We start from the raw sequence: 72,089 nt of genomic DNA on the forward strand, positions 1-72,089 counted from the left end.
GCCAGCCTGCCTCCCTGGGGGGAGGGGGTCACAAAAAAAATTCAGCTTATAAAGGGGGTCCCGTGCTTATAAAGGTTGGGAACCACTGAAATAGAGGATAAAAAGTCAAAGCGCTGGCTAATCTGTGGAATGCAGAGATGACCCGGGCTGTTGACACGATCGCTCCTGCGCGCCCTCTCCTCTGTAGAGCTCATACAGCTCCTTGGTATACTCCAGAGCTGAGAGCGATGAAACAAGATAGGAGGCGGCTTGAGCGGAGATGGAGACGAACTCCCGACGAATGCAATTATGAGCTGGTTCATGCTACTACCAAGCTGTATGTGGGAGCGGTAAGGGTGGCAAAAAAACAACATTTCGCTGCCACTATTCAGTCATCTCTCTCCCACCCAGCGGGGCTTTTTAGAGTGGTTCGAGGCCTACTCCATCCAGGCCTACAGGACATGGTAGATACATCGGTGGCCCGCTGTAATGAGTTTGCTGAGCACTTCCAGCATAAGATCTTCTGCATTCGCCGGGACCTAGACTCCCACTTAATAGCAGTTAATCCAAATGAGGTGTCCGGAGCACAGTCTCGTCATGTTTTGTTGGATGAGTTTCAGTTGGTTCAGTTCGAGGACGTGGACAAGGTGCTTGGACAGGTTCGTGCAACCACTTCGGTACTGGATCCTTGCCCCTCTTGGCTAATAAAAGCTAGCAGGGATGGAACAGTTGGCTGGGCCAAGGAAGTGATTAATGCCTCTTTACGAGAGGGAGTGGTCCCTGGCTGTCTGAAAGAGGCGGTGGTGAGACCACTCCTGAAAAAACCTTCCTTGGACCCGGAGGATTTCAGTAGCTACAGACCAGTGGCGAATGTTCCATTCCTGGGCAAGATCTTGGAATGAGTGGTTGCTGACCAGCTCCAGGCGCTATTGGATGAAACCGATTATCTGGATCCATTTCAATCGGGTTTCAGGCTTGGTTTTGGAACTGAGATGGCCTTGGTCGCCCTGTTTGATGACCTATGTCGGGAGAGAGACAGAGGGAGTGTAACTCTGCTGATTCTCCTTGATCTCTCAGTGGCTTTTGATACCATCGTCCATGGTATCCTTCTGGAGAGGCTTGTGGAGTTGGGAGTTGGAGGCACTGCTTGGCAGTGGTTCCGCTCCTACTTAGCGGGCCGTCTCCAGAAGATAGTGCTTGGGGAACATTGCTCGACACCGTGGGTTCTCCAGTGTGGGGTCCCGCAGGGTTCAGTTTTGTCTCCCATGCTTTTTGACATCTATATGAAGCTGCTGGGTGTGGTCATCAGGAGTTTTGGAATGCGTTGTCATCAGTACGCTGATGACATGCAGCTCTACTTCTCCTTTTCATCTTCTTCAGGTGAGGCGGTCGATGTGCTGAACCGGTGCCTGGCCGCGACAATGGACTGGATGAGAACTAACAAACTGAGACTCAGTCCTGATAAGACTGAGATGCTGTTGGTGGATGGTTTCTCTGATCAGATGGTGGATATATACCCTGTCCTGGATGGGGTTACACTCCCCCTAAAGGAGCAGGTTTGTAGTCTGGGAGTCATTTTAGACTCTTCCCTCTCACTCGAGGCTCATGTAGCCTCGGTGGCCCGGAATGCGTTCTACCAACTTTGGTTGGTAGCCCAACTATGTCCCTATCTGAGTAAGGAAGATCTCGCATCAGTGGTACATGCTCTGGTAACCTCGCATCTGGACTACTGCAACGCGCTTTACGTAGGGCTACCTTTGAAGACGGTTCGGAAGCTACAGCTAGTGCAAAATGCGGCGGCCAGACTGCTAACAAAAACCAAGCGGTCTGACCATATAACACCTGTTCTGGCTCGCTTGCACTGGCTTCCTATATGCTTCCGGGCAAAATTCAAAGTGTTGGTATTAACCTATAAAGCCTTATACAGCGCGGGACCACGATATCTGTCGGAACGCCTCTCCTGATATGAACCTGCCCGTTCACTATGGTCTACTACGAAGGTCCTCCTCCGGGTCCCAACCCATAGAGAGGCCCGGAGGGTGGTGACAAGATCTAGGGCCTTCTCAGTGGTGGCCCCCGAACTATGGAATAGTCTCCCCGAGGAGGTGCGCTTGGCGCCGACACTATCATCTTTTCGGCGCCAAGTTAAAACCTTCCTCTTCTCTGAGGCATTTTAATTTAAGTTAATTTAATTTTAAATTGTTGTAATCTGATTTCAGTTTGTACAATTTTTATATACTCTGTTTTATGAGATTGTGTAATTTTATTGTATTTTTTGATGTACACCACCCAGAGAGCTATTGCTAGTCGGGCGGTATATAAGTTTAATTAATAAATAAAATAATAAATAAAAGCCTAATTGACAATAATATATACAGATTGAAGGATTTTTATATGAATGGACTACCTTTACCACAAGATGAAAGGGAAAATAAATTTAAGGAGATCGGTGTGTCATGGATTTGTTGGTATCAACTTAGTACTTTTAATAGGAAACATCATATTATAATGTAGGGAGCTAGACAATTAACAGAAGGGGAGAAACTAATGTTAAGTATAGAAAAGGGGGTGATTTCAAAATCATATAGATTTTTGGTAAATAAGAATATGGGTTCCAACTCAATTTTAAAACAAGTACAATAGGGCCCCACTTTACAGTGCTTCGCTTTACAACGATTCGCTAATGCGAATTAGGGAAAGTCCCCGCATCAAGGTGCTTGTTCCGTTTTTACGGTGGTTTTTTTCCGTCGCACACCATTTTGACGTCATTTTTGTGCAACGCGTGCCATTATCGTCAATGGGTTTCACTTTATGGCGATTTCCGCTTTACAACGGGGGTCTGGAACAGAACCCGCCATATGAGCGGGGCCCTACTGTATGGGAATCAGACCTGAAATGCCAGATTGAAGAAGAGGACTGGAATGATATGTGGACAAAATTCCCATATAGATCTATTTCAACTTCCTATAGAGAAACAGCCCTAAAAGTAATACAAAAATGGTATTTAATCCCCTGTATTTAGCACGGATCTCTAAAAATAGCACACAAAAGTGTTGGAGAGGATGCGAAGTACAAGGCTCATATTTACACATGTGGTGGGAATGTGATAAACTCAAGGGTTTTTGGCAGGAGGTGTGGGAAGAAATAGTGAAATTGACAAAACAACAATTTTACTTTAGGCCTGAATTAGCTTTATTGAATATCTTTATGGGACAAAACACAAATCTACAATATAAAAGACTTATAGGATTTATGCTGGCAGCAGCCAGACTGATGATTGCCAAATACTAGAAATCACTGGACAGTTTAACACTGCAAAATTGGCAAAAGAAACTATGGGAAATCGCTCTATTAGAGAAGTTAACACAGAAAATAAGAATGGCGGAGGGAAAAAAGAAAAGAAAGGACTCTTTTGAAGCTGATTGGTGGTCTTTTATCTTGGCTGCTACATTGGACACTAGTTTGGGACCAGTGCCTTACCCTTTCAGATCGTTGTGGATATCTTAAGAATGGAAATTTCTCAGAGAAGAAAACTACAAAATAAAATCTTGAAAGTTAATAGTCATTAGGGGAAAGGGAGGGAAGGGGGTGATAGGGGTTGGGGAAAGGGAGAGAAAGGGAGTTAATAGGTTTTTTGTATTATTTTGTAACTAAATACATGTTAATGCAAAATGGAAATAATTTTTTTTTTAAAAAAAAAATCCTGTTGATTTTGTCTAGCAGATATAGCAATATCCCTCACCCACCCAGGCTTTAAAGTTTCCCTTCCAGCAAAAGGAAAAACCCAAAGGGAGGCAATTAGAAGAACCAACTGATATCAAGAAGCTATCTTCTGTAGAGTGGAAACTGCAACATCAGGGAAAAAAATACTAATAGCACAAACAGTGCCACAACCAGTGTTACAAAAAGGGTTGTTTGCAACTCTTAGCCCCAAAATAGAAGTTCAATATACAAAAGTGATATACACAAACCAAACGGTGCATTAATCGAAACCACATTCTTTATTCTTATTATGCATCCCACATAAGATAATTGCACACGAGATCTAGTAATAGTAAATATAGACCTAGTAATTGTAAGAACATGAGGGTTACATCAAGTCAACAAGGGTCAAAAAGAGTAGAATAAATAGGTGCAACACAAAACTTAAAAGCCAGAACACTAGCATGTTTCATTTATATGCTTGCCAGGAGGAGATTACTTTAAAAAGAAGAGTCTAAGAGATAGCTAATGTGGTACTATCCAGATGTTGTTGGCCCTCTAATATGGCCAGTAAGCAGGGGTGATGGGAGCTGTAGTCCAACAACAACTGAAAAGCCAAGACTCGCCATGGCTGCCATAAGCAGAGGCAACAGGGTGAGCAGACAATGGTACTCATAGTCCTCTGCATGTAATGATCTAGCACAGCCTTAAAAACAGCCAGTTCTACTCTGCACATGCCATTGTTCTTCACGAAGCAACTTCCTTTGGGCTGCTGGCAGCTTGCCATCAGTGTGAGCAACAGCTCCCACTCAGGAAACTATCCTGTGGTTGTTAAAAGAAGCTCCAAGTAAGAAAACAGCAATATTTTTTCTCAGTCCTAAGTTGGGTCATTTACTCCTCACTTCTTTTTTGTCTTGACCAATACCTCTGGGTATCTCAGGAAATAAAGTGTAGAGTGTGAACCCAACCTAACTTCATGAGATGGATGCTGATAGATGTATTAGAGAACAAGGGACTTCATAGATGACACCACTTTACATCTATGTAGAAGAAGTGGATGCAAAATAGCGGAAAAGAACTTGAGGAATTAATGCAATTTGCCAATACACTGTAAATCAAAAGATTATTCAGTCCAACATCTGTGTTACACTAACTTCCCCGTTGGGCAGCACTGTTGTGATTTTTAAAAAACTGGTGGGGAGGTGAGTGGCTGAGATTATTTTAATTTGGTCAAATGGATTTTTTTTTACATACTAAACAAAAAGAAATCAGTATATGTTATGTTAAAATACATTTTCATTAGATAGTGATTATCTCATGCTTGGTAAGGAACATATTACAAGCAGAAAAAGGTTTTGGAGTGCTGAGTCTTCACTGGACTCTTTCTTAACTTTGTCTTTTTCACATAAGCAGTTTTTCCTCCAGATGACTTTTTGTGCTATAACTTTTCTCTGAAGCATACACAGAAGAAAAGTTGCTTTTAGATTTCATTGTTGCTTGCAATGGGTTAGGTTTTCTGTGTTGAATTTTCTAGATACTTTTCATACAACTCTGATTAATCTTTGTTACTTGTTTTGGGAGATTTTACTTGCCCTTTATCAGAACTGTTTCTTGTGATTTTCACACAGAGCTAGCTTTTCCAAGATTGGCCTTATAGGCAGCTTTAAATTTTTTGTTGTTTTTATCGTTCCTTTTCCTTTCTCTGTCTATACTTTATTTTGTTTATTCCTGAGAGCCTTGGATGTCCCCATTTCATTTTTAAACTTTCTAAACACTTTCCCCCCTCTTCAGTCATAACTCTGTTGGAAAAGTATGAATGTTTAGCTTTCCTATCTAGTTCTTTCAGGCAGTCTTTTCACATTTTGTTTTACTAGTACTACTCATACTCATGTACTGAACAATGTGTTTTTGGCAGTGTCAAGTACTTCATTTCTTATATAACGTTTGGCATCATTTATGTAAGTTACAGCAACTCGCCAGAAGGATCTGCTCAAGAAGGACTACACCCAGCTCTTGCTAGTGTGATTTAAAAACATCAGCAATACATATATTGATCTATTTGTTCACAATACATCAAGATCTAAGTGTCAAAAATGTGCTGCAAAAAAGCTTTTAGTATTACAGTTCCTTTCTCAGTTTCAAGATCTAGAGTAATATTGGAAAAAATAGGCAATATGGGGGTTGGGAGACTTGACAGTCATACTGGAAATATACTATAGTTTGATAAAGACAGCTAATTTGTTTGTACATAGGGCTTTGCCAAAACTACTAGTTGTTTTTTGTTTTGTCAACAGTTTTAGCAAGTTTTCAATTATTTTCAGTACTCCTTATAAAAATGTCCCAGTTGCCATTATTTCCTCTCAGTGACATCACACAGCTTGATCTGATTGCTTACATCATGATGTAACTCCATCCATTCCATAATCTTTGATAGAGTGGGATAACCCATGTGATTAATCCAAAAAGACAGTGGCAACCTATGGCATCAGTGGCAACCTAGGGAATCAGTGGTACCAATCAAGATTGAAATGAGGTGGATATTGTAGAATCTAGGTCAGTGGTTCCCAACCTTTATGAGCACGGGACCCCCTTTATAAGCTGAAAATTTTTTGTGACCCCCTCCCCCCCCAGGGAGGCAGGCTGGCTGCCAGAAAGGAAGGGGGAAAGCTGTTGAAGTGTGTGCGTTGTTGCGTGAAACAGCATACATTACGTTGGAGTTAAGTTGAGCAAGAAACTTCTTCAGAGCATTAGAGCATGTTAAGAGTCTTTATTAAGACATTATGGCCAAACTTCTCCAAACTTGCAGGCTTTATGGAAAACAACTAGAGACAATAATGCCTATGGGTCACAGCCCAACATACCCCCCTTTTTTTCCATCAAGACTGCAAATACTTTCCATTGCATCTATAACTTTTCCATTTCAGCAATACAAAGGTAATACATTTCAATACATTGCATCATACAGATCCATATTACATCTCAGTACATTGCAGTAAGCCTTGTCACCAGTTTGCCAAATTTCTCCTCACACAAAGGCTTGGTCATTATGTCAGCCACCATGTTTTGTTTCTTGCTGCTCCAGTCAATGCATGACCCATGCCACATCACAACTATGCCAGAGGTTGACTTACGACTGCTCAGTTCCCCTGCATGATCTGCATCCACAAAACATTCAAGACCTCCTGTCTTTGCTCCTGACAAATCCAGACTCTTTGTCTTCGTGCCTTTCAGATTTACGTCAAGATCTGGTTTAAATGTTTGCGCTTGTGTTTCTGGACACCAAGCTCTGAAATATGCATTCTCTTGTGCTCTAGGTGCACGTTTGCCACGTCTCTTACCCTGTGGCTTGTAAACTCGGCTGCGATGCACTCTTTCAGGCATCAGCCTGACTGCATTACATGAATACTGTGGCTGTGTGCTTTTAACAGCTGTCTTCTTACAGCTCTGACCGTCATTCTCTTTCCGCCCCACTAAACTCAAGGCATCAGCACACTTCACACCCACGGTCATTCTAAACTGCCCTTGTGTCATAAATCCCTGACAGACAACTTTGCCTCTTCTCTGTACAAAACATTTTCCTCTATCAAATGTTACACAATACCCAGAATCCACCAGTTTTTGAACTGATAAAATATTATGAGCCAATTCTGGAACAAACAAACATTCTGACATTATCCCAAGTTTAGTAAATCTCACCAGTCCTCGGGCTTCCACCCGTTTCTGTGATCCATCCGCAAGTTTAACAAAATCCTGCACTTCTTCTGAAGCATAAAATAAAATTCTGTCTTTAATTAATATATGGCTCGCCCCGCTGTCGACATTCCAGTTAACAGGTCCTAAATCTTGAGACTTCTGTTTACAAACAAAGTTCACACTTCCCTGCTTCAAGCCTCCGTCCCTGGAGTTTCGCTTGACTGCACAGTCTTTTCGGAGATGCCCACGAGCCCCACAGGCATAACAAGCCTTTAACAGCTGCTGCTTGTAATCCTGTTTGCTTTCGGCTGCCTCCTCTGGTTCGGCACTTTTCTCCTCCTTGCTTCTGACAGCTTCCATCGGCTCGGCTCTCTGCGCCTCCTGCCTCCGCTGCCATTCTTGGGACAAATCCTGCAACGCGTCCCATATCTGTGGCCGACGGCTCATCTCTCACACACATCAGTTGAGAATCCGATAGAGCCAAGATTATAAACGCCTGCGCCCTCTGATCTTTGCGCTTCCAGGCCGCGGTCAATACCGCCGGGGGTGGTCCATCTATAATGTCCCATAAATCCTCTGTTATCAGCAAAGCCCGCATCCTCGGCTTCCAGCTGCCATAATTCTTTTCCGTCAATCTTTCCATTGGCAAGCCTCCCCCAGACAGGTTTACAGCCATGTTGCTCACCTCCGTCTGGTACAATCAATCAAGCTGCCCTCTGGAACTCCGTCTGCCGTTCAGACCACCAACTTACTCCCGTGTAATGCGCTGTGGATCTGGGCCCATAACCCTGTTGAAGTGTGTGCGGTGTTGCGTGAAACAGCATACATTACGTTGGAGTTAAGTTGAGCAAGAAATTTCTTCAGAGCATTAGAGCATGTTAAGAGTCTTTATTAAGACATTATGGCCAAAGGCTTAAGAGTAAATACATGTAGAGTTTCTTCAGTCACCCCCCTTCTGGTACATCTCTCTTCAAAGATAAACACAGAAGAGAACCTCTCCGTTCAGAGGCAATACACAGAAGACACAACTTACAGACTCTGTTAGAACTTTCCCAGTTGCTATCTCACGTTACCATGACAACTGCTGGCCTTGGATGTCTGCTCACTCTCAGGCCAAGAGATAACAGTTACTTCTCCAAACTTGCAGGCTTTATGGAAAACAACTAGAGACAGTAATGCCTATGGGTCTTGCTGCACAAGAAGCCCTCTCCTCTCATTCTAAGTAAGGGTGTTGTCAGTAGCGGCAGTGCAAGGAGATGGGAATTAGTGATAGTAATCCCCTCTTCTTCCTGGTAGCTCCACCCTCAGTCTCCTTTGGCATCTGCCATGTGTTTTACAGGCAGATGCCTGCCCTTAGTGCACCTGAAAGACGCTCTGGCACTTCAGCAAAAGGCCTCCCCTCTCGTTTGGAGCAAGGGGGAGGTGTCATCCGCAGCGGCAGTGGAAAGCAGACAGTGTAGAAGGAGTGAAGACTTTTAAAAAAATTAATAAATAATTCATTTCTTTACTGTTCACGGCCCCCTCTGGATTACTTCCCAGCCCTCAGGTTGGGAACCACTGATCTAGGTGGTTTTGGAATAATTTTTCACATATTACCACACAACACTAGTTTTAAACCCAAATTCAAAAGTGAAGAATATTTCATACTGTACTTTTAGAGATGAGAAACGCTGAGATGAAGTGATTGTCTTTGAGACAGGTTCCTCTAGTATTCAAATCACAGCCCAAATCCTGTTCTGAAGTCTTCAAAAATCAAGTCTTCCAAATATAAATTAGCCATTGATCTGAACTCATGCCCCATCATTCACAAATACATGGCTATCCACTACAAGAAAGGATGGGTAAAATGATTTTGTGATCAAAAGTAAATTGGGGTGTGAATATGACACACTGTCCTGCTGAGTCAAATATCTTACATTCTTCTAGATAACAACCACTGTTTTATCTTTCTCTCTTTGTCAGCTACTACCTGTATTCACTGAATTCACTGAAAAATTAACACATAATAGCTGACCATCAAAAGGTTTAGCAAAACATGAAGTCTTTGAAGCTATGTGATTTCCATTTATTTTTTATAAATAATGGAGTACCTAGCATTACTGGCATTAGAGTCTGGGCAATACATGCTTTGGAAAAAAGCACAGGGAAGATGGCAATGCTCTGATCTTGTTAATGCTTATTTATGGAGTGCATTAAAATACAGCCTTTGTATATCTACTGGTTAAGTATAAAATGCAAGATCTGTATTTGGACTGTATCTTGTTATACTTTTCCTTTTCTTTTTATGTTTGCATTTGAAAATGCTGATCAACATTTTTTTTAAAAAACACTAGCCAATACAACTCAAATGAAAGATCTCTATGGCTGTAAACACACTAGTTGCCAGAACAAAGCATTTCCATTAGCCACATCTGGAGGGAGAATGGGTTGATCTGTGGATCAGTTGTGAAATCTCTTTGAAGCCCATTTTTTTAAAGAAAAATGCACTGAAGATGCTCCCACTAGGTTTTACAATAAAAAGGGATGGAGTTTGACTAGTATCATGTGCCCCTGTTTTCAGAAGAGGGAGGTGGAGACACACTGGAACCGGCAGAACAGTGAGTGCGTTTCTACCCTTTGTTTCAGTCTCTCACAAACCAGTTTAGTAGTGACCACTTCCTTTGCTCCTTAGAAAATACACTACACTGTAGTAAATGGGGGAAATGACTTAATAAGGGCATTTCTCAGGCAACTGTAATAAACCTAATGACACTTATCAGAAGAACTGCTGCTTAATTGGAATGGCGATTCATTTAATTGGAATGCCTGTGGCTCTTTAAGTGTAATCAATTAAGGGTACCTTCCAAGAGAACGGTAGTGCTATTACAATGGCTCCACACTGCTTATTCAGCAAAAATGTCTTGGGTCATTTGTTTCCCAAGTGCTTCCAAAACATATTTACCATAAAAGCTGGAGCAAAATGGACATTTAATCTTTTTTTTAGCTACTGCAGGTATGGAATGCATAGCAAAACTTGAGATGCAATAGGACAATTTTTCATAATAGAAATGCAACCTACTTACAAAATATATTTGGTCTGAGCATCATGTAGTCACCATGGGGATTTACATCCCTATATCAAATTCACCATCTAGCTCAACATTTTTATAAGCTTTTAAACTGTTTTTAAAAGTTTTACTTGTATTCTGTAATTAATGTATTTGCTGCCCTGGGCTCCTTCAGAAGGAAGGGCAGGGTATAGATATAATAAACAAACAGGGCTCATCTACATGGTGGTTTACTATGTGTTTGGTGTCATTCACATCTCCTTTAAATTTGCATAGTTCACATGACGTTACTGGCAAACAGAAGCTTTCACGCAGTTTCCCCCCTGAAAATCTGTACTAACCCAATCCACTGATAATATGAAAAGGGAAGAAAAAGTCTTCACTCCCTTTCTTTAGTGCTTGCAGGTGCTTTGCTCCAATGCTTTTAGATGGGTGTGTCAATTGTTCCCCGCCCACTCCCTCCTCCTCCCTTCGTTCATTTTATTTCCTGTAGGCTGACAAGCAACTTCTGGTTGCTCTCCACCATTCTGCTGGCCTTTTTTTATGTTACTGCAAATGGTGCCTTTATTTTCTTTTTTCCCTACACAAAAAGCATAACACTGCTCAATCAAAGATTTGTATTTCAGCTGTATCCTTCCAGGGAAAACACAGATATTCACATTTCTGGGTTTTTTTTTAAAAGGAACCCACTGCAGCTGGTAGAATAGTCTGAGAATGCTCAGTCACCTTTGCAACCAGAGAGAGTGGAAATGTATAATTAGAGCATGGGGCCACAAGGAAAAAGTGAGACTAATCCTCCCCAGAGGAATACCTGCTTGTGTGAATAGGAAAAAGCAATTGGCAGTTAACTTTTGAGCGAGAACTGCAGATGATGCAAATAAAAAGCGAAGGTAAAAGAAGTGTATTATCTACATGGGAGCATTTCTTTGTAGGAAATACACTTCTTTTACCTTCGCTGTGGGCCCACAGACAGACATTTTCTATTCAGAATGCTGGGGACGGGGATAATTCCTCTCTTTCTTCTTAAGTGTTCTAAAATGGCTTATGATTACCACACATGCACAAGCTGCTGTGAGCCCTTACCTAATCATACACTAGCTAATGGCTGTGGGTGGCTGGCTCTTGCAGTGGCTTCCTCGGTAGTGGCAGTTTAGATGCTTTTTCACTTCCTTCTGCTGTTCCAATGAGTGTAGTGGTGATGCTGGTGGTGGTAAGAATAAAGGTGTCATACTGCTCCCCTTTTCCATTACATTAAATGCTACTACAGCAGCATGTGCAAGGAGATCTGGGGAAACTATATCCCGGGGCTCCTGTACACATTGACCTTGAAGCATTTTACATATGAAGAAAGGGATGGGAGGAGGCAGATTGAGAAAGAACAAAGGGCAACCAAGACCTCTCTTCCTTCCCCACCCCCACCCCTGCCACCAGAGCAGCACTAATAGCATCAAGGTGAATGAGTAGGAAGGTGGGAATGAGATGGCAAAATCTCTTCTCCAGCTTGGATTAAATCCTTAGCAAAATGAAAACTCAAGGATTGTGATGTTCACCTTTGAACTGAAACCTGAGTAAGTGGGTGGTATTCAGTACTAGTCCTACTCAGAGCAGACCCATTAAAATTAATATGTGGAAAAACAAGGAATTAGGATGTGGATGGTTTATAAGAACTTGTTTTTTAAAAATGTACACATCTATCATAGCTGATTGCCCAAAAGTAGATATAACCAATATATAGTTCTTGTTTGTACATTTATTGACCACTGAAGAAGACTTTGTCGAAACATGTTTGGTCATATGTTTTGATATTGTATTGCAAAAGTTGTTTTTGTATTGGTCATATGTTTTGATATTCTATTACAGAAGCTGTTTTGTATATATTGGTTATATTTACTTTTGCGCAATCAGCTATGATAGATGGTTCCCAATTCCTTGTTTTTCCACCATTAAAATTAACATACACGACTAACTTAGGTTCAGTAAAATGTTATTTTATTGTATTACAATTTGAATTCTATGCAATTATATTTTATTGCATATGTAATAAAAATCATACAGCATCTAGCACAGCAAATTACAATTGCTACAATGGGTAGAAAAATAGTAATTCTGGCTTGCCAAGACCCGCAGCATTTTTAAAATGATGCATGGGGGGGGGACATGGGAACCTCTGGTACAGGTGGTATAGGAAGATATGGGGCTTGGTGAAGATAACCAAGGAGAGAGTGCATAGAGAAAAAAGCAGGGAACTGGAGGTAACCAAGAAAGGGGAAAGATCAAGAAGGAGCTTCCCCCAATGGAAACTTTAAGTATGCAGCTCTTCCTCCTTTAAGCAACCAGAGCTAACGATGACACTGGGTTCAATACAGCTTGTAACACACGTTACAGCATTGGTGAGAATAAGTAAAGCTAGCATTAACCAAGGTGCTTTGTTGTGGCTTGTATCAAGGACATATGTGGGTATGCAGTGTTCTACTATTAGTTTACTATTCCTTACTTTGAAAGGGCATTTTACTTCAAAACAGAGGGGCTATATGTACAGAACACTAGAGTATCTATACATACAGAACACTAGAGCTGTTTGTATATTTATTTTATTTATTTATTTATTGTACTTTTAGACCGCCCTTTAGTGACAAGCTCTCAGGGCGGTGTACAGCAGAATAAAACCACATTAAAATACAGGTGAGTGTGGGTACAATACAACTATAAAAACATTTTAAAAGCACAGTTAAGACAAAGATTAAAATAAAATTACAATTACAATTAAAATGCCTGGGCAAACAGGTAGGTCTTTACCTGGCGCCGGAAAGATAACAAAGAAGGCGCCAGGCGTATCTCGTCAGGGAGGGCGTTCCATAATTCGGGGGCCACCACTGAGAAGGCCCAAGATCTAGTTATTGCTCTCCGGGCCTCCCTATGAGTTGGGACCCGGAGAAGGGCCTTCGACGTCGAGCGTAGCGAACGGGTAGGTACATAGCAGGAGAGGCGTTCCACCAGGTATTGCGGTCCGATGCCGTTAAGGGCTTTATAGGTAAGAACCAATACTTTGAATCTGGCCCGGAGACATATTGGTAGCCAGTGCAGCTGGGCCAGGACAGGTGTTATATGGTCAGATTTTTTAGTCCAAGTAAGAACTCTGGCCTCAGCATTCTGCACCAGCTGAAGTTTCTGAACCGTCTCCAAAGGTAACTCTACGTAGAGTGCATTACAGTAGTCCAATCTAGAGGTTACCAGAGCATGGATAACTGTGGCGAGGTTCTCCCTGTCCAGATAGGGTCGTAGTTGGGCTACCAGCTGAAGCTGGTAAAACGCATTCCGTGCCACCGAGGCTACCTGAGCCTCCAGTGACAGGAGCGGATCTAATAAGACCCCCAAACTACAGACCTGCTCCTTTAGGGGGAGTGTAACCCCATCTAGGGTAGGTCGGACATCAACCATCTGGGCAGAGAGCCCCCCCACCAACAGCATCTCAGTATTATCAGGATTGAGTCTCAGTTTATTAGCTCTCATCCAGTCCATTATCGCGGCCAGGCAGCGGTTTGGTACATTGACAGCCTCACCTGAAGAAGATGAAAAGGAGAAGTAGAGCTGCATATCATCAGCATATTGCTGGAAACGCACTCCAAATCTCCTAATGACCTCACCCAGCGGCTTCATATAGATGTTAAAGAGCATGGGGGACAGAACTGAACCCTGCGGGACCCCATATTGGAGTACCCAGGGACTCGAGTAATGCTCCCCAAGCACCACATTCTGGAGACGATTCTCGAGGTAGGAGCACAGCCACTGCCAAGCAGTGCCTCCAACTCCTAAGTCCGCAAGTCGCCCCAGAAGGATACCATGGTCGATGGTATCAAAAGCCGCTGAGAGATCAAGGAGAACCAACAGAGTTACACTCCCTCTGTCTTTCTCCCGACAGAGGTCATCATACAGGGCGACCAAGGTCGTTTCTGTACCAAACCCCGGCCGAAAGCCCGATTGAAATGGATCCAGATAATCAGTTTCATCCAAGAGAGCCTGGAGCTGGCGAGCGACCACATGCTCTAGAACCTTGCCCAGGAATGGAACATTTGCTACCGGTCTATAGTTGTCAAGGTTGTCAGGGTCCAAGGAGGGTTTTTTTAGGAGCGCTCTCACCACCGCCTGTTTCAGGCAGAGTGGTACCACTCCCTCTCGTAAAGAGGCATTGATCACCTCCTTGGCCCAGCCGGCTGTTCCATTCCTGCTAGCTTTTATTAGCCACGAGGGGCAAGGATGCAGAGCAGAAGTGGTCACCCGCACCTGTCCAAGCACCTTGTCCACATCCTCGAGCTGTACCAACTGAAATTCATCCAATAAAACAGGACAGGACTGTGCTCCGGACACCTCATTAGGTTCGACTGCTACAATGTTGGAGTCGAGGTCCGGGCGGATGTTCGTGATCTTATCTTGGAAGTGTCTCGCAAACTCATTACAGTGGGCTCTTGATGGTATTATTGCGTTCTGAGGACCAGAGTGTAAAAGTCCCCGAACAACTTTATAAAGTTCCGCTGGGCGGTTGGAAGATGGCTGAATGGAGGCAGCAAAGTACTGCTTCTTTGCTGCCCTCACCGCCTTCACATAGAGCTTGGTAGAGACCTTCACAAGTGCATGGTTACAGGCGTTGGGAGTTTGTCTCCATTTGCACTCAAGCCGTCTCCTTTCTTGCTTCATCACTCCTAGCTCCGGGGTGAACCAAGGAGCCAATTGAGCTCTGCAAAGGAGAGGGCGCACTAGGGCGATCGCGTCAGCTGCCCGGGTCATTTCCCTATTCCACAGAGTGACCAGGGTTTCGACAGGAGCGTCAGTTTTATCAGCCGGAAAACTCCCTAGAGCCTTCTGAAAACCCTCAGGATTCATTAGTCTCTGGGGACGGGCCATCTTAATTGGTCCTCCACCCTTGCAGAGGGGAGAAAACATTGTGAGTCTAAACCTCAATAGGCGGTGATCTGTCCATGACAAAGGAATAGATGTAAAATCCCTCACTCCCAGATCACCATTCCCTAATCCAGTGGCAAAAATCAAGTCTAGAGAGTGCCCCGAGATATGCGTAGGGCCAGTAACAAATTGAGACAGCCCCATGGCTGTCATGGAGGTCATGAAGTCCTGAGCCGCCCCAGACAAAGTGGTCTCGGCATGAATGTTGAGATCCCGCAATACCAAAAGCTTGGGGGATCGCAACAATAAATCTGCGACCACCTCTGTCAGCTCAATTAGGGAGGCTGTTGGGCAGCAGGGTGGACGGTACACCAACAGTATTCCCAGTCTGTCTCGCTGACCCAACGCAATGTGGAGACACTCCAGACCATTAGCCACCTGGATAGGGTGCCTAACAAGAGGGATGGAACTTCTATAGACCACAGCGATTCCCCCTCCCCGACCCTCGGATCTACCGAGATGCCCAGTACCCAGGTGGGCATAGCTGGGAGAGATTAATGCCTCCCAGATCGCTCACCCAGGTCTCGGTAATAAATGCCAGATCGGCCGCCTCATCCACAATTAAATCATGGATGAGGGAGGTTTTATTATTTACCGATCTGGCATTAAGAAGCAGCAACTGGAGATCCGAGAGTTGGCTGATAGAACTACCAGCAATCCTGTGGATGTGGGGAGGACTGGAACACGGCACAGCCACCAATTGTCTGGGTCGAGTTCCCCTCAACTGGCATGTCCTCCTCACAACGCCATACCTCCCATTACCCGTCACTACGCTAACAGGGGCCCCCTCTGGTCCTCCCTCCCAATGCACTATCCTCCCGCCCAGGCACATAATAAAAATAAAAATAAAATAAGTAACAAAACTCACAATCTGTACACAATCACACCCTCACTCATACAAACCACTCATACATCCGGACAGTAGCAGCAACAGCGGCACCTCAACAGTTAGCAGACAGCAATAGCGGTAGCCGTAGCGGCAAGGGCCCAAAAGCGATAGAATGGCAGCACTCCTCAGCTAAGCAAGCAGCAGCAGTGGCAACGACCACGAAAGCCACAAGGTCCGGGCAACAGCGACAGCAGTCAACGGCGGCGACGATGATCCCTGGAGCAATTCGAAGCCGTCCAGACGGAGGAATGGTAGAGCGGCACCCGGGCCCGCAGCAGCCGCAACGATGACAATGATGGTTCGGGCACAAGACCGCAGCATTGGCGGCGGCGGGGCAGTGCCCGAGCCCGTGACAGCTGCAACAATGACGACGGCAACCCGGAGCGTAGGGCCGCAACAACAGCGACGGCAGGCGCGGCGCTACATTGTATAGCTACATTGAGATTATTTTTGAGGTACTTACTTTGGTCAAGAAGAAAAGATTGTAATAACTTTCTCTTAATTTTAGAAGCCGTTTATGTGAAAAGGTAGTCCTGTACGTGAAACTTTGTGGTTAGGTCTGAAAATGCCAAAACTTAAATGGATCAGTAACAACTCTGGAAAGAAAAGGAGGTGGAAAGAATTACAGAGATAGAGGGAGTAAGCACAATGAACTCAGGGAACCTTTCTACTGTATGAGCTGTTAACTTCACAATCATATAGTACACCCCTGATGTTTGTCAGTCCAAGCTTAACGTGCAGAAATGACAAAGAACACATAAAAACACACAAATATGCTACAATGTAACTTGTTCTCATCAAGGAAGATAATTCACTATCTCAGCTTCATTTTCAATGTTATCAAGAGCTTCTACACAACAGCCTCATATTTTATAAATATGGATGGAACAATCACATCACAATGACTGGAGACATTAACAGTTCATGGTCATCATTGCATTCAGTCTTTGATACCCAGGACTTAAGGAGAGAGACTTCTATTTCTGGACAGTAATTGTATTAGCTTCCTGGAAGGACATATCTTCCTAAATCCATCTAGGCAATAGCCAGTTGCTATTGTGCTTTATAGATTACAGCAAAGCCTTTGACTGTGTAGATCATAAAAAACTATGGAATGCTGTAAAAGAAATGGGGGTGCCACAGCATCTGATTGTCCTGATGTGCAACCTATACTCTGCACAAGAAGCTACTGTAAGGACAGAATATGGAGAGACCGATTGGTTCCCAATCGGAAAGGGTGTCAGACAGGGATGTATTTTATCACCCATATGTTTAATGTATACACAGAACATATCATACAGAAAACAGGATTGGACCAAGATGAAGGAGGTATGAAATTTGGAGGGAGAAATATCAATAATTTAAGATATGCAGATGATACCATACTACTAGCAGAAACCAATAATGATTTAAAACGAATGCTGATGAAAGTTAGAGGAAAGCACAAAAGTCGGATTACAGCTGAACGTCAAAAAGACTAAAGAAATGACAACAGAAGATTTATGTAACTTTAAAGTTGACAATGAGGACATAGAACTTGTCAAGGATTATCAATACCTGGGCACAGTCATTAACCAAAATGGAGACAACAGTCAAGAAATCAGAAGAAGGCTAGGACTGGGGAGGGCAGCTATGAGAGAACTAGAAAAGGTCCTCAAATGCAAAGATGTATCACTGAACATTAAAGTCAAGATCATTCAGACCATGGTATTCCTGATCTCTATGTATGGATGTGAAAGCTGGACATTGAAAAAAGCGGATAAGAGAAAAATCAACTCATCTGAAATGTGGTGTTGGAGAAGAGCTTTGCGCATACCATGGACTGCGAAAAAGACAAATAATTGGGTGTTAGAACAAATTAAACCAGAACTGTCACTAGAAGCTAAAATGATGAAACTGAGGTTATCATACTTTGGACACATCATGAGAAGACATGATTCATTAGAAAAGACAATAATGCTGGGAAAAACAGAAGGGAGTAGAAAAAGATGAAGGCCAAACAAGAGACGGATTGATTTCATAAAGGAAGCCACAGACCTGAACTTACAAGATCTGAGCAGGGTGGTTCATGACAGATGCTCTTGGAGGTCACTGATTCATAGGGTCACCATAAGTCGTAATCGACTTGAAGGCACATAACAACAACAACAACAATAGCCAGTTTATGCTGTAAAGTATTCCATCCATTTTAATTTTCATCTCTATTCCTGATCACATAGCCATTTATGGCAGGAAATGCCTTTGGATAGAAAAGTTTGTGTGAAACAAGTGTATAATAGGATTTACATTTGATATTAAGTGGTCTCTTTGGTCTTAGATTTAGTCTAGGTAGACTAAAGTGTTCCTGCTCAGCTGTTACATTTTTTATTATACATTGTTGTGCGCCACCCCAATCTCTGAGCAGTGCAAGACTTCCAGGGGTTCCTGCACTTAGAAAGGGTTTTGTTTCCTTGGGAAGATGGTCAGTGGAGATTATGGTGACTTATAGGATATATGCCTTTTATTTACACACATTCCAACCTGAATTTAAGATGGAGGGGTTCACAGCATTAACAGTCCATCAGATCTTGTTCCTCATTGCCCATAGCTTTGGGGGTACAAAGACCAAGCAAGCCTCTCTGTCTGTCTTCAGTTCCCAGCTTCTCCCTAGCCCAGAATAGAGATGAAAACCCACAAGCCTCTCTTTGGCTCCAGGATGTGGGGAGTAGAGCCCCTCTCCTGAAAAAAGTTCCAATAGCCACAGGATCTCTCTTGGTCACATCCCTTTGGATATGCAGATTTACCATTCAATAAGTCCATTAACTCACAGACTAGTTTAACAAAGAAAACTAGCCTGACCAGTAGAGCAGGTTTCTTACTTGCATATCCCAACTTCAGATACAAGATCACAGGCTTGAAGGGGACAAAAAGAAATAATCTATCTCATCTCTCACTCCCATAACAATATTTTATCTACCCTGTCAATTGTCATTAGCCTTATCTATAGGCTAAGAAACACTAAACTTTCAAAAAATCCCCACACTAAAATGTCTCAGAGCCTTTTAATTTTGGAGGTTCAATAGCCTTCTTCCTGGTTTCATCTCCGCAGATGGAGTATGTCCATGGAAGGGGAGCAGGTCTAGATCAGTTGGTGCCACCCTTGATGTCATGTGCCCTGTTGGCCACATCTCTAACATTGTGTGCCCTGCTGGCCCTACCCCCAGATGTCCATGGGATGTCTCAACCCACATGATCAGGATCCTTTTGCAATTCTGGGTACCAATCCCATGGAATGTAGTCTAGGCATCCCTTCACAGACATCACACTGAACGTGTTGACATATGGATGGGGGTGTATACCTGATACCTTGAGTGGGGCCAACTGGTACAGTCCTGTGTCTGCTCTCCATATATATACACACAGAGGTTAATCTGTGAAAAGAACTAAGCACACCCAGGAAGGTGGTCAGACCAGAATATAGAAGAGTAAGATGAACCACACACCCTGAGTTTTATAGAGAAGTATCTCAGCGTTCCTTAGTTGTATGATGGAGCTGCTATTAAAATGTAACCTACAGCTTAAGGGAATTTCCTCAGGCAGAAGAGCAGAGTAATTTCAAGGGAAGACGAAAGAGTTTATGTAAGACTAGAAAAAATTTTCAGAGTGTAGGAGAGGTATTCCCTATCTCTATGTGTGGATGTGAAAGTTGGACAGTGAAAAAAGAAGATAAGAGAAAAATGAACTCATTTGAAATGTGGTGTTGGAGGAGTGCTTTGTGCATACCATGGACTGCAAAAAAGACAAATCATTGGGTGTTAGAACAAATTAAACCAGAACTGTCACTAGAAGCTAAAATGATGAAACTGGGGTTGTCATACTTCGGACACATCATGAGAAGACATGATTCACTAGAAAAGACAATAATGCTGGGAAAAACAGAAGGGAGTAGAAAAAGAGGAAGGCCAAACAATAAATGGGTTGATTCCATAAAGGAAGCCACAGACCTGAACTTACAAGATCTGAACAGGGTGGTTTATAACAGATGCTATGGGAGGTCACTGATTCATAGGGTCGCCATAAGTCGTAATTGACTTGAAGGCACATAACAACAAATTTCTGAACTCTCATACCAAACAGTGGTTGCCTTAGAACCACTCCGCAGTCTTCCTCAATGTCTTTTAGCCATACGAGGAGCCTAAAATTAGAGCATTACATTAGAAAATTGACCATGATGTGAATCACTCAAAACTAAGAGAGCAAAAAAGAAAAGAAATGATTGCAAGATAACAACAAATTAAATATGCCCTTTCTTTTTAATCATTGACATTAGGCAAGTGCCTTCGTTATATTCTTTTTGGCGCCTGCTTAAAACTTTTTTGATGCATAGATGCTGATGTTTGTGGGTTTTTTGCCTGTTGCTGTTTTTAATTCATTTAAAAATGTTTTTAAGTGTTTTATCGATAATTTTAATGTGTTTTGTAAAACTCTTAGAGGTTTTTTACAACCCAGCAGTATATAATTTTTAATTAATAAATAAATATATTCATCAGGATGGAAGTTTTCAATAGCTATCAGGGTTTAATTACACAGATATAAAATAACAGAACACAAAGAGAAATTTGTTAGTCTCAAAAATTAATTGAGGTATGCTTGACATATATGACCTGGAGACTTGATTTTTTAAAAAAATGAATAATAATTCTGCCACTGGCATAGGATATTGACATTATTTCTTGTAGTTCCCCATTTCCCTTTCTCTAGCAACTCAGTCCAATAAGAGGAAATGCACATGCAAATGCATGCTACATGCACGTTTTCCATCAATCATAAAGTTCGATAATGAAGCAGACAGGCTATGCTTGGTACCACTTATCATCCATTTGGGGGGGGAAGGGAAAGACTAAATCTAGACTTCCATTATGTCCTCTTCTCTGAACTGATGTTCAACACTATTTAACATAATAGCTTGTATCCAATGTATTGAGTCATGGTCCCATCAGTGCACCCTCTAAATTTGTTGTAGGGGTTTCCCCAACCCCCCAGAACAGATTTGAGAAAGAAGCATATGCAGAGGGTTGAGGCGGGAGTCTTGTTGTGCAAATGGAAATCCTTGCATTAACAAAATGTGTTAACTGAATACCACCCAATATGATGGCTTCTGAAATGGGCTTCTAAGCTAAGGGAAACACACCCATTTTATCCTATTAGTACTGGAATTATTTTTCTTGTACTGTTTCTAGGGAGGGGATAGCCAATATGGTGCCCTCCAGGTGGTGTAGACTACATCTCCCATAATCCCTGACAATTGGCCGTGCTGGTTGGGGCTCATGGGAGTTTTAGTCCAAAAAAATGAAAAGGCACCGTGTTGGCTAGCCCTGTTGACAGACCCTAGGAGGACTGTCAAAATTACTGTTTTCAAACTATTGCCGGTGTCAATTAAATAGTTAGAAACCAGAACCATTAGTTCTAGAAACCCACCCTTAAAAAAAACCTCTCAGATTATCAAGATTATTTTAACAGCAGCTAGATTTTGCTCTCTAGTTCTGGCAATATTCCACAATCCCAGCACAATTGCAAGCCATGCACATTTCCATTGCATGATTAGCCCAGAATGGTTAAAAAAAGAGTGCTGTATAGCACAACATGACAAAGTACATGAAAACAATTGCTGCCATCTCAAAATGAATAATGCTAATCACTATAATTATATTTCTTAAAACTACACTGAGCTGTGTCATTTGTAGCCCTACCCCAAAAAAGGCAGAAAACAAATTTGGTGTTGGGATAGGTCAGCAGTGATTAAAGGAATTGCTTGTTTCATTATTTCCCAGTTTACTTGTGCTGTTGACAGAAACAGAGCGGAGGGGGCAGACAGGGAGGCAAAAGATCGGGGGGCAGTAGGGCGAGGGCGAAGTTCACCCCTGCAAGCCGGAAAGGGTAACACACACACACACACATCATTGTCACTCACTTCCACAGCTCTTTACTTCCATTCTGCAGCTGCCTTCTCCTCTGGCAGCATTTTCCCCCTCTCTCTCCACTTCCTTTCTCGTGCCTCCTAACACAGAGCAGGAGCAAAGAGTGAAGCTGCCCAGAAGTAGAGCTTGGAAAATTTACTTTTTTTGAACTACAACTCCCATCAGCCCCAGCCAGCATGGCCACTGGACTGGGCTGATGGGAGTTTTAGTTCAAACAAGTAACTTTTCCAAGCTCTGCCCAGAAGCCCATGTTTCTGGCACATGTCTTTTGTCCACCAATCAGAGGAGCAGAAGACTTCCCCTGCTCCCTCTGTTAACAACTGGCTTGCAAAACTCTCAAAACTTTAACAATCGGCTCTCGCAAGCCTGTACGAGCCGGCTCCAGCACACCACTGTTTACAGGAAACATTAAATTTTCATACAATTTAAGACAGCTGTTCAAGTTGTCTCAAAGGTTATCAGGATTCCCCCTCCTCCTCCCACAGACCGCCTCTTGTGTACCATTTGTCCAAACATCTCTTCAACCCAGTTCACGGATAGATGACTGTTTAGTTTTCTAAAACTGAAGAATTGTAATGTGTACACTAGGAAGGCCCATTTTTCAAAGTTAGATGAAGCAGTAGTAGGAAACTTCTCACACACACACAATTGTTTTTGACAATGTGCATTCAGAATCATGTGAAGATAATTTGGATACAACTTATCATTCATTTTTTACTTTGAAATTATAGGTTGCAAATTTCCCCTCAGCTTTCTTAAGTTTGCATCCATTAATCACACAAAGCTGTATTTTGTTTAGTGTTTATAGAGAAAGATGGGAGCCTAACAGATTTTGAGTTCCTTCCTTTTTGTCCCCCTTTTGCATGCCTTACAGTGCAATCTTAAACATGTCTATTCAGAAGAAATTGAATTTCCCATTGAATTTGATAGGAGTCCAGCTCTGAAAATATGAAATACCTTGACATTCCAAAGAATATCAAGGTCAAAAGTTGAGTATTCATTATGATCATCTGAAGGACTCCTGAAAAAGTATCTGCCATCTTCAAGCCAAAGACTGCATTTGTACATTTTGTTAAATTACTTTTAAACCCATCTGGCAATCATCTTATGATTGCCTGTTAAGAGCCTGATAAGCTCTGTTGGACTGCAATTATATTTTAATGTTTCTATAAACAAGAGAAACCAAGAAAACAAATAAACCCACCATTCAAATGCTTAAATGAATTTCATGACATCACTTCCTTTGTAAGAGTGTGAGCTTCCTGCCTCCTAAAAATGTATGTGTGTGTGATGTGCCTGAACATGCCTGAAATGAATAAATCCCTTCCAAACCAGCATTACTGAAATAATTTAATCATAAAGGATTTTCCTTTTTCCTATGAAAAAAGTTTTTTTGAAGTCCCCTTGAAAATTAGATTAATTCATATAACTATTTAACATGAAAGTAATAATACAGAAATTCCTTACAATGCATATAGCAGCCTAAGAAATTTTTATTTTACCATATCTGGGCTCCTGCTGGGAGGAAGGGTGGGATATAAATCAAATAATAAATAAATAATAAAATATCAGCATCCCAAGTTGCATAAAGGTCTTCTGCTCACTTAAAAAATGGCCCATTATTTCTAGCTGCCCCTTTTGACTGGGACCTTCTCCCAGAAGCAACTTCTTGGGTAAAAGTAGGAAAGATTTTAATAAACAAAAGAGTGAAAAGAATAATGACAACATGCTTTAATTGTCTTTCACCCAATTCATTTAAGGCAGTGGTTCCCAAACTTTCCTCCCTGTGGAGAGGCTGAAAATTGCTGAGGGTCTTGGCAGACCACTTAATGATTTTTTCTGTCTGTTGTAGCAATTGCAATGCACTGCACTAGATGCTCTATGATTTTTTAAATTGGAGTTTATTGCTTCTTTTATTTTTATTTCTTTTATTTCTTTTCAATAAATATACTATTTATAGTATATCATTGTATTACCATTTGAATTCCACAGAATTCAAAATGTATACAATAAAATACAAAAGAAAAGAAAAGAAACAATGAAATAAAAGTAAAGATTAATATGAATATTTAATGTGATGGATATGCCATCTCCTGTCATCATCCACAGGTATGTTGCAGACCACCTGAATGAAGCTCACGGACCACTGGTGGTCCATGGACCATAGTTTGGAAAGCCTTCATTAAGGTGCTATCCACTTTCCCTAAAATCGGTGACAAAACATAGTTTTTTAAACTAAAATTTCAATGGTACCAAAATTGCACTCTTAATTTTTATCAACTCCATAGCTTCCCTACATTAACTAGTATTGCTCAGAAAGTAAAACTAGGTGAAGAATTAAAGCTATCAGTCTTAAAAAAAAACCTTTCTGATTTGCTGAACCTGAGCCCTAGTTGTGTTGTTATGAATATTATGAGAAAGTACAAATAAGTTTGAATGGATGGTGTCCCATGGAACATTTGACGGTAGATTCTTTATGAATAAAGTTCTGTCCTGCCCAGATCATGAGTGGGAGCCCATGGGATATGCCTCAAGGTGGCCTAGTCTGGCAGGAGTGCAGGACTTGGATAGCTCCTAGCATATAATTTGCTCCAACAAGGCCTGGAGCTCAACTGAGGCCTTTTTTTCCTTTTGGCCAGATTACTCTGCCCCATTCCTGAAGAGAGGAGATCTTAAAAGGGATAATGCTCTGACCTGGAATTATCACTCCACCATTCCTCAATCAGCTCCCATCTTGCCCATTGCTTGCACTAGTGAATAGGCACCAGGGAGCATGATATCTGTGGTGTAAAGTTGTTAAACATGTCTTCCCTGCTTCTATTCCTTTATCCAAATCAGAAACAATGGAAAATAGGAATTTTCAATTCCTCCCGTCTTGAATCAGTGGTATAGTTAGGTAATTTTAGATTCTGTACTTCTGTACTTACAGTCCCCTTCCTTGTTTTAGACGGTAATGTGCAGGGCTGGCTCCCGGTTTTTGTGGGCCTTTGGCAGTGGAGACTGGCAGCTCTGATGTCAGTGGGGCAGTGAATCCATTCTAGGGTTTAGTTTGAACATTTAAGGACCTGTCCAAGATGCTGAATCTATTTTGTGAATAGCCAGCTCCTTGAAAATTCAGACTAAAACTCAGAGCGACCTCACACCTCCACTAACACTGGCCTTTGGGCAACGGAATATAACTGTGCTCCCTTTGGCACTGGCCCTTCATCACCACTTATTTCAGTTCTATGCTGAAACTCTGATTTACCCTTCTGATTTCTTGAGTGAGCCTCTAGACCTCTGTCCCAAGGTCCTGCCCCAAAGGCACTACCAATTGGTGGAGCAGAAAGGGCAGCTACATATTTTTTCTCTCTCAAATGCTAAAATATGTCTTCGTAGCCTGATTTTACTATATTTACTTGAATGTGAATCTTACCAATTTCAGTGGAACATATTTTCAACTGTAAGATTAGGATATTTTAACTTTCTCATACAGAGAAAATGGAACCCATTATTAAAAACAGCAGCAATGATCATTTTCATAATTAAAATACAGCCTTGTTTAAAGCAATCATTCAATAAAATGTTACCTTTGTAATCAAAAGCTTTTAAAAAATAAAATGTGACTGTAAACACTAGTTTACTGCAACAGTTCACCAAGTGTGCAGCTGTGATATCAGAAATTGTATTACTCACAGCATCAGGGATAATTGCCACCTTTATGAAATTAAAACTTTTATCTGTGGTGGCTGTGCCTAGCTGCTTTTATAGTAGCAATGTTAAAAGTGGTGAATTTTTGCTATCCCTTTCCTGGTGATCGCTAATTAGTAAAAATTAATTAGACACTTTAATAGCACTCCTGGTTAGAGCAGCAGAACTTATTAATTCATTTTGTGTTTTTCCCTACTATGATATAAAGCAAAATACCAGCACTTAACATACCTCAAAAGAGACAGCACCTAATATATTTAGTACAGAAAAATATATGAGGGTTTTAAAAACTTCAACTTTTTAAAAAAAAGTTAAACCCCGAGTTGAATCAGACTGAATTTTCCAGGAAATCCGTTCCAATGAACTTACAGCAGCTATGAGCTACGATGGCATAGTATCCATACTATGAGAAACAAGAGCAGAAAGAGCTATAGAATGATGTGGTATATCAGGTGCACATCAACGGGTGCTGTTAGAAACAGCAGCACGGATCATTTTCACAATTCCAAATACACAAGGATTTGCTACACCAGGGTTTTAATATGTGCAACACCAGCTCACCAAGGAAACAATCAAGGAGTATCAAAGAGCTATTACAATTATCCAAGAAAAAACAAGAAATGGGCTGGATTGAGACATGCCCTACCACAAACGTAACAGCTCCTTCAATTTATATAAGGAACTTTGATCCAGCAGAGGCGCCGGTGGAGAAAGGGGAGAGAAGAGAAATTGTTTGCCAATCCCCTCTTCAGCTTCCTGTAATACCCCACTCTCTACTTTTCTCTGTTCTGAGGGTCCCCCCAGCCCTCCAGTTCACAGGGCAGAGGGTTGCACATCCCAAGAAAGATCAAGTTCATAGCCAGGGTGTGCCTCTTCTTATGTTCTCTGTTGGTAAAAAAAAAAAAAGAGAGAGAGAAATTTCATTTACATGTAAAAATCCAAAGGAGAAAACCACGGATAATATGTAAGAGTTGGTTTTCTCACTGTAATTGATGGCAAACAGCAGCGGACAACAGTGAAAACAAAGGTACCTATGTCCTTTCAAAATGAATATAATAAACAGGAAATTGGTTTATATAATGAATAGTCAATCATTCTTTAATTTAATCCTCCGAATGCAATGTCTGCTGCTCAATTAAATGACTACTCAATAGTTAAGAACATAATTATAGGAGTTTCCTGGTCTTAACTTCATTTTAGAAGCCTTGAGGTTTCCCCACCCCCTCCAGAATTGTATCTATCAGAAAATATTTGTATAGAGGAAGATAAACTGAGCAAATGGGCTATTTTTACTCTGTCCTCACATACGTTCAAAATGGATGCTTCTCCCAAGTAAGATCAAATCTGTAGGATTTCCAGAGCTTGGAAGATTACTTTTAAAAAGTAATAAATTACAGTTACAGTTACATGGCCCCCAAAAGTAGTAATTACTGTTACAACTACAATTGCTCTGAAAGTAACTGATTACTTTACTTTTCCTCCAAAGTAATCACTACAGTTACATTTCAGTTACTTAAAAAAAACGCCTACAAGGTGCTGGCCTTGGCTGCTGCACATCTAAGTAGCTTAAAACAACATTAAAAATAAACAAACACATACAGAGATAGAATAATTATTTTTATTCATAAGATAGCAATGGTGGTCTCTCCGCTGGTAAGGGTGGTGGGGAGGGAGGCTGAGGCCACTACTCAGACCTTAGCACGTCAAACCAAGTGCAACCCCTCCCACTCAGCCAGCAAGCATAATCTCTCTCACTTAACCACCTCCCAGACCCTGCCCTGCCACCAACTCAGGGACACTCACCCAAGCAAACATTTTCCCCTGAGATGCAAAAACGTTAAAATACTGCAAATGCAGCACAGTAGCCAGAGAGGGTGATGAAGGGCACTTTGTGTGCCAACTGCAAACACAGTACTCTCTCTCTCTCTCTCTCTCTCTCTCTCTCTCTCTCTTACACACACACACACACACACACACACACTCACTCATACACACGTCATCTTTCACCTCCACAGTTCTTTATCTCCATTCTGCTGCTGCCTCCTTCTCCTCCTTTATCCATGTTCTTGACCTCCTGATCCTTTTCCCCTCCACTCCATTCTTCACCACCACTAACTGTTTTTTCAATTGTTTTTTCCACTCCACCCCGTCTCACTCTCAGCCTCCTCCCTCATCACCTCCTACCCACCCACAGAGCATGAGGAAAGAGAGGCACTGCACAGAAGCCCAGTTTGAGGCACATGATTTTCATCCACATATCAGAGCAGCAGAAGACTTCCCCTGCTTCTCCCCCCAAGTAATGCCCAAAAGTAATTCTGGAAACATTACAGTTACTCCACAAAAGTAGTAAAATTACTCCTAGTTCTATTACAATCAAAATGTAAAGGAATTACCCACTCGTTACTCAAAAAAGCAATGAATTACAAGTAATTCGTTACTTGTAACTAGTTACTTCCAAGCTCTGAGGATTTCACAGTGGCTGCAGAAAACTAAATTGATTACTGATATAAAGTGGTGATGGAGAATCCTTTTGCTTTCCAGGTTTTTTAAAAAAATGTTCCTTAAATGGCTTAGATATATCGCAAAATAAAATAAATGCATAGGAGGTTTCATCAAGGGAGTGTTCTGCAGATAGCTCCAGAACAAGCTGTAGTTATCCTCTCCCTTATAAAATGGAGTAGGGTGGCAACCAAGGGAACAACATGTTCTCCAAGAATAACGAGGATAATTTGTCTTCCCATCAGAGTTGACTACCTGAACCGGCTTTATATAACTGTCACACCTATTGTTACTGATTTCATAGAGAAGTCACATTGGTAGGGAATTATTGATAAACATAAAATAAATTGTATTAGCTTTATATTTATATATTCGATTTTTCAGCAACTATATAGTCAGATGAAGAGGCACTTCCTGTGAATGAAAGCTATAGACTCAGATATTCATTTAGAGCTCAGCCTCCAGTTACTGCAAGAAAAGAAAAGAAAAGGTAATAACACAGAATCTCATAATTGGAGATTGGCATGGTGAACTCAGAAATCTTTCCCAAGCCCATAATGTGCAAGCCTACGGACACACAGACAGTGCAGATTCATAATGGGCTTGACTCAGATCCGGTGGAGACTCCCATATCCTTAAGTTGACAGGATTTCTGGCACCAATGAAGGCTTTCCTTGGATGCATTCATTGCCGGTAGCAACTCTGAGAACTGTTATTTGCTCCTAGCCCAATCCATTGAGCCCGGAGATACTGAAAATTACAGTTCTGAGGGCTCCTGGTGGCAATGGAAGCCTTGACTGATGTTTCCAGGGCTCTCAGACATGGCAAACTTTGAACAGCTTATTTTAAAAACATTAATAAAAAAGCATATGAATGACAGGAATCCACAATAATGGATTGTAGGTACTGTATACCAAATCTGAAATGATGTTATCTTGGTAGACAAATTCTGTATATTGTACACGATAATGGCTCTCAGTTCTTAGGGTCTATGGTGGGGTCACCAATGTGGTTTCCTCCATATGTTGCAGATTACAACTCCTATCATCCTTGACTATAGGCCATACTGATGCGGGCTGATGGAAGTTATATTCGAGAACATCCATAGGACACCCATGTTGGCTACCTCTGGTTTGTTTGTTTATTTACTTAACAAAATTAGCCCCAAAGATTTAAATTGTATTTGTTTTTAGTTATTGTAAACCGCCCAGAGAGCTTCAGCTATGGGGCGGTATACAAGTTTAATAAATAAAATAATAAATAAATAAAGATGAACCTTATCCTGCCAACAGGGCTCACCAACACAGAAAACAAGTCTCTTGTCTTTCTTTTCATCTTAAAGAGTGCCTAAGGGTGCTCACCAAGCTGTACACTGTAGAATTCCTGCACATATCCACCAAATGTGACCAAATTAACCTATTAAAAGTATTAACCTACTTGGCAAAGGGCAACCAAACAGCCACATTCAAATTAAACAAATTAGCTGAATAGAATGAGCCAATCAGCCAAACTGAAAGAACAGGACAGGCAAAATAGTGTCAGCAAATGAAGGCAAACAAGCTAAAAATACCTACCTGGCTCCACATGGCAACTAGTAAAAACTTGTACCGAAGGGAGGGAGGAAGGGTTCTGTGCAAGGCTGGAAAGAGGCCAAGGAGGGGCAGAGTAGGGCTTAAATAACAGCACCCTGCCCCACCCCAGCATGGTGCTGTGTTTATAGCCACACATACGGGAACTGAAGCCATGGCAGGGCTTCCCTGGCATAGCTGCAAAGCCTGGCTGTTGCCAGAACCCTATGGGTTCTCCAGCAAGGCAGGAAATCTGTCTCTAAGGGTACTACAATTTCTACTTACTGCCAACTGCTGATTTCTCTATTCTACTGTAGCTTTCATTTCCTTTCTCCCTTGTTTTATTTTAATCATTTAAAGTTACTGTTATTCAGAAATCATCTACAAAACTAAAAAGAAAATGGAAGTTTTCATTTTTGTTATTGTATTTTCTTTTTCACTTTTGATTTTTCTCTTGATTTATGAAAGTTTTGAATAAATACTGGTAGTCACATATGCTATATATTTGGTACCATCATGCTTACGGCCAGACTTAAAGCTATACAGATATAGCATGTGTCTGTAAGCAGGCATTCAGTCCTCATCTCCTGTCCTCTGCTACAGTACACTTGACCATTGCAATACTTTTCCCCAATGGGATACAGCATGAAGGCTGAGGATGTCACCAACAGGAGGGCTGCTGTTCCCCAGCTATGAAAATCTCATTGGCTGTTGACTGACAGTTGAGCATTGGGAATCATGCAGTCATGATATTGCTACATGTTGCTGCCTTCTGTGCACCAAACACAGAGGAGGAGTCTTATAGGATGGCATAATGATTAACGGGAGAGCTATACCTATATTCAAATGCATATTTAAAGCAAGCCTATTCACCATTGAATTACCAAGTGCAGAAAACCTTTGCCAATTCCTGTCATATGCTGCACTTTAGGTTTTGCTCTGAATAAGTCATGCTGCTCTGTTCATAAAATAACCTAATTAAGATCATTTATTAGGGTGCTAGGGATGTGTAGAAGTTAATCATTTCCTGTTGGGCTCATTAGCAGACGCTATTAATATATTTTCCTCTTTCCTCCATAGGAAGCCACCGACTGACTGTAGAATGGTAGTGGGTTTTGTTTTTTAATGATTTGAATTGGAATATTTGTTTTCAGCACCTCTCTGAACATTATACTAGGGATGGACAGAAGGTATATTGGGATCTACTGATTTATCTCTGGGTGATGTGCAGTATGTTGATAAGGATTTCTTGACCCCATAACAGTTTACAATAGAAACAATGAGGCTGCAATCCTATACCCACTTACCTGGGGACAAATCCCATTGAACTCAAGTGGAACTTAGTTCTGAATATGTATGTATGTATGTATGTGTGTATTTATTTATTTATTAAAATGTATATCTGGCTCTTCCTCCCAAAGGAGCCCAGGGTGGCAAACACCAAAGCAAAGTGATAAAACAATAGAATTAAAAACAAATTTTAAAACATATTTTAAAAACATTAAAAGCTTGTAGTAGACATTTAGGATTGTACTGTAAAAAAGCTTTCTCTCTTTCTAAATTAGGCTGCTGAAATGAACGTATCTTGGGAGGAAACTAAAAGTGGATTGCAAGGGTGTGTGTGAACTCAGTTCTGGTACTGCAAACACATTTATGGGTTCAACATGCACCCTGATCCTTAATTCTAAATCTATGCCAACCCCTTCTGAGGCACTATTTTGCACTGGGCTTTGGATAATTCTAGTTACAAAAAAAGTAGATCCCACAAGCCTGCTATTCTAAGTGCATCTGTACTTTTTAAAAGCCTAAACTATATTTTGTGTATCTAAAGAATAAAGTCACTTTTGCCTATTTGATCCATTTCTTTGATACCTGTTTCTTCCCATTTTCTCTCCCCACCCCTAACAACTTCGCTCAGCAGCTAAGGCCCTCCTCCGGGTACCAACACATCAGGAAGCCCGGAGGACAGTTACACGATCTAGGGCTTTTCTGTAGTGGCCCCTGAACTGTGGAATAGCCTCCCCGAAGAAATACGCCTGGCGCCTACGCTGCTATCTTTTCGGTGCCAGGTTAAGACCTGGCTATGGTCTCAGGCATTTTAATGTGTTTACTTTTATATTTCTGTGGTTTCTGTTTGTGTTTATTATTGTTCGGCTGTTTTTATTATGATATTTTGTATTTTAATCTTTTTGTACACCGCCCAGAGAGCTATTCGCTATGGGCGGTTTAAAAATGGAATAAATAAATAAATAAATAAACAGACAAGAAGTCTGAGTTGAGGCCCATAATTTAATATTACAGTATGATGGAGTATTGCAACAACAACACAAATGCAACTGTTTCCCATCTGTAGTACATGGGAAAATTCCTGACTGGGCTTGGTTACCAATTACTGGAATCATATATTGACTGCTAACACATTTGACACAGATTCTCCCTATATTTTATTTCCTAAACAGGGATGAGGAAGCTTTTTCAGCCTGAGGACTGCATTCCCTTCTGGGCAACCTTCCAGTGGTGGGTAGGGTTGCCAGGTCAGAAGCATCCCAAACCCTGAGATTTCAGGGGCAGGCCTTAGCGATGTCATGGGGGCATGCCCTAGTGATGTCATAGGGGGTGGGCCCTAGTGATGTCATAGGGGGTGGGCCCTAGTGATGTCATTAAGCGTGATGCATTAAGCTTCAACCACAGGTGCTTGGAGCATACCACTCAAACAAAAAAAATTCTCTGATTGGAAATTAAGATAGAAATCTTAGTTAAATGAAAGTGTTTCCAAGTCCAGCTGAAGTGACGGGATCATTCCTTCTCACCTACTTAGACTGCCTAAGTAAGGAACATTTAATCTAGCCTATTTGCTTGTGGCAAGAAGGATTTAAGTGCCTCAGGCCAGGCCAGGCACGCAGAGCTTGGAAAAGTTACTTTTTTGAACTACAACTCCCATCAGCCCAATCCAGTGGCCATGCTGGCTGGGGCTGATGGGAGTTGTAGTTCAAAAAAGTAACTTTTCCAAGCTCTGGTAGGAAGAAAGGAGACTAGGGTTGTGGAGATGTTCGATGGAAGCATTCAGGAGTAAAGATGGATGCCCCTGAAGGCTGTAATTCTAAACACACTTGCCAAGGGACTAAGCCCCATAGAACTCAATAGGACTTACTTCTGAGTAGATATTGTTAGGATTGTGCTGTTAGTAACCCTTAACTAGGGATCCTCTGCAATGGTATCAAAGCAGGGTTAGCAATCCCCAACCTGGAATGCTAGGGTTGCCATATTCCAGTTCCACAAATCCGGGCAGGTTTATTTGCATATTATGTAAATTATTTGCATATTATGCAAATATCTGCATATTATTTGCATATTATGCAAATATCTGCATATTAATATTTGGATCGTCCAGTTGTTTTGTTTTTGTGCCTAGGAATTACCACCAAAAGCTGGGGAAAGATGTGAGAAATCTTTTTTTTAAAAGCAACATTTTCAGCCTTAAATGCCTAGACTCTAGTTTCCAACACTATGGAGTATTTATTGATTAATTAAGAGAATTTATATCTTGCCCTTTTGCTGTTAAAAACAGAGCTCAGCACAGCTTACAAATATAATAAAAACAATAAAAATACACAATCAATATAAAAACATAATAAAAACACAAAATAGCAACAAACATAAAGTAAGTCAGGGCAGCAGTACGGTTAACCATATACGATATATTTCAAAGATGTGGTGGGTGGAGAAAAACAAGAAGCCAAAATGTTAGGAAAAGGAGTCTTTCACACCACATGCTGAGTTCTAAATACTGTTGCAGCAAGCTTTACAAGTTCCTCCAGTATTCCACTGGTGCAGGCACTCAGACATTCAAAGTATCTGTATGTTTCTTAGGTTTTATAAAAGCAGAGCTTTGCTTAACTCAAAATTTCTCAACCACATCTACACAGGTTCCACCTCCATACTCAAAATGAAACTGGGCCTGGAAGTGTGCAACAACCCCACACATACCTTGCTAATTAGATTACCAATGCCAGGATGTCTGTCTTATCGACTACTCTCCTGCTCCCCCCCCCGGGCATCATGAAAGACCCAGTCCTGGTCTCAGAAAGAAAATAAATATCTGGTCCTCTTCAAAGTATTGATAAGCCTCTTGTTTTAATTGAAATAATAATTATAAATTCTTGCTCTTATCACTAATGGGAGTTAATTATCTTGCATATGCTGCTGTTACTTCTATGGCTGTAACGGAGTGAGGTTAAAGATAAGTGAAATGCAAATAGGAAAAAAAAAAACAGAAGGCAGTAACACTTTCCTAAATGTAATACCATACCAACCACAACAAGATTCCTATGAGTAAGGCAGAAAACTAAGCATCTCACAACCAGTCAGGATTCCTAACCAAAAACCAAAAATATGATAAATGAAGAAATATTTATATAAGCATGACTATCAAATATATTTATTATTTACACAAACTGTAAAGATATTTATAGTGCAATCCTAGGTTTATTTATTCAGAAGCAGGTCCCAGTGTATTCTGTGGGGCTTACTCAAACAGGAACAGAAATGCAACCGCAAGTGATAAGCAACTTCATTCACACAACCCAAAATTCTGAATCATGCCACTTTACACTGTTTTGCAACTGTTTATACTTGTTTTTATGGTTATTGGATTTTAAATGGCTTTATTTCTTGTTGTGAGCTGCCTTGGTTTTCAACCCTACCTCACAGGGGTGTTGGAAAGACTCCATACACACACACGCACACACTGCAGATGTATAAATACATACAGCCCATATAATAGTTTATTGTCAAACCAGTTGGTCATTGCAGAAAAATCAGTATTAGTTTAAAAAAATATATTATTATTATTATTATTATTATTTATTAAATTTATATACCGCCCGACTAGCAATAGCTCTCTGGGCGGTGAACATAAAATAGCATAAAAATACAATGAATAACAAAATAATACTAAAATACAATCAACAATCCAATACAATAAACATTTTTAAAAGTAAATCAGTATCACTTTCCTACAGAATAAAAACTGTAATACCTAAGTAAGCCCTGCCTACTTGCTTTAAAATAGGACTGGAGAAGGGGGCAGAAAGAGTTAGAACACAAACACAATTCTTTTTTACATTCACTCCAAAGTCCCATTGATTTTGAGCACATTCATAACCATGTCTACTCAAAAGTAAGTCCTATTGAATTCAATGGGATTTACTCTGGGCATATGGGATTAGCATTGCTTTTACAAAAAGCAAGCATTGGGAAGGTTTTCAAAACACTGCCCAAGATCTGACTCCTGCACACAAGAGGAAAAAAAACTGAAATGTATATACTTACCCAATTTATGAGATTTTCAGATAAACGGGGGGGGGGGGGGAACCACCATTTTGTTTTCTAGACACTGCCTCAGGTCAATGAAACTGAAACAATCCTGGCTTCTCTGATTGGCTGCAATGCTGAACGGGCGGGGTTAAAGCTAGAAAGTGCTGTAGTACTGTATACAGTACTGTTTAAAGAAAGATTTAACAGTGGGGGGGCTGACGTTTTTATGCATATCTCGAGAACCGGACCACCTAGAAACTTAATTTTTTAAAAAAATTAAAGCTGAGAATCCGGGCCACCTAAGGGGCAAGCCGGGTGCCAGGTGGCATGCATAGAATCCGGGTAAAACCCAGCTAACCGGGCAATATGGCAACCCTAGGAATGCCCTGCCTCCCTTTTAACATAGCTGCTCCAAACTTCTTTACAGACTTGACCCTTCACTGCAGAGAGAGGTTTGAGAAATGAGTAAGAGTTAAGAAGTTCTATACTCTGTCCTGCCTACTCTGTGGGCTGCTATAAACTCAGTTTGATAACCAACCCAATTCCAGTGAGTAGTAACTGACAGAGAGAAAACATGTATGGTTTGATCTACCTTCACAGGCAGTAGATTGGGAACAAAAGCAATTGAAGCCACATTTCCCAATATGTGAATTCTCTTTTACCACTGTTGGATAAGAAACAAACTGTCATGCAACCAACAAGGTGCATCCTCAGTGAGTTTAAGGGGGTTGAGCTGACTGCATGGAATCATTGCTGTTGCTTCTATGGATGTAAGAGAGAAAGGTTAAAAGCAAATGAAATGCAAATACAAAAAGAATATCAAAAGACAGTGATGATTTCATAACTGCAATACCATACCAACCACAACAAGATTCCTATGAATAAGAAAGAAAGCTCAGCGTCTCACAACCAGTCAGGTTCCTAACCAAAACTAAAAAAATCCTGGCAGCCAGTCAACCAAAACCACAGAAATCCTCATGCAGCATAACCTGACCCAGGGGCTGCAGTTAGCACAGAATCCTATGGCACAATTGCTGGCATGAGTGGGACCCTATCAGTATATAATACCTCTGCTCTGAAATCTGCCCTCGTTGCCGGTTTGCTACCAGACCAAATTCAAGGTGTGCTTTCCATGTTACAGGTTCCACATAGTACTTGTTCTGCTCTTGTAAGAAATCAATCCTTTAGTGTGGCAGTACCTACGCTTTGGAACTCCCTGCCTATTTACATTAGGCAAGTGCTTCATTGTACTCATTTTGGCTACTGCTTGTTATAGAAATATGTATATATACGCAGAGAAACTCAGCAGTCTGAGCTGCATGTGCCAGTGTGTGTATTTACCTTAGTGCAAGTAGCAGCCTTTTACCCTGCATTTAGGTCACTGAGATTTAAGACTCAGTCAAATAAGAAAAGCTACTTTATTTATAGAAATACATAGTAGATAGGAAAGGCATATCTAGTTCTAACTAAGTTGGAGGCAGAATGCCCAGACGTGGATATTGCCCTCATGGCTCAGGAGAGAGAACAAAGACAGAGATGTCTCCTCTCTCCTTGGACAGTCGAAGAAGACAAAAGGAGGGGCAGGTCAGCTTCCCTGAGCTTATCAGTTTACAACAGAAGGAAGTTAGGAAGAGAACAGCACAGGTAAAAGTAGGCAAGCCTAGCCAGCTGGAGGACCCTAACTCTATTTTCCTTCTTGAATACACACAAAAGAACCCAACCAGGAGTTGCTCTTGCCCCACTTCCAACACTGCTAAAAGCCTACTCAGCCATGTAGAAGCTATCACGTTTTTTTAAATCTAATTTTACTCATTTTTGGTTTTAATATTTTGAATGTTTTAAATACCTGCTTTTAACTTTTTTTTGCCAATAATTTTATTGGTTTAATTCCCAAATTGGTGGATTTGGACTTTACCCTTTATCTTCAGACCTTTGATATTATCTGCCTTCAAGAGACCTGGCTTCTGGAGAAAAATTCCTTAAATCTTCAAGGTTATAAGACCTGGGAACAACCTGCCCAGAAAACTACTCTCCTAGGCAGTGGAAGTGGAGGCCTGGCTATCCTGATCTCTTCCACCTTAGAGGTGCTTCGAATCGAGTTAGCTGGGGCAGCCTCCAATTATTACCAGGTCTTAATTATTCAAGGTTGCAAGCCAGTTCCTCTTATCTGTATCAACGTCTATCTCCCTCGCAGATCTTCTGGCCCTGTAGCCTTTTCACAGACTATTCAAATTATTTCCTCCTAATTTGTGGAGATTTTAATGCCAGGATGGGCAGTGATTATCCTGCTTTGGAAAAAGCCCTAGGTATAGATATGGGGGAAGCAGTGAGCATCCCACAAATTTCTCAGGATAAGATAATTAACAAGTATGGACAGGCCCTCTTCTTTTTAATTTTTAATTTTCAGTTGGCATGCCTTAATGGCACCTATTTAGACCACTCGAAGGGGTATTATACATATATAACTGATAAGGGAGCCAGTGTCGTGGGTTATATATTAGGATCCCCTTCTCTCGTTCCTTATGTGAAATGTTTGTCAATAGAAGATAGATCTGAAAGAGACCACCTTCCAATTAGATTGATCCTTGATTTACAGGAAATACAATCTGGGGCACTGACAGATCTAACTATGGCGGGACACTTATTAGGAGAGAGATGGCTTAAATGGTCTTTGGAAATCGGATCCAACACTAGGCAGCTCCTGGAAACAAATAAGCTTCAACAGCTATGACAACTTGCTCTTGAAAGATCCTGGAATATTTGTGAGATTTACCAGGATATAATTGGTATACTTAGACCCCTCTTAATCACTACCCTCTCGGACAAAAAACCTGTAACGCCCCAGTCCTGGTTTGATAGGGAATGTAAGCTAAAGAAAAAGGAGCTGCACAAACTAATAAGGCAGATAAAGAGTATTGGTACTGATGAAGCTACTCTCTTTCTGCAACAGCAGCAGAGAGATTATAAAATAATGCTCAGGAGGAAAAAAAAGGCCTTTTTTGTTAATAACTGGAAATCTTTGGGTCTCGCCCTTACTGAGGGGAACAAGTGCAAATTCTGGAATATTATCCAGGGAGGGTTTGTTCATAATTTTCCTGTGATTGCCTCCCCCCAATTACACCTGAAACATGGGTTTCCCACTTCAGTGGCATTTGCGGAAGCAATATAAATACACACCAAGCCATGAACAGAAAACCTTTCGACCTCCCCGATTGGCCGCCTGTTTCCCCCATCGACATAGAGGATTTGATTTCATCTCTTCGTCCTGGTAAGGCCCCAGGGGAAGACATGATGCCTCTCGAGGTTTTCCTCTTAGATGCCAGATGGTGGTTTCCAATTCTAGCCAACCTATGCACACATATCAACTTCACTGGCGAACTCCCCCTAGGGTGGTGCTCTAGTATTGTTGTGCCCATCTTTAAGAAGGGTGACAGAGCTGACCCTCGTAATTATAGACCTATTAGCCTTTTAGATGTGGCCTCTAAAGTCTATTCACAATATCTTCTGAGTAAACTGCTTGAATGGGACAGTAATCAATCTATTGTTCGTGATGAACAGGCAGGTTTTAGGAAGGGTAGGAGTACTACAGATCAGGCCTATGTATTACAACATTTAATTCGAAGCTCGGAGGGTGGAAACAAGGGAGAGGGCCTTCTCAGTGGTGGCCCCCAAATTATGGAATGATCTCTGTGGCGAGGTGCGCCTGGCGCCAACACTGTTATCTTTTCGGCGCCAGGTCAAGACTTTCCTCTTCTCCCAGGCATTTTAGCATGTGTTTTATACTGTTTAAATTTTTTAATTGTGTTTTAAATTGTTTTTATAAGATCTGTTATAAATTGTATTTGTTTTAATGTTTTTAGTTACTGTAAACCGCCCAGAGAGCTTCGGCTATGGGGCGGTATACAAGTATAATAAAATAAAATAAAATAAATAAATAAATAAATATATAATTCACAAAACTATAAGGGGACCAAATAAGTCTCTTTATACAGCCTTCGTAGATTTCGCTTCAGCCTTCGATTTAATAGATAGAGAGCGCCTATGGTATAAATTGGCCAAGACTAATATTGATAAAAGATTACTCTGGTTATTACAACTACTCCACCAGGATAATTCATTGCAGGTGCGAACTGGCCTACAAGGCGCTCTGTCTCAAGCTATCCATATCAACCAGGGCTGTGGAGTTGGAGTCGGGGGCAATTTTGGGTGGAGTTGGAGTTGGAGTCAGTAGAAATGTACCGACTCCGACTCCGATTCGGACTCCTTCATTGGGCTCGTGGGAGTTGTAGTTCAAAAAAGTAACTTTTCCAAGCTCTGGATTCACGTGGTGGTGATGAAATGCCTTGTGCTACCATTTTACTACAGTAAATTTATTATTACTAGTTAATATACATTTGCCATTTATGAAGGAGTTGGAGTCGGAGTCGGACAGTAGAAAAATAGAGGAGTCGGAGTTGGAGTCGAAGGTCTGGCGTACCAACTCCACAGCCCTGATATCAACCGAGGGGTAAAAGGCTGTGTTTTGGCACCCTTCCTATTTAACGTATATATCAATGATTTCATTCCCAGAATGGCTTCTCCTTCTTTTTCCCCCCCTTCAGACGGCACACGCAAGCTTTTGATTTTACTTTATGCTGACGATTTAGTATTACTATCCTTGAACAAAATTGGCCTTAAAGGGATTTTAGCCAAATTCAGGGAGATCTGCAAAGAGGAGCAACTGATAGTCAATTCCTTCTATAAATCACTTTGAGGTTTTTTACAATAAAGCAGTATATCAATGTTGTAAATAAAATACATAAATAAATTTCAGAGTCACTATGGCCCTTGGGTCGCTTTCCTCTTTTAGGCACAAAGGAATCTGCTTTATACTGAGTCAGGCCATTTGATATGATCTAGCTCAGTATTGATGATATGGACTAGCATTGGCTCTCCAGGATTCCAGGCAATAGTCTCTTCCAGAGATTAAATTTTGGACCTTTACATGCAAAGCATATGCCCTACCACTGAGCCACAGCCCTGTTTAAAAAAGTATCTTTTAAAATTGTTCTTTTCAATTCACTAATGAATGCACAGCATACTAGGGCAGATCCACACCATGCATTTAAAGCACATTCAACACACATGAAGCACATGAATCTGTAGTTTGTTAAGGGTGGTGGGAAAACTGTAGTTTATTAACTGTGAGGGGGAAACTACACTTCCCAGGATTCTTGGGGGAAGTCATGAACTTTAAATGCAAGTTGGATGTGCTTTAAATGTATTATGTGGATCTGCATTACTTCATAAACTTTGCCTGCATAAAAATCAATTTAATTAATTTTTAAAATGGAAATAAGCTACAAAGTTTACTGGGTGACCATGGGCTATGCACCATTTCTCAGCCTAATCCGCTCCCCAAGGGGAAAACAACAGAGAGGGACCATGACTACCCCAAGGAAGAAGGGCACTCTTAAAATGTAGAGGAAATAATAATTTGAAAATAATAATTTACTATAGTGTGAAATCAGATACATATCAAGACATAGTATGAAGAAATATTTATATAAGCAAGAATGTCAAAGATGTTTATTATTTACACAACCTGTAAAGATATTTATAGTGCAATCCTATGCATGTTTACTCAGAAGCAAGTCCCAATGTACTCAATGGGGCTTACTCAGACAGGGAAGCATGCACAGGACTGCAATTCAGTGATAAGGAACTTCACTCACCCGATCCAAAATTCAGAATCATGCCACGTTAAGCTGTTTTGCAACTATTTTAAACTTGTTTTATGGTTACTGGATTTTAAATGGCTTTGTTTCTTGTTGTGAGCTGCCTTGGTTGCTGTTGGGAAGGTTTTCAAAACAGGTTATGAATAAGACAAATAAACTGCCCTCTTTAACAAAATTTAAACTTGTTTGACTCCTTAAATAGAAAAGTATAACACTGCTGCATATACACTTTTTAAAATTTCTGTTCAAAAATTATTTGAAAGATAAAATGTATAATATGCCATTTTTGCAAGTAATTAAAAAAACCCTGCATGTACACTTTTATTATAATTATAACTAGAATTGTTTACTGTGTATGCGCACCAAGATTCTGCTGTGATCTGTTGCAGTGCAATCCTATGCATGCTTACTCAGAAGCAAGTCCCAATCCTGTACAGAGAAAGTACTCTTTATGTTGCTGAAAGCTATGTATTTACTGAATTCCTGATGTGAGACAAGCAGGAAAAGGAAATTGTTCTCAGAACTTGAAATGGGGTTTAGGTATTGCCTGGGGGCGGGAGTGTCAACAAATCTTGTCAATCACAACCCTGACTTTACTTATTGGCTAAAAAACTGAAAGGACGGCTAGTACTAACAGGAGTTGTGGAGGGGGCAGCTGAAATTTTGGTTTATATCTTTTGAACCAGACCACCAAGAAACTTTTTTTAAAAATGAAAGCTAAGAGTCCGGAGATTAAGGTGACTCACCCGGAGACCTGGAGAGGACTCCCAAAAAACGGAGTCTCCGGGCGAAAACTAGACACCTGACAACCCTAGTGGTGGGCAGGGCAATGGGCAAAAGTGGGAAGAACAGCAAATGTAAATTTTACCTTTGTACAGTACAGTTTCTACACACACTATCCTCCTACCAAGCAAACAGGAAGCATAATCAGAGTTCAAGGACACATTCCAGCCAGGCAAAAAACTCTCAAGGAACGTGTGAAGTGAGAGGTGTGACTGAAGATGGGGTGTGGCATGGGGAGAGCCCCAAAGGCCATAGAGAGATGCTTAGAGGACCACTTTTGGCCCCAGACCTGAAGCTGCCCACCCTTGTCCTCAAATAACCATTTTCCTTTTTTACCTCTCATTTTCCATTTATTAAAAGATCTTGTTATCACTTACTGTCTCATCCCTTCTCAAAGATAGCAGTTGAGTTCTAAGATGCAGAGAAAATGAACCAGTCAGAAAGGAGAAACAGATGGACTTCCGGGAAGGGTGACTTCGCTTGTGCCTGCTTTTGAAACGGGCTCCTGCCTCAAAAGAAGCTTATTCAGATATAAATCAGTCAGAACATTTTTTTTTTTTGACTGATGAAATTTCTCCCGGGCAGGGAGAAACGTAGAGATCAACCTCAAAAGCCTGTTTTTGTTGGGAGGACTGGATTTCATTAATTTATGAGAAAAGGTCCAGCCAACAGTGCCGGACGGACTTCCAAACTTTTGCTCTATCTGTTTAATGCGATACGTTTATCTTTTCTTCAAAGAGAAAACCGACTAACAGGCAAGCACCCTTCTTTCTATTATTTTTCTTACTTGGTTTAAATTGTTGCAGCAAAAGGAGATTTGTCAGATTGATCGACTTTGAAGTACTTCTGGGTGAGCTATAACTCTTCTCTGTTATTCACGAAATTAACAGCTTATCTCTGTTTCTGTTGCAAAAAGCTGTCCTGGAAGTGCATTCTAAAGATATAAACAGAAGAGGGATTTCTATTCCGAGGAATGTTATATTGTCTGGGACTATTCTCTTTTTGGTCTATTTTATTTCGACGAATCTGCTTCTTCACGACGCCACTAACTGTTTTGATGCTGGGAACCAAATTTGTTTTGTATTCTTGAACATAGAGAGATAAGGCAGGCTGCTCTGTTTATACTGTGATGTCATCAAGCCTGGAATATTAACCCAATTGTTGCTGAAATAAGAAGTGGTTCTTCTTTACTTCTGTTTTGCTTTGTTTTCGTGGTTTTAAAAATGGCAATCAAGAAAGTGGCTGAGAATCTGGAAGTAATTATGTTTCAGAAAATAATGGATGAGATTGAGATAACGAAACAAACCCTGCGACAGGGCAGTAAGGAGCTGAAAATTGAACTGAGCAAAATGACGCAGGAGCTTAAAGAAATAGGGGATCCTGTGAGAGAGGAGAATGAGATCAGAGATGAGAAAAGAAAAAATAAAGGGAAGATACAAGCCCTGGAGATTGGAATAAATGTGGAATTGGAAAAAGATCTGGAGTTTATGGATATTAGAAATAAAATCTACTGTTTGGAATTTAACGTTATCTCTGAAGAAATTAATGAAGATATTAGAGATAAAGTTATCAATGGCTTGGATAATCTTCTGGACTGGAATGACGTGATGGAGTTTGATATAGTGAAAATCTATGGAATTAACTGCAGCCATGAGACAATGGAAAAACTCTCAAGAGATGAGCCAGTGCATTTTGTAAAAAAGAAGAACACAGATATGACTTTACAACAGTACTTCAGCAACTTATTCAGAATGGATGGCAAGAAAATATTTGGGATAGAGGAAATTCCCATCAGACTCTTATTATATGACTATGGCTATGACAGCAAGATTATTATGGAATACTGATAATGGAAGATTGGACACTGAAATTACTGGACTTAACAGGACTATTGAAGATGGAAGATGAAATTAATAGGGATAATGGAATAATGGCTATTGAAATTATTGGACCTAACAGATTTTGATGAGATGGATTAATCGAAATGTTTATTTGGAGAAAAATTGATAGATATATTTCTTAAAGAATTGAAACCTCTCTTTGACTTTTTGTGGAAAGAATAAAGTAATGTTTATGAGATTTGATGATTAATTAAGATAACTACTGGAGGAAAGTGATTTTATAATATAATTTAAGAGACAGGATTGTTATATATTGTAGACCTATAACTGATTTGATCTGTGACAAATGGGAAGTCAATATTTTATTTTTTTTGTTTAATTATTTTTGTTTTGTTTTGTTTTTTGTCTTTGAATGTTTTATGATTTTGTTTTGTATGTTTTATGAAAATTTGAATAAAAATTATTGTAAAAAAAAGAAAGAAAAAAAAAGAAAGGAGAAACAGATGGAGTGATAAAATGATAGAAGCCTTAGTACTTCTGATCCCCAGGTCTGAACTAAAGCAAAGATCAAACATAGGATTTCACATAGTCAGGTTAGACATTTCTTGCAGAAAAGACTGCTGCACACAATTTAAATATATCAAGTATCAATTTTGCATAAAGTGGGCTTTGCATGCCATTCATACTAAAGCTAGCCACCTACTGAAGATAAGAAGAGCCCTGCTGGATCCGGCCAAAGGACCATAGTCCAGAATCCTGTTCTCCTATTGGCCAACCAGATGCCTCTTGGAAATCTGCAAGTAGATCCTGAGTACAACAGTACTCTCCCCGCTTGTGATTCCCAGCAACTGATATTCAGAGGCATACTGCCTCTGACAGTAGAGGTAGAACATCGTCATCATGGCTTATAACCAACGACATCAAATTCTCCTTGAATTTGAGCCATCATATCTTCCTTGAATTTGTCTAATACTCTTTTAAAGCAATCCAAGTTTGTGGCCATCACCCAATAAAATGTTTAGCTTTAAAACTGTGAAGAGAAGGATCATGATCCAGTCAAAGATTGGAATTTTTATGCCACCATAGTTTCACTAGATGATAAGTATCTGGTTAAAATCAACAGTACTTGAAATAACTTAACTTTGGCCGAGTCATACCCATAATGCTTTCTAAATCAGTGCACTTAATACAGAAGAATTAAAAGATATTGCATTTGTAGGTTACCTTAGCAATAATCTGTTTTCAAGTCAGAATTCAAACCTGCCGTTTAGGGACGGTTGGGACAGAATTGTGCCACCACTTGCTTCCATTTCCAACCACAGGTAAATAGTCCTCATGAGTACTTATACTTCTTGTCAAATCACAAGTTTCTTCATCCTGTGTGACTATTATTGTTAACAGTTAAGCAGAGCTATGTAGAAATATACATGACAAGCGCATGTATCCATTTACTTCATTTAAAAGTGTGCCTGTTCTTGGTTCACTCTTCAGGGAAGAATACAAATGGAACAGCTGAATTACAATTCATCAAGTTCAGTGCCATCACTATTGGGGGTTAAAGAGAAAATGCATGTGTTAATTAGCCTACCAGTGTCAGGATATCTGAGATATTTATGACTGTTTCTTGTGAATGGTTTCCTTCCCATCTACAGATGTTAATACTATCATCTCAGCAATTCTGTAAATTGCCACCCATCTGCTATTACAAAAGGTGTGCCTACATCACTTTGATGGCTTCAGGCCATGAAGTAGTTTTTAAATCTGTAAAATAAATGAATAAATAATTTAAGCTCCAATTATCACTCACTATTACTATTGCATCTCATTGCCATTCAACTCCCACCTTGCAATTTTCCTTTATATACATGCCCACTAAGATTTCATTTCGTGCATCTGTGGGTTTGAGTCCATAGACGTTTATGCCATATTACATTTGTTAGCATTTAAAGAAGTTGCAAGACTGTGGTTTTTGCTGCAAGATGTATGAGGGAGGGCACGCAGAGGCTGGAAGTTGTGTTTGTCTGTCTTGCTCCTCCCACCCACCAAGTATTTATTTATTTGTCAACTGCTCAGGCCAGAGACATGAGCCGAAGAGCTCTTTGCTTTAGTTCACATCCTATTACAAGAGACTAGAGAAGTTAATGCTATGGCAGCAAGATTTGCAGTGCCAACTCAGAATTGTCTTGATTCTGAATCTATGGAGCAGTAGTTTAGGTGGCATGGCCACCCTGCTTTGGGTGGACAGGTATCACAAGAGAGGGAGGGCAGATGTGAGCTGGCTGCTTACTCGTTCTTTTTGCATTATCTCTGACATTTTGTGTATTCTATTTTTCTTGATATTGCCTTCATTGTTTTGTAATTATTTCATTTGTTTTACTGATGTCTGTTATTATCTTGCAATACTGTATGTCAATGGTGGGAACCTTTGACTATTATTGGACTACAACTCTCATCAGCCCCAGCCAGCATAGCCAATGATCAGGGATGATGGGAGTTGTATTACAATAACAGCTGGAAGGCCAAAGGCTCCCCACCCCTGCTGTGTATGAAATGGATTCTCCAATTTTGTTAATTTTTTAATTATATTTTGGATTCTTATTCTTATTATTTATTATTTGATTTATATCCCACCCTCCTAGTAGGAGCCCAGCGTGACAAAGAACTAAAAACACTTTAAAACATAATAAAAACAGACTTTAAAATATATTACAACAAAACATCTTTAAAAACATTTTTTTAAAAGCTTTAAAAACATATTTTTAAAAAAGAAAAGGTTTAAAAACATCTTAAAAAGCAATTCTAACACAGATGCAGATTAGGATAAGGTCTATACTTAAAAGGCTTGGCTTGTTGAAATAGGAAGGTCTTCAATAGGCGCCTAAATGATAACAGAGATGGCACCTATCTAATATTTAAGGGGAGGGAATTCCACAGGGTAGGTGCCACTACACTAAAGGTCCGTTTCCTATATTGTGCAGAACAAACCTCCTGATAAGATGGTATCTGCAGGAGGCCCTCACCTGCAGAGTGTAGTAATCGACTGTATTAAGGGATAAGATGGTCTTTCAGGTATCCTGGTCCCAAGCTGTATAGGGCTTTGTATACCAAAACTAGAATCCTGAACTCAGCCCGGTAGCTAATACGTAGCCAGTGCAATTCTTTCAGCAGCGGGGTGACATGCTGGTGATACCCTGCCCCAGTGAGCAGTCTTACTGCCATATATTGCACCAGCTGTAGCTTCTGGACCAACCTCAAGGGTAGCCCCACATACAGCGCATTACAGTAATCCAGCCTCGAGGTTACCAGTGCATGGACAATAGTGGTCAGGCTATCCCGGTCCAGAAACGGCCACAGCTGTCTTACCAGCTGAACCTGGTAAAAGGCACTCCTAGCCACTGAGGTCACCTGGGCCTCTAGTGACAAAGATGAATTGAGGAGCACCTCCAGACTACAGACCTGCCCTTTCAGAGGGAGTACAACCCCATCCAAAGGAAGCAACTGGCCAATTATCCAAACTCAGGAACCACCAACCCACAGTGTCTTTCGTCTTGCTAGGATTCAGACTCAGTTTATTGGCCCTCATCCAGCCTACCACTGAGTCCAGGCAACAGTCCAGGGCTTGCACGGCATCTCCCAATTCGGATGTTACACAGAAATAGAGCTGGGTATCGTCAGCGTGTCAAGAGCCCAACACGTGTCGCTGTTTCACAGCATGAGAAGGGCTTAACAGGGACACCTGCTCTATCTACTGGGAACTTTCCCAGGGCATTCAGGAGTCCTATGGATTCCATTAGTCTCCAGGGACAGACCATCTTAATCTACCCACCACCCCTGCAGGGGGGGATTGGAGCCTTAAGTCTAAACTTCACCAGGAAGTGGTGAAGTGGTGGTTCTTATAGAACAATGTGATTTTTGTTGTATACTTTGTCATTTTGATGGGTTGTAGACCATCTTGAGTACAGTAATGTACAAAGGCAGTACGCAAATTAAATATGAAATAAAAAGGGGAAACTATTTTCCTTTTTAAAAATTTAATTTGTTCTAGTTGGATCTTAATAAATTGTAATGTTGAAATAATGAAAAAAATGAAATTCATTTTTTTAAAAAAATGAAATTAAATGCTAACTTCTGCAGAAATTCTATGTGCCAATATTGGCAAAAGCTGACTTTACCCTTAGTAACACAATAGTTGTTTAAATCTGGGGAAAGTTCCTTATAAAGAAGTGGCACAAATAATTAGCTTTAGAGAAGGTGGCATTATAACCATAACCACTCTAGAGATATATGGCTCCCATTTGTTAATTTTCAGAATTGTCAGGTTAATGAATTTAGAATAACATCTGTGGATCAATATTTACTTAACTAAACAGATATAGCAAGCTTTGTTCCATTTTTAATGGTTTAAAACGAGGAGTGAAATGAGGTTTATTTATTTATTTGCTTCAGCATTGATTCACTTTTTGAATATGTTGCAAAAACTGAATAAATAAATTTAAGTGAAAACGTAACGGCAGCTGGAATATGGTGTCAGAATACAAATCCCACGGTAGTTTCCAAAATAACAAAAGGCCTGCATTAACCTAATTTTAGAACATTTTAGCCCCTCTTATCATTACTAAGGGGTTGCAGTTTACAGTGTTTACAAAAATTACAGATTTGTAAAAATGCAAACTCAAGTTGGGTTGGTATTTCACAGTCCAATCCATTTCCTGTGTTAGCTTGGAAGAATTTGGTAACATGTGCCTCTGAGCATATGGTGAGTGATGGCAACACCTGCCATCTCCAAAGATGGAGAATTACATTTTTGTATGTTTGTTAGTGTTCTTGTTACTTTACTTCTTTTCTGTGTTACTACTGTTTCTACAGAGAATCTACCCAACAACGTTTCTCTCATTATTCCTCCTAGAAATCTATGTCAAATTTATTTTTATTAATTTCAAAGCCTTTTTATTGATCAATGTCATATGATAGTGGAGGCAGCCTTTTGCGTTTCAAATGGGAGGTTATGCTCTATTTCTATTTTGGGCTATAATTGTATAGCCCCAAATTTTTATAACTCTATTTTGGAGTATAATTTTCTAGGTTAGGGGAGGAGAGGAAGAAGGGAGGAGGAAGGGAGAGGAGAGAAGGAAAGGAAAGGCAGGACAGATTATTTGCATGCTTATTGAGTTCAGTGGGATTTACTCCTGTGCACTCCTACCTAGGATAGGTAAAACTGATCATGGGGGGAGGGGGAGGGGAGAGTAGAGGGAAGAAGGAAGGGGGAGAGAGGAGCAGAAGGAGGGGGATGGGGAAGGAGGGGACTAGAAGGGGAAGGGGAGGGGTGAAGGAAGGGGGAGGGGAGGGGCAAAAGAGAGGTGATAGGAGGGAGGAGGAGGGGAGGGCAGGATTGATTATTTGCATGCTTACTGAGTTCAATGGGATTTACTCCCATGAAATCATGCTTAGGATATGTGAAACTGATCATGGGAAAGGGAGAGGGCAGAGGGGAGGTAAAGGAGGAGGGGAAAGAAGGAGGGGAAAGAAGGAGGGGAAAGGAGGAGGGGAAAGGAGGGGATTCAAAGGGGATGGGGAGGGGAAGGGAAGGGTGAAGGAAGGGGGAGGGAAGGGGCAAGAGGGAGGGGATAGGAGGGAGGGGGAGGGGAAAGAAGGAGATTGAATGGGGGGGCACTGGGCAGAAGAGAAGCCCCATTACTTTCCAAAAGGAAAACATTGTGAACAGTGTCATTTTTTTTCAGAGTTTCCCCCACCTTTCTATTCTACAGCAGGCACATGTAGCCTCCCACCCACATTTAAACCAAAGCTGTCCCTGGCCATATCCACACCAGACCTTTATTTCACTTTAGACAGTCATGGCTTCTCCCAAAGAATCCTGGGAAGTGTAGTTAGTGAAGGGTGCTCAGAGTTTCTAGGAGAGGCCCTGTTTCCCTCACAGAGCATCAATTAGAGTGGCTGACTGTTAAACCACTCTGGCCACTGGAGCTCTGTCAGGAGAATAGGAGTCTCCTCTCAGCACCCTTCACAAACTACACTTCCCAGGATTGTTTGGGGGAAGCCATGACTGTCTAAAGTGAAATAAAGGTCTGGTGTGGGTGTAGCCCCATGATTAAGCAAGCCCAGCAGCTGTCAGTCTGGATTTTAGAACACTTACAGTTGGTTCTTACCGAGCATGCCTGGCCTTATCATTGAGTTCAATACTAAATTTCTTAAATTAATTAAAAATCAGCCAGACATCTTTTCTAACTTTTAAACTGCAGAAGATGAAGGTCAGAGTATGGGGCAAGGTCAGTAATAGGATTACAGGTACTCTGTGAACATGCCTGATTTTTAATTAATTCCAACACATTATGAGAGCTCTGAAAGAAAAAAGTCCAAAAGGGGTCTGGTTTTTCTCTCTCTCTCTCTTTACACTTTGAACTCTCGTTTCTCTCTGATTGTTTTGTGTATCACCATGAAAATGTAGAGGGTTGTTAAGCAAGCATTTCTGAGTTTGAGACTATAAGTTTTGTAAGGCTTGTTTTGCAATGAGCTTATGGGAAGCATCAGAATGGCATGTGGGGGTATTTTCAATTTAACATTGCAAAATATCCATGCTGACTATAGTATACAACCACTCTCATGGATGTATAATAAATAAATAAACCTGCCATTACCTTTGCAAAGGGAAATGGCTGTTCCTCTCCACACTACATAAACCAGTAGAACTTACAGCAACAGAAAGAAATTTGCATGAGCAAAATTGCATAGGAGAAAAGGGTAAAAGTCCTTTACCTGAAACATCAGTTCCTAGATCTTCAAAGCCAGCAGAGTTGTATGAGAGGGAACAGAGCAGAGGTGACACTCTCCTAGCAGTAGTGCTGTGCTCTACAGGATGTGGATGGGGCAGGAGAGGTAGCGGTGAGGGTGTGGGAGCTCCAGGTTGGCTGCAGGGGCCTCACAGGTATGCACAGGAAGGTGCTGCTTCCATTTCACCCACCCACCCACTCCTGTGGCACAGTTGTTCAAAACAGCTCAAATGGGCTACTAATAGAGATGTATAAACATGCCTCAATCCATTCTATTATTAATTCACACAAACATCTGGTATTTTCTATTCAGCTGCAATTCCAGTCTGTGTTCCATTTCTTCATTCACTGAAGCAAAAATGTGTGCATTTAATGTATTTTGCATGATACACAATAGACACATATCTCAGCTATCAGAAGATATCTGCAAACCAAAACCACTTTCCCTGCATGTTCCTAAGGTGGTATTTAGTGCTACTCCTACTCAGAATAGATCCACTGAGGTTAACAGACATAACTAACTTAGGTTCATTAATTTCACTGGGTTTACTCTGAGTAGAACTTAGTTGAATACAACCCAAAGTTAATAAATTTCCAGAGGGGTAACTGAATTCAGTGTAGCTTACTCCCAGGTAAGTCAGGTTAGGATTGCAGTCACTCTCACTACATTGATTTCACAGTTTTCTGCACCAAGGTGTCAGGGAGGAACAGTTTAGTTATAAGTAAAGAAAACTAAAGGGAGGGAAACGAAAGGAAAATTCAATTTAATTAGTTTTAAAACAAGGAGTTAGGGTGGTTAAAATGGGCAGTCAAATCCAGGTAGTTCTCCCCATGACCAAGAGCCTAGGGCTTTATTGAGGAGCAGTGATAAAATCCATAGGTAACAAAAGATATAACTTGTCTCCATGTGAAAAGAACAATAATAAGCAATTAATTCCATTGGTTTTTAAAATTCACAACAGGAAGCAGATTAAGGATGAAATCGTAACCCCACTTACCTGAGAGTAAGCCTCACTGAATTCAATGGGACTTCTAGTAGACATGGTTAGGATTCCAGTGTAATGCATATAAGCTGCCTCTTGCAACAAACAACACTTCAGGAACAACAACAAAAAGCTAAGAGGCACCCTTATACAGAAATTATCAGGTAAGTAATGTATATTGCAAAGAAAGTCACAAGACTATTTACATATAATATGTGTATGTTTAAAAAAATCACTGCATAGAGCTAAGGCAAATAGTTTTCACAAAAGTGTATGCTGGAATGGGAGCTGAATGGGTGATTGGAAGGAGACCAGCTTTACAGTCAGTTTTTGACATACTCCTCTGACGTCTTTAGCTATGAATTAACAAAACAAAATTATTGGGATTTACAATTACATATGTACCCTTATCTGAATTGGCCCTCCAACTGGCTGTTCGCATGATTGGGAAATAAGCCCCAGTTCCAGAAGAAGAAAAGAACACAAGCAAAACCAAAACCTAGGAACATAAACTAACAATTGCAGGAAGGGCTCTGAGGAACAGAGGCAAAACATGATGACAAAATATGAAGTTCTAGGTTTAATAGAGAAAATAAAAACTGACAAATCACCAGGTCTGTATGGTTTCAACCTGAGAGTTCTCAAAAGAACTCAAATGTGAAATTGCTGATCTTCTAACAAAAATATGTAACTTGTCCCTCAGATCCCCTCCATACCTGAGGACTAGAAAGTGGCCAATGTAATACCAATGTTTAAAAAGGGATCATGGGGGGATCCCACAAATTACAGGTCGCTTAGCTTAATGCTTGTCCCGGGAAAACTGATAGAAAGTATTATTAAAGACAGATTAACCAAGCATATAGAAGAACAAGCCTTGCTGAAGCAGAGCCAGCATGGCTTCTGCAAGGGAAAGTTCTGTCTCACTCACCTATTAGAATTCTTTGTGAGTGTTAACAAGCATATAAATAGAGGTGATCCAGTGGACATAGTGTATTTAGACTTTCAAAAAGATTTCAATAAGGTACCAAAAACTCCTGAGTAAGCTTAGCATTTATGGAATAAGAGGAGAGGCCATTGTGTGGATCAGGAATTGGTTGAGTAGCAGGAAACAGAGAGTAGGAATAAACTGACAGTTCTTGCAATGGAGGGCTATAGAAAATTGAGTCCCTCAAGAATTGGTATTGGGACCTGTGCTTTTTAACTTATTCCTAAATGTTCTAGAGTTAGGGGTGAGCAGCAGTGAGGTGACCAAGTTTGCTGATGATACTAAATTGTTCAAGGTTGTTAAAACAAAAAGGGATTGTGAAGAGCTCCAAATGGGCTTCTCCAAACTAAGTGAATGGGTGGTAAAATGGCAAATGAAATTCAATGTAAATAAGTGCAAAATTATGCATATTGGAGCAAAAAAACCCCTTAATTTCACATATACGCTCATGGGTTCTGAACTGGCAGTGACTGACCAAGAAGGAGACCTTAGGGTTGTAATGGATAGCTCAATGAAGATTTGACCGAGTGTCCAGCAGGTGTGAAAACATCAAATTCCATGCTAGGGATCATTAGGAAAGGCACTGAAAATAAAACAGCTGATATTATAATGCTGTCTATGGTCCAGCTGCATTTGGAATACTGTGGTTGCCTTGCCTCAAAAAGGATATTGTAGAGTTGGGAAAGGTTCAGAAAAGGGCAACCAGAATGATCAAGGAGATGGAGCACCTTCCCTATGAGGAAAGGTTACAGCATTTGAGGCTTTTTAGTTTAGAGAGGCGAGTCAGAGGTGGCATGATAGATGCGTATAAAATTATGCATGACATGGAGAAAGTGGATAGAGAAAAGTTTTTCACTCTCTCTTTTAACACTAGAACTTGTGGACATTAAATGAAGCTGAAAGTTGGAAGATTAATGTACCCAAGCACATTCTGGAGGGGCAAGGGGCATGTGTGTGGTGAAATATTGATATTACCACTTCTCCTACTTTGGTTTGCTCATATCCTGAACACAACCTAGCCATTTTGTTTCCATCAGGCTGAAGGAAAGGATGCAGAAATGCCTATTTCCACCAGTTGTTGCTGAAGGCATGCTTGCAGCATTTAAAAAAAAATTAAAATAGCTGTTTTATGCAGAACTGCTCTTGCAGAAAACAGCTATATTCAAAATCAAAATGGCCCTTGCAGGTAGAGGAGGTGGAAAAGGAAAGCAGAAAGAAAAAGAAAAACAGTCTCCAAATCCCTCTCTCTCAAATCCCTCTCTCCATCCTGCCTTGGTCCTGTGTGCTTGTATGTGAAACATGATGTTTAGGTTCTTCTTACTTTGTGATTTCCTAACCTGATAACTAAGACAAGAGTAAGCAGTGTTGACTGCCTTTTATTCCTTTTGAGGAATTCAAACTCTTTTTAATTTCTGAAAGACAGATCTAAAGTCTTGATCTAGATGGAATCAGAAAATAATTTGGTTTCACATGTCTCACTACCCTACAGTGAAATTTATTAATATACATGGATTTTTTTATATATATGTCCTGGCTGATTTCTATATAGAAATACAAACATCTGAATTCCATGTTACAACTCACCAGAGACTATGATCACACATCGAAACAGCCATATGTTTTATTCTTGTTTTATTTGTTTTTAGGGATGGAAAGATCTGACAATTTCCATTTCTGCAGCAATTTCTTTTTAAAAAACCACAAAATTCTCATGAAAATATCACTGCGGGCCCTTGGTTAGGGCTGAAAATTGGTCTAGAAATGGCCATATTCAAGACATTTTGGTTGGAGACAGTCACAAAACCTCCTTTCTCAGTCTGTGGAGTAGTTTTGCACAAGGGTTCACAGGCTCAATGAAGCTACAGCAATACCTCAACCAAATGTGAACTTATACAGAGCAGGGACATTCTGATGACCGAGAGAGCCCATGCATGGTCATGAGAATGGGAAGTGTCATTTAGCTTCATTGAATCTGTAACCATTGGTTGAACCAGTGTTCAGTCCACTGGTATATTTCTGTTATAAAGATTGCAAAGCTGATCTCACAATGGGGAGTGAAAATTCTAATGCAACTTCTGCTGTAATATTCTGCTTCTCTTTACTGTTACAGAATCTTAACATTTGGCTAGATCTGTTCTATTGTTCAATTGTGAAAGGAATAAGTCTTATTATTCTTTAGGTATCAGATATTAAAGTATGGAACATTGTGAGAAAAATAAAACAAGAACATTTTTTTTAAAAAAAACAGAATTAATATAATCAGCCTCATATTGATGATGATTAGTTACTGGAAACAAATGATAACGCAGGTGTGAAGCTGGCTTAAAGGGAAAATGCATCTGATCACAAAAATCCCAGATTCTGACTAAAAAGGGGCAGGGTTTGACTGACGCCATGTGTCCCTGGATTCACAACACAGTGGTGGAAATGCACTGAAGCCAATATAACTGCGAGTGTGTCCATAGCCTGAGTCATTGATATGACAAAGTTGCCATCATCTTATCCAAATCCTGTGATATAAACAAATTACATTTGCAGAAGAGAGAAAAAAGAACTTTCCTGCAAAGTGTTCTGCTCTACCAGCCACTGATGTGGAATAAGGATGAAAAAAACTTAATGAGAAGACATCACATCATGAATTTCACTAGAAATTATGCATGAGGGGAAAATTAGGTATGAGGATTCACTTTAGAAAGCAACCCTGTTGTCTTCCATTATGTCTAGTTCCATCCCAGGTCTAACACCGTGAACCTATTATGATTTTGTTTTGTTTCCTAACTCCAGGTTCAACATGATCCAATACTCTGTGGCAACTTGGCAGCAATAACAACTCTCCCCAGCATACTTCCCATTAATTTAACTGAGGATATTTCCTGATCACTGAGTCCCAGAAAAATACTGGTATGCATTTCAACATACACAAGAATATAACATATAAGAAGACCCCTGCTGGATTAAGCCAAACGTCCACCTAGTCCATCATCCTGTTGTCACAGCAGCTAACCAGGCACCTATGGAAACCCTGCAAGTAGAACATGAATGCAGCACCACTGTCTCCACTTGTGATTCCTAGCAACTGCTATTCAGTGGCATACTGCCTCCAACAATGGAGGCAGCACACAGTCATCATGGCTAGCAGTCACTGATTGCCTTATCCTTCATGAAAATACTGTGTTCAGTATTATGTTACTCCTGGCCCATAAGATAAAGATGAAGAGAGAGATGTTGCATTGTTTGGTAGATAACTCCCTTGTTGCCTGTGGTCTCACTCCATGCCTGCTGGATCATAAAGGAGAGACTTAGCGTGAGGGAAAGCTGAAAACATATGTTTGTGTTGTGATCCCCATGTGCTGCTGTCCCATGTGAATCAAGCTTCACCACACAGCAATTAAGGTTAGAAAAAAATTCTCCACTGGCAACAACCTTAATTGTGGGGTAGCTGGAGACAGAAGGGTGTGCATGGATAGGGGAATTTGTAGATGGGTAGATGTGCATGAATGGTGTGTGTGTGTAGGAACAGATGGACATGGAGAATGGGGAGAGGAAAGGGGATATGGATGAGAGAGAGGGGTGGCGAAGAAAGAAAGAAAGAAAGAAAGAAAGAAAGAAAGAAAGAAAGAAAGAAAGAAAGAAAGAAAGAAAGAAAGAAAGAAAGAAAGAAAGAAAAAGGCTGACCCTGCCCACTTTCAGTTTTGGCCCTGCCAACGACCAGTATTGTAGAAAAAGCAATGCCTCACCTGAGCTAAATGACTCTGATATAAAAGCACTGATGATCATATGCAAAGAATACTTTGGTTGATCCTGTCTTAAACAGATAAAACAGGCATAAAGTCTTCCTTCTTATGGTCAGCTGGCAGTCGGATGCCCAAATCTAGGATACCCAGACACTAGAATACAAACTAATTTCATAGCCAGAACTGCTCTAACAAGTTTAAGAAATTCTGAACCAGCATCCCAGAAAACAAATGAATGATTTTTGTAGAAAAAATGACCAAATCTCTTTAGCTGTTTTTGTGAAAATTCCTTTATGGAGGGTGCTTTTTTCCCTTGTGTTTCCACTTCTCAAAATATATCATTGTTATTCTTACAGAATTTAAATATATAATGTGCTGAACAAGACTTTTGGAATTCTAAGGTAAATTCTTGAGGGTTTTTCTCTGGACTATTTAGATTTCCTACACTGTGGAAGTCTCTGCCATAGAATCCCTGTGCACTGCTCAGGATTCTGGGACAAACTGTACCGTGCATACTAAGTTCATGTGGGCCACTTGACCAGTCCTCCTGGACCTCTCCATTTTCCCACATAAAGTGAGAATGAGCCATAGAACACATCTTCTACTCCTCTATATCTTTCAAAAAAGCTTTGCCAGTCATATATTTGTTTGTTTTCGACATTTGTATGCTGCCACATAATATAAAGTTCTTTGAGCAGCTTACAATAAACAAATAGCCATGTAAATATAAAACATAAAATGATAGAATCAAAACTATATAAATACAACAAATATGCACCTAGCTCCAAAATTAACAAGACAGATTCCAATATTCTAATTTAGAAACTCCTAATACACTTTCTCAAGGCTCCCAGGAACACAGCTTGAAAACCACTCTGATTTTTTTGCTTAGAGAAGAACAAGGATGACTTCACTTCTGTTTCTAGTTACTTTCTAAGGAACTGAAGTCTGTACAATGGGGCAATGTTAACGGAGCATAGGGGTAACAATTCACTACAATGAATGGAGATAAAAGTAATTATTTTCAAGGAAATCTGAACAATGATTTCTTGAGAATCATCCATAACCAACTTCAAAAGCATAACATCTGAGTAATTGTCCTCTTAGCAAAATTGCAAGGCTTGCATATTTGTAGTGTTCTCCCAGTGCTTGGAATAACCTAGTTCAATTAAACAAAATTCACTGAACAAAATCTATAGAATCCCTGAAAGTCATCCCCATAATTGCTGGGTGAATGAAAGGTGAATTTTGGAGTCGACACTTGAATGATTTCTAGTTCATCTTCATGTCCCTCCCTAAATCCCCAGCAAGAGGGTCAGACTCTTAGCTTTCATTTTTAAAGAAATAAGGAATTGGACATCTATAAAGAAGGACGGCAAAACATGGAGGCAACATTCTAGGGCTTATTAGGCAGATACTGTTGTGGAGGACGCTTAGTCACTTAATCACAGCTGCTAAGCTATCAGAAGAAAGGAATGTGAGCCATTTCCTGTATCTTCCTTGCTGACAAGATTCACTTTCTTCCAACAGGAGCAGCTTGCAGCAAGTAGTATAGGTACAGGAACAAAGCAAATGATGCCTTGTGTCTTTAACAACTGTGTGGTTGGCACAAATGAAATAGAATAAGCCCTTTCTAGTTTAGAAATACAATTATGGGGAAAGCTTCATCTGTTGACCTTCCATTTGTCAGACATCTTATTACTTGTGTGGGCCTGATTTACTTTTGGACCCTATACTTCACAGCACAACAGTTTGTGGCTACTCTATTTTTTATTTTTTTATTTTTTGCCAACGATGAACATTACATGAACTAAAATGTTCATTTGGATGAACTTGTACTGAACTAGTTCATTCTGTAAAATGACAAACTTGAACTGCAACTAGTTCCTTTTCTGGACAGGATGAACTTGAATTAGTTCCTTTTTAAGATAAACTTTCCAAGCTCTAGGTTTTCCTAGAAGACTTTGCTTCTCATACTAGAGGTCTAGTATAGATTTCTATGCAAGGCAACTCAAGTGGGCAGAAATTATAAAATTCTACACAAGACCTTTAGACAGAGTATTTGGTTGCACATGTGAGCGTTTGGAGGTGTAAGTTATAGCAATGAGTGAGCAAATGAAATGTTAGCAAACCTTCAGGCTACATAAACATGAGAAGATGCTTTTGTGTTTGTTTATTTTCCATTTCAAATGAAGAATTTTTTGTTATCTCTTCACTCCATTGCAGAATATTCTATTTGAAAACAAAGTTCTTTATATTTCAAGGGTTTTCTTTTTTAAAAAGATCCCAATTCATGTGGCTCTTTAGGAAAAAAAGGAGGAAGAAAGGATGTTTTGAATGATTGAAGAGGAAATGTGTGCTGCTTTCTGAAAGACGCACTTCCATTGTCTTTATAGGAGTTCATTTCCTTGTTTTCCAGTCAGATGACAGAATCACCCAAAATCTTTAATGAGGTTTGTCTGGGAAGTACAAGACTCAGTTATTGTATTAAAGTCACTGTGTGGCTCTGAAGAAAGAGATATTTTGTCAGCCTTAGATGATGATGATGATGACAATAATAATTTCTTTTAAAGAAATAAATAGAAATAGAGATGGCCTATGCACACCTCTTCCACACGTTAGCACACCTAACGAAAAAAATAAAAAAGAGCAGGCAACCAGATACAATGAGAGATAAGAAAGAAGAAAAAGGCTAGGTATAAAAGCAGCAAAAGGGTAAGAGAAAGGCAGTGGCAGCAATACCCAGGCAATAGGTGGAGTCATGGAGCATAAAGATAGAGAATATCTTGCCATATGAAGGTGTTGAGGGTGTACAGGTTACTAACTCAGAAGGCCACTGAGGGGTCAAACACAAGACTTCCACAATTGCAAGACAATGCTTTTTGGCCACTTAAGGAGTCAAGCATTTAATGTTAAGGCCCAAAGGACAGACATTTGTATAAGATTAAAATATGAAAAGAAAGATTTAATGTGAAATTAATCCAAACCCCACATTCTGCCAGAACTGTAAAACTTTGAGGCACTTCCAAAATATGTCAGCAAACCTGGTGTTACATTCAAGGCAACACTAAGAAGCATCAGTATAATTTGTCAGGGAGGCAATGTACTCAAAATAGGGTGTTTTTTTAATGGGTAAGCCAGAGACATAAATATAAGGAAGTTAATTTGATAGTTCGAAGAACATTTTGTCACTGAGTAAACTGGAGCAGTTAACGTTTAAATTCCACTGGCTATGGATATGTTTAACATGTTTTTTCTGCTCAGTTTAATTTCAGTCAAACTTTTAACTGGCTCTATTGATGGCACTCAAGCTTCATCACACTATGCTTTCACAAGTGCTCATGTACTGAAGAATCAGAAGAAGCTCTTATTCTAGTAAATGTCCTGTGACACAACCAGGCAGTTAAGGAGCAGCTTTAGCTTATTTTGAATACTTACTTTTCACCTTTCATCCAAGAAGCTCAACTGTAGCCTCATAACAACCCCTTTGGGTAGACCAGGGTGAGAGGAGGCGCACTTCCCAAGGTTAACCAGTTGCCTTTATAGCTAAGCACAGTTTAACTGGATTTCCCATATCTAAGTCAAACATCTTTCTGCCATATATGTCTCCCTCTAACTGTGGAATTAGGCTGTCGATAGCTGTGATGTCTTCTCCTTCCATCGCAATAATTAAATGAGAAAGAAAACCGCCCTGGGCTCCTTCTGGGAGGAAGGGCAGGATGTAAATTTAATAAATAAATAAGAAATAAATAAAAAATATTGTAAAGTGAATTAAAGTTTACTGAGGCTCCCAATGAAAACTTGGAGAGAAAGGTTACAGACATTTAATAGAAAAGCACTCTTTGATCATTTATTTGTCTAATATATTTATCCCAACAATTCATTTTGCTAAGCAATTCACAAGAGCAAGTGAATTAAATGCTATGATACAAAGCACGTAACAAAATAAAAATTGTGAGAAGGAAGGGTTTGTCTCCTGAATCCTGATAAATAGTCACAAAAATGTATTGCATTATGGCTGATTTAATTTTTGCTGACAGTACATTTTAATAAATAGAATTCTGTCCTAAGCCATTTGATCTTCTTAATGTTACCTTTAATCAGATATTCCACTTTCCAGACAGTAAAACCACTGGGTGAAGCTAACCTTAATAAATGAATATAATCTGCTGCTGACTTTGATACCATACCACCCATACAGCTGATTGTATTAGGTATGAAAAACAGCACCACATTTGTCTAACTACGTATGAATGCTAACAAGCATTTTAGAGCAAGCCTGTGCTAACAATTTCACAAGATATAAAACCCAAAATGTTTAGATAGTGCTAGGTCTTTAGTAGACAAAGTATTAGAGAAACCTCTTCTAACACCATGGCATCCTTCAAGCATATTAAATTATTATTTTTCACTCACTCTTTCTACCATTTATGTTTTTTAAAGAGGTATATGTAGAAATATGCCCTCAAACAGAGAGTTTGCATGAAATAAAATGGTTCTTTGTGTTAAAGCTTCCTGGTGCTTCTGCATAATTTTCTGGGTTCTGATCAAAGCTGCATTCACAATGACCACTTCTGAAGAATACACACAATCAAAACCACACTTAAACGTACCAGTTTTCAAATTACCAATAAGCTAAAATAACAACTCATGAAAGATGAAAGAAAGTAGTACAGTGTCAAACTGAACATAATAAATTACTGCATGTGAAATATTCATTTAAGGGGAAAGTAATCCAGTGGTGAGCTACATTCCAAAGACATCACGTGTTATATTATTTTGCTTTGGTTTCACAACTTGAAGCATCCTGTTGAAATAGAAGAAATAGATCCCTTTCTCCTGCTCCCCAAAGTGTGCACAGTGTCTTGTGTGCAAGCCATTCATCAACGGAGGCTATTCCAGCAAGGCAAATGGAGCACTGTCCCACCAGCCTCAGTCTGCCTTCAGCCAGCCCCCACCTCTCTGCCTTCTTCCTTACAACAAGCCCAAGGGGTGGTGCCGGGTTCCAGCTTCCTCTTCCTTAGCAGAACTCAACAGGGTGAATGGGGACAAAACTAGGATTAGTTGGCTCCACCTCTGTTGTCCTCCCTGGCTTCTGCCCTATCAGTCCCAATGGGCACCAGCTACCACTGCCTCCCTGTACATTCTGGTCATGGTCTATTATGGCCAATATTTACAAATGCTAGATAAAAGCTTGGTTCCAGGGTATTCTTGAGAGCTTGCTATAAAATCCATTTAATTTGACGCACCTTTTCTAATCCCAAGAGAGAGATGATAGTCAAACTAGGTGTTACACTAAAAGCACAGCTGCTGCTGAAAATTTGCCCTGTGCACTTAACTCCCCTTATTTTATTTATTTATTTAAAGCATTTCTATGCCGCTCTATCTTCCTGGAAAGCTCAGAGCGGCGAACAACTCTATAATAAAAGAACATAGACAAAAATACCTTATAAAAACAAGACATACAACCATAAATACAAACATAAGATAAGGTTAAAATAGTAAAACTATATACAGTAAAATAAACAACATCATTACTCCATAGTCTCTCATGGTCAAGAGATTTCCTATTCCTCAGTCCAGGTTAAATGTGAGACGGAAAAGGAACGTCTTGACCTGGCGACGGAATGCCGGAAGTGAGGAGGCCGACCAGACCTCTATTGGCAAGGAATTCCAGAGTCTAGGGGCGATAACAGAGAACGCCCTGTCTCTGGTTCCTGAAAGATGAACTTGTGTGGATGAAGGTATCCTAAGGAACGAATTATCGGAGGACCTGAGAGAATGGGGGGGTTCATAAGAAGACAACTGATCGGACAGATAGACAGGGCCCAGGCCGTGAAGGGCTTTAAAGGCCAACACCAGCACCTTGAATTGAGTACGGAAGCAAATCGGCAACCAGTGAAGCTGTTGCAACAGGGGGGTTGTATGGGCACGAATGTCAGCCCGTCAGCATTCTTACTGCTGCACGTTGAACTAATTTAAGCTTCCGAACTGTCTTCAAAGGCAGCCCCACGTAGAGTGCGTTGCAGTAGTCAAGCCGGGATGTAACTAAGGCGTGAGTTACCTTCGTCAGATCAGACATCTCTAAAAACGGATTTATTCATATCCTGATATCAAAATCTCCCTTCAGGCATTAACTGTTTCAGCCCCAATGCTGCATAGCTGCCCCAGTCCTACCTCCAATTTCCATGCATACAGCATGGATGCTTGCAGCAGACATACATAGACTTCGATGTGAGCAGGAACCCTGTGTGACTAGGCTTCCAGTTTATAACCTTTCCCTACTCCATGTGGATAATAGGGGCAGGGAATGCATGCAAAGTCAGAGGCAGCCTTACTGGTGCTTTCTACTGCTAAGTACTCTTTCAACTTTTCTAGAATAAACTGCACAATGATTGGGTGGTTGTATGTTAAGCACTCAGGCCAGACGGCCGGCTGCCTGGCAGGTATTCAGTAGCTGCCCAAGGTGGCACAGGGATGGGCTGAGTGGTCTCTCTCGCACCAAGTTTCCCAGACTGAGGAAAGTCAGCAGATTTCATAGTCCTCATAGCAGAGGTGTGCCAAGACATCTTACTAGGAATGGGGGGATTTTATAAATTAATTTTTAACTGGTTTATGAATTTCTCAGCTATAATTACCTGCAGTTAATTTATTTAAAACATTTCTAACACACCCTTCATCACGTTATCCCAGAGCAGGGTAAAATGTTAAACAATTTGAGACCAACAAGAACATCAACCATTGCAATAATATTATAAAATGAGAGTCAGAACAATCCACAAGCAGCTCTTTACCCTGACAAGCAGCCCCTGATTTGCAGGGCTCCCAGTTCAGTCCTGCCAGGGCTGAGCCAAGGCAGCTGTCCAAAAGTGAGCCAGGAGTAGTACCAGGGAGTCAGAGCCAAAGAGCATTCTGAAACGCACCAGAGCCAGGAAGGTTGTTGCTGCTGAAGCAAAGTCTCAGACCAAAGAGGAAGGCCTTCCTCTTCATGAGTTCCCATTTGCCAACCTGAGTGGGTGGAGCCAATCTACACCCTGATAATACTTCAGTGCCTTAGAAGTCTTGCGAAACCACAGCTTGTCACATGCAGCAGTGGCCAACAGAACTGAAAGTCCTTGTTTCTAGCCTTGGTGGTTCCTGATGAGCATCTTTTGTTCACAATTATATTATCAGAGAAATGGGAACTGTTGAGTGTGATGTACTGGAAAAGCGTACCATTTCAATATGAGGTAGCTTAAGGTGGTTTTCATTTTTTCCCCATTTGTGTGTGTGTGTGTGTGTGAGAGAGAGAGAGAGACAGACAGAGAAGCAACTGCTTCAAGTGCTGGCTTGACAGTTTACAGCCATCCAGCAACATTCCTGGGGAGAGAATGTCCCAGGAAAGATGCTACATTATATGACATAGCGTCTTCCCAATGGCATTTCTCAGAAAAATGATTGTTGTCCACATGAGGACAATAGCAGCATCTCTTCATGTTTTATGGCCTAATTTTAAGTTAAGTTAAAAGTGACACTTTTTTTATGCTTTATTTTAAAAAGGGTCAGGCTCGTAAAGGGTTGGAACTGCGTAAGGGTTCAGCACTGCTGGGCATGACTCAAATGCAGCTTCACAGGATGACAGGACTGGGATGTAAATCCTTCCCCATTTCCAACTGAAACACACTAATAAAAAAATACAGCCCCTTCTTTTGAAAAAGTAGCCATTTGCTATAACACATGGGTGGGGAACCTTTTTCAACCCAAGGGCTACACGAAACAAGGCCAGTGAGGGAAAGATGGTGGGGCTGTGGCCTGAGAAGATTACCAAGGGCCATGTAGAGAGGCCTGAAGAGCTGCATTTGGCCCCTGGCCCTGGGATTCCCCACCCCGGCTTTAATACAAGGTTGCTTGCTGGAGCAAGAATTGCAAGCTGAAGCCTCTTGAGTTACAATTTGGCACAATATTCTATAAAGCTCCAAAACACTTCAAACAATTTGCTTCCACATCCCTTTCAGCAATCAAGCTAATTAAACGTACAAAGAATGCAGCACAAATAATGCAATTAATAAAAATGGATCCAACAATCCTGAAGATCATGCTTATGAAAATTGTTTGATGATTGACACCCATGTTTTAATATACAAGTTGGGATTTCTTAAACATCCCAACTGGATAATGAAGTGGCAGAACACAATGAGTTCTGAATTATGTGACAAGGTACAATAAATCACTTTTTCTCTCTCCCTCACATGCTATTTAATTTATGCAAGTGAATGGCTCATTTCACTGTAGAACTGTTGTTGTTCCTCAGATTAAATAAGCAAACCTGGAGGGAACAAGTAGGACAAAGATAACCCTACTGCAGCTGGTGCTTAGCACCTGTGTCTGACACATTGCTTTGAACTTGAAATAGGCCTACTATTGGCCATGGGTTTTTTTTTTTGGCGGGGGGGAGATGTAGTAAGAATATAACACTGCCTTTGTCTTTTTTACCTTGAGGGATTTTTTTTCCTTTTAATGACAAGAAAGCTGCCAGTGGACTTCTCCTTTAGTAAATCATCCACACAAGACTCTGGTGTCTTGCAACAGTTTGAATTACAGGTTAAAGTATAACATGCCTATAAATTATTCAGTCACACTAGGCAATAATGTATGAAAACCACACTGTAAGACTGGCAGAAACAATGGCAAAGATTGGTTTGAATAGCTGGGGGATAAGCCTTTCTTTTATCACATCTATTAATTCGGTTCTCGGTGACATTGGGTGAGTTTTGTAGGGACAATTATTCATAATACTGCAATCAGATGCACACATGCACAAATATTTAGGATTAATCTGTAACTCAGTGGTCTGTTTATTCCAAAATGGATTTGCTTCAGTGAGACTGCTCAGAACTCAGGAGATGCATACTTAAATTTTCAGTTTTCTCTTAAACCAACAGCCATATTTTGCTGTTGGTATGGATTATTGGGGGGGTAAGGGGAGATGCCATTACTCATTTTAACTGTTCTAGTTCAGAAGCTTTCAGAAGAAGTAAAGGGACCACAGCTGTACATGTCTTGTAATCCCACCCATCAGATATTTCACAGTAAGAACTATATCTCACTCCTTAGAAGATTTACATCAGTAGATGCCATAAAATATGTCTGGAATACATTAGCAGCATCCAACTACGGTAGAATGATTATACCAGTATATTATTGCCTTGGAATATTTAAAATGGGAGGATGGGAGTTGTAATTGCTGAAATCCTTCCACTGTCTAGAAACCAGGAATGATGCATATGTTGATTATATGAAGGGGTTACATAAACATAAAGAAAATGATATGAAATACTGATTATCTGTTTCAATCCAGCCTCAGGCTTACATTTGGTACTGAAATGTGCTGGTCATCCCAATGGGTGACCAATGCTAGCAAAATGCCAAGGGAGCATGACCAGGTTAATTCTCGTAGATCCCTTTGCTACTTTTAATACCATCAGCCATGGTATGCTTCTGTATAGGCTCTCTGGACTAGGGTTAGAGGGGCCTGTGTTTCAGTCGTTCTGTTCCTAACTGGAGGACTGATTTCAACAAGATGGTGCTGGGAGACTACTGCCCAGCCCTGTGGCACTTGTGCCATGACATCCCATAGGATTACATATTCTCTCCCATCTTTGTCAACAGATATAAAACTCTTACAATGTGCTATGTACAGGAATGCCTTTGAAGACTGCACAGACACTTCATCAAGCTCAATACAACTGAGGTTGCTAACTGGGACTGGCCAATGCAAACATATCTCGCTAGTTCTGAAACACTGTCACCAGTTACTGGTCTGGTTCCCAGTATAATTCAGTTGAAGTTCTAATTGTTTAAGCCCTTCATGGCTTGCCCTAAGGTACCTGAATGGCTTCTTCCACCTGAACCTGCCTGCACACTAAGCTCATTGTCAGGTGCCCTTCTCCAGGTGCTTCTGCCTTCAAGTGTGGAGTGGATAGCAACCATATGGAGGGCTCTCTCCTTTCGAATACCCTCCACAGGTAGACAACAGCCAGTGTGGTATAGTGGTGTCAGACTAGGCCCTGGGGGGGCAGGGTTCAAATCCCCACTCAGACATGAAGCTCACTGGATGACACTGGGCTAGTCACACCATCTCTCAGTCTAACCTATCTCACAGGGTCGTTGTTGTTGATGATGATGATGATAATAAATGAGTCTTGCACCTATTCTCATGTCTTTTGGTTGCATGACAAATAACTTATTGTCCCTTTTACATTTTGGCTGTTCTTTAGGTTTGTTTGTTTGTTTTAACTCTACTGCTGTGATTTTATGTTTTTTGCTGCCTGCTATTTTTATAGGCATGTGTTTGTTTGTTTGTTTTTTAAAAACCACACTAGGAGTAGCATTTCAGTTTCCCCCCATAAATAAACATACAAAGCTGATTTAACCTTACAAGGCTGCTGTAAGGATTACACAAGTAGTATCTATGAAGTGTTTTGAAGCTATAAAAATGGGTGAATCTATTTTAACAGTTTATTCATCTGAGGGGGGAAGGGTGAGAGTAAGAGAGATATTCACCGTACCTTCTAACTACGATGCAATATTCTATACAATGCTCAAGAATCAACAGGAAAGCTACATAGTCAAGCACATACTGAATTCTAAAGGCTTTGAAATTTAATCTACCAAGCACTAGGCTCTTGCACAATGCTCACACATTTCAGAAGAAGCCACATGAGATCCATGCTTGATGAAACATGCCCCTTAACAGAAAACATTAACTTCAGCGGTAAGACCACATTAGGACTTTTATAAAGAACCTGCATTACATGCTTTACAAAACAATTCCAATAGCAGCCCTTTAGGATTTCCCCCTGCTGAATTACCATTATAGACTTGTTAATTAGTCATTATTAACAGGAATATTGAGTGAATTAAAAACTGGGCAGGCATCATTCTGCAATACACATAAATGAACAGAAACATTTATGCCTCTCACTAGTTGTGCAAATATATTATGTAATTACTCCTCAAAGATAAACAGGGGCAGTGTGGGCCTTATGCAGAATCAAGGAGACTTTCTTTTATAATGGAATGCATGTTGCTTACACAGCCTATGTTATCCAGAGGCCCTTATGAAACATAATCACATTTGTATATTTCTTCATTTAAGAAAGGTTCAGTCAGGGCACTGTCTTAGATTTCATTCTGGAAGAACATTCTTAGAGGGGACCAGTAGAAGATTCAAAGACCCCAGTCTTTTATACCTTTACGGTGAAATTGCAAAAGGAAATAAAGAAGCAGGGTATGCACTTTGATTCTCTTTTTAAATGCTTCACAATAACCATGGACATTTTTTCAACACAAGCCAAAATAAATGAACTGATTTGTGCCTCTGCAGATAGTACACAGGCTCATTAAGGCTGCAATCACATACCTACTGTAACCACGGGGTTGAAGAGACACCCGAGTTGAAGAGAAATCTCACAGGAGGCCCACAACACCACTTATCTAGGAGTAAGCTCCATTGAACTCAATGGGGCTATGCAGACATGCTGAGGACTGTGTTGTCAATTGTTTATAACCGTATTTTATTTTATATTGTATAACAATATAACAATCAACATACAATAATCAAGCTATTTTCTATTGGAAATATTTTTACATTGAAGGGCAGGGACAAATTCATAAAATTAAAATAAACAAACACGCTAACTACAAAATTCTGATCATGTTTGCTGCTGTAAACTCTACTTAATTCAGTGGAAGGTACTCTCAGGAAACAGTGCATAGGATTGCAGCTTAAATAAAAGGGTAAAAAATCAAATGAACAGTTTATGGTTACAATTTACATGAAAATCCATCTCAGCCCAGGATGATGCAAAAATGTGCTGAAATAGCTTCACTTGCTAAAGAAGGATGGTTCTTCCTGGGCAGGACATTCCACAATATCACTGCAACCACAGAAAGGGCCCTACTGTAATTATGACCCTCATTTGCCTACCCCAAACTGGTACAGCCCTAGACAGCATGGACCATAGTCAGAGATTGCTGTTCTATCATACTGAAAATACAGGATCCAAAGTGGATTCTCTCCAGCTGACCCCAAGAGATGCGGAGGAATATGTCGAAAGTGCTTCTGTGGGTATGCAGGGCAGGCTGTTTAGGGTTTAAAACTTAAGACTGTAGTCCTATATAGACTTACTAGGGAATAAGACCCACTGAAAACAATGAAACTTGCTTCCAAGCAAGTATGCATAGGACTGTGTCGTAAAAGAAGCAACTTAAATTGAGTCCAAAAGCTAAGTGGAAGCTGATGAAGGCAAGCAAAAGAAGAGCGACAGTCCACTCCTCTAAAATTGCCTATACAATTTGGCTAGCTGTATCATCTGAACCATTTTCAAGGGCAGCACCAGATAGTAACATTAAAATAATCCTAATCACTGAATATCAAAAGATGTTATATTAAAGCAGTTACGGGAACTCTAGGGGAAAGTGACCATGCTATACTTGAGTTCTTGTTTTTAAAGGAAGCAAAAGCTAAGAGTAGCCATAAGCATACCCTGGACTTCAGGAAAGCCAGTTTTAATAAACTCAAACAATGGTAAGTAACATTCCATGGCAAGTGAGAAAAGGAGTCCGAGATGAATGGGAGTTTCTAAAAAAGGAAATTCTAAAGGTATAATGGCAAATAATTCCATTAAGGAAAAGAGGGGGAAGACAGCAGAAGAAGCCAAAGTGGCTTTACAGAAAGCTTAGAGATTATCTGAAAATAAAAAAGAACACATACAGAAAGTGGAAATAAGGCCAGGCCACAAAGGAAGAATACAGACAGGTAGCATGGGATTGCAGGAATGGCGTCAGGAAGGCTAAAGCTGAGAATGAGCTGAGGTTAGTGAGAGATGACAAAAGCAACAAAAAAGCTTGCTTCCAGGTACATCCATGGTAAAAGACAGAGAAAAGAAATGGCGGTACAGCTACTCAATGAGAATGGTGAAATAATAACAGATGACAAACAAAAGGCAGAGGTGCTCAATTCCTACTTTGGCTCAGTCTTCTACCAAAAGAGGGTGTATGACCCTCCTGGGAAATGTGAAGCTGAAGCAGCAGGATTGCAGCTTGAAATTTATACACAAATAGTCAACAAATACCTAATCACTTTGAATGAGTTCAAATTTGCAGGGCCCGATAAACTGCATCCTACAATAATGAATGAACTGCCTATTATCTTTGTGAAATCGTGAAGGATGGGTGAAGTGCTGGATGACTAGATGAGTGCTAATATTGTCCCTGTCTTCAAAAAGCGCAAAAAGGAGGAACCTGGAAACTACAGACCAGTCAACCTGATATCAATCCCTGGGGAAATTCTGTAGCAGACTATAAAGTGGTCAATCTGTAAGCACCTTGAAAACAATGCAGTGATTACTAGAAGCCAACATGGATTTATCAAGAATAAATCCTGCCAGACTAATTTTATCTCATTTTCAATCGGGCAACCTCCCTGGTAGACTGTGGGAATGCTGTGGATATAATATATCTTGACTTCAGAAAAGCATTTGACAAAGTGCTCCATTATATTCTGATTAGTAAGCTAGCTAACTGTGGTCTGGATGGAACAACTATCAGATGGATCCATAGTTGGCTACAGAACTGTACTCAATGGTTCCTTCTCAAACATAACGATCAGGGTATTGCAGGGCTCAGTCCTGGGCCCAGTGCTCTTCAATACTTTTATTAATGGTTTGGACGAGGTAGTACAGGGAATGTTCATCAAATTTGCAGATGATACAAAACTGGGAGGGATAGCTAATACCCTGGAAGACAGAAACAAAATTCAAAGGGATCTTGATAGGCTGGAGCATTGGGCTGAAAACAACAGAATGGAATTTAACAGGGATAAGTGCAAAGGTCTTCATCTAGGACAGTGTTTCCCAAACTTTCAACATGCGTGTACCCCTTTTGAGACATTGATTTTACCGGCGTACCCAACTTTCACAAAAATAATTGGGAGAGGGGTAAGGTATTATAACACATTCGTAATTCCTATAATTTTATATGAAATGTTTGTAAAAAAATAAATATGAAGTAAGTAATAAGCATTTTAATAATAGAAATATTTATATAACAAATATATATATTCAAAAATATAGAAATAATTCATATACTAATAATTAAAATAATTATTATTGCATAATAGGTGTATATCTTGGGAACCAGACGACCTAGAAACTTAGTTTTCTTTTTAAATTGAAGCTGAGAGTCCGGAGATTAAGGTAAGTTAGCTGGAGACCCGGAGGAGACCCCCCAAAACTGGAAACTCCAGCCGAAAATCATGCAGCATGCAGCGGGTTTACAGAGGCAGCGCTTGCCTGGGCTGGAGGTTTGAATCTCCCACTCTTTGGCTGCAGAGCGGTTTTCCCCCATCCTGCCTGCGAAGCCACTCAGGCACACAGCCCAAGAGCAGGCAGGGCATTCAAACCTCCCGCCTAAAATTCACAGCTAATGAGTGGGCAGGCCAGGCAGGATGGGGGAAAAAACCGCTCTGCAGCCGAAGAGCGGAAGATTCCCCAAGAGCAGTGTTTCCCAAAGTGTGGTACACATACCCCTGGTGGTACACAAAAAGGTTTCAAGGGGTACGCAGCCGAATGTTTTTTTTTGTACTTTATCATTGGGTTTTAGTGGCAAAAATGTGTGCGTGTGTTCTTTTAAGAGAAAATACAGTTCTTGTGATTTCTCCAGTTTCTCACACAATCATGTGAGGGAAGATCAATATAATAACAGTGGTTTATCCCGATGTTATTCAACGCATAGTCTCTTTCGCTCTCAATGCATTCCTTGTCTTTTCATGCACCCCTCCAGTTTCTCATAAGACTTGGACTCCCTCGCAATGACTTTGGCCACCAAAAAAACGCTTCTACAAAAAGACAGTTGGCGCCACAAAGATATTTATGCATATGCTCGACTACAAAAATGTTCACACCGGGAAGCGGGGAAGTGGGTTTTTATCTCTGTCTTCAGCCCTGCAGCGGCCATCTCGCCAGCCACTTCCCTCTTGGGGAATCTCCTGCTCTTCGGCTGCAAAGCGGTTTTTTCCCCCATCCTGCCTGGCCTGCCTGCTCATGAATTTTAGGCGGGAGGTTTGAATGCCCTGCCTGCTCTTGGGCTGCATGCCTGAGTGGCTTCCCAGGCAGGATGGGGGAAAAACCGCTTTGCAGCCAAAGAGTGGGAGATTCAAACCTCCAGCCCCGGCAAGTGCTGCCTCTGTAAACCCGCTGCATGATTTTTGGCTGGAATTTCCAGTTTTGAGGGGGTCCCCTCCGGGTCTCCAGCTAACTTACCTTAATCTCCGGACTCTCAGCTTCAATTTAAAAAAACCCCTAAGTTTCTAGGTCGTCTGGTTCCCAAGATATACACCTATTATTCAATAATAGTTATTTTAATTATTAGTATATGAATTATTTCTATATTTCTGAATAGATATTTTTGTTATATAAATATTATTTCTATTATTAAAATGTTTATTACTAACTTTGTATTTATTTTTTTACAAACATTTCATATAAATTTATAGGAATTACGAATGTGTTATAATACCTTACCCCTCTCCCAATTATTTTTGTGAAAGTTGGGTACGCCGGTAAAATCAATGTCTCAAAAGGGGTACGCGTATGTTGAAAGTTTGGAAAACACTGCCCAAGAGGGAAGTGGCTGGCGAGATGGCCGCTGCAGGGCTGAAGATAGAGAAAGAACCCCACTTCCCCGCTTCCCAGTGTGAACATTTTTGTAGTCGAGCATACGCATAAATATCTTTGTGGTGCCATCTGTCTGTTTGTAGAAGCGTTTTTTGGTGGCCAAAGTCATTGCGAGGGAGTCCGAGTCTTATGAGAAACTGGAGGGGTGCACAAAAAGACAAGGAATGCATTGAGAGCAAAAGAGACTATGCATTGATTAACATCGGGATAAACCACTGTTATTATATTGATCTTCCCTCACATGATTGT

The sequence above is a fragment of the Rhineura floridana genome, chromosome 5, assembly GCF_030035675.1.
Source record: "Rhineura floridana isolate rRhiFlo1 chromosome 5, rRhiFlo1.hap2, whole genome shotgun sequence".
Lineage (NCBI taxonomy): Eukaryota > Metazoa > Chordata > Lepidosauria > Squamata > Rhineuridae > Rhineura > Rhineura floridana.